The sequence below is a fragment of the Lissotriton helveticus genome, chromosome 7 (genome assembly GCF_964261635.1).
Source record: "Lissotriton helveticus chromosome 7, aLisHel1.1, whole genome shotgun sequence".
Taxonomy (NCBI): Eukaryota; Metazoa; Chordata; class Amphibia; order Caudata; family Salamandridae; genus Lissotriton; species Lissotriton helveticus.
Genome location: NC_136068.1, coordinates 1,641,734,722 through 1,641,806,810, shown reverse-complemented (window position 1 = coordinate 1,641,806,810; position 72,089 = coordinate 1,641,734,722).

Sequence of the window (72,089 nt, the reverse complement as noted above, 5' to 3'; positions counted from 1 at the left end):
GCAGTTAGTTTCGGCTGAAATGTCTTCCTTTTTCAAGGAAGTTGGTGTTAAACACGTTTGCACGTCACTATATCATCCTCGCAGCAATGGTTTGGTTGAACGTTTCAACCGTATTGTCAAGGAACATCTTCAACTAGCTTTAGTAAACGGGTTGCAGTGGCGCCAAGCAGTTGCTGACATGTTGTGGGCTGTAAGGACTACTCCACATGCTTCAACCGGGGTTGCTCCTTTCACTTTGCTGCGTGGCAGGATTGCAGGTACTAAGTTAAACAAGGAGTGGATGTCCAGAAAGATTGTGAGTGCCACTGAGTTAGCTAGAGTGGCTGATGTCAGGGTTTCAGTTCAGAGCAAGTACCGTACCGAATCAAATGTATTGTCTCCTTGCAAAGTGAGGGTAGGAGATTGGGTGAGGATAAAGAAACCTGGGTTTTTCCGAAAGGGAGAGTCACGATTTTATTCCCCCAAGAAAGTGACTGCTGTAAGAGATTATGTTGTGGTGTTAGAGGATGGAAGAGTTTAGAGTAAGAGTATGGTTTCCATTGTTCCCGGATCCATGGTTGAGAGGGTTGGGAAGCGGTTGGGGGTCAGTATTTCCCCATCTGATTCCATGACAGATAGCAATTCTCCATCTAATGCCAAAGCGGATGCCAAAACAAGTGATGTAATGCGTTCTGGTGAAAATCTTCCACGTAGGCAAACGTCCTCCAGAGTCAGATCTGTTCTTGCCAAATTTCGGGATTTTGTGATGAAGTAATCTCCAGACCACTTGATCGTTGCAAAAATTTGTTGTGATGCTTTTACATGAAATTAGTGTTGCATTGCAAATGTTGAGATTTATTTACATTGTGCTTTTCTTCTGTGCCTCCTATTCTTTCCTATTGCACTTTCATTTCTCTCTCAGACTTTCCTCTTCTTTGTTTTCTTTGCGAAGAAAGGGAGGTGTGTTAGGACTTCTCTCTCCTCACGTGTTCTATACAGAATGTTCCCTGCGTGGAACACACAGTTAATTCTATTCTTGGCAGTTGCTGCCGGGGAGTTGCTGAAGCTGGACACATAATAAATTGAGGTCCATCTTACCTTCCGTGTGGATCTAACTTCTTTACAAAGAGTCTCATTCGCCAGTTCTGCATGGGTCAAGGAGGAAGCCCGGTCAAACTCAGACTTGTCAGACATATCATCAAACACACTTAGTAATACTGAAGAGCAGTTGCTCATGATATGAGACCCCATATCAGGCTCACGTTTGCACCCACTAACAGACACATCACTAGATACACTGGCCCTGATTCACAATGGCAAGCTTACGGTTAGACCTGGCATATCTTGGCGTGATTACCCCTGACTTTTTGCCTTTACCTCCTTTGTTTTTAGATGCTTTAGGTACGTTGCCACTGCTGATCAGTGTCAAAGTACAGGTGTTACCTGTGTAAAGTGTAATGGTAATTGGTTGGCCATGATTGGTATGTCTGTCTTACTAGTAAAGTCCCTAGTGATGTGCACAGTGTGTGCCAGGGCTAGTAATACAAAGGTGCACGGAGAAGGGAACTCAGGCCTACAGTGTAGGGCATGCATGCAGTTTGCTAAGTTAGAATGTTGTCCTGAGAAGTGCAACCACTTTTCTGGCCTCACTTCCGCTTTTGGGTAACCAGTGGGCACCCCTGTGGTAGGTTTCGAGTAACCCCTGGGCAGGGTGCAGTGTAAGTAAAAGGCAGGACATATACTGAGGTAAGTGCTATGTCCTGACAGTGAACAACACTCCATTTCATTTTCACAGGCGAAAGGCCAACCTGCCCAAAGGACAGAATGGGAGAGGCTGGTTATTGTGTTTTGTTAGCCTAGATTCCTATAAGTTTAAAATGGAGAGGTGAAGTTTAGTATATATGAACTCACAGTGTCATAACACATCTTTCAATAAAAGTGGTTTTGTCACAGTGTGTTCAGAAACCACTCTTTTTGAAAGTGGCTGAATTTTGTGCTTGAAGCATTTCTGTGTGTCTCTGCTGAATGTGGATTTACTGTCTGGATCTGAGAGGTGAGAGGAGTGGGGGGAGCTCTTTACCCAAGGGAGGGGTTGAGATGGCACCAGGCTGACCTGCAGCTGGCGAGTAGGTGAGGAGAAGGCGGAAGGCCTGCGCTGCGGCTATAAAACAATTGACCTGTCTCCTGCTGAGTGATTAAGGATCCAGACCCCCAATATCAATCAATCAATCAATCAATCATAGAATTTATAGAGCGCTGGAGGGGGAGGGTGGCTGCAGCTAGCGGTCGAAGAGCCAGGTCTTGAGTAGTCGCCTGAAGGTTTGTGGGTCTTCTGTCTGGCGTAGGGATAGAGGGAGGGAGTTCCATGTCTTGGCGGCGTGGTGGGAGAAGGACCTGCCCCCGGAAGTGGTTCTGTGGATGTGTGGATGGTGGCCAGTGAGAGGTCGGCGGAGTGGAGTTCTCTGTTGGGTACGTAGAAGGACCGTCGGCTGTTGAGGTATTCTGGGCCGATGTTGTGGAGTGCCTTATGTGCGTGGGTCAGGAGTTTGAAGGTGATTCTTCTGTCGACGGGGAGCCAGTGCAAGTCTCTCAGGTGGGGGATGATGTGATCTCGGCGGGGGACATCGAGGATCATGTGTGCAGAGGCGTTCTGGATTCTTTGAAGTCTGCTGATGAGCTTGGACGGGGCTCCGGCGTAGAGGGTGTTGCCGTAGTCGAGTCTGCTGCTGATGAGGGCGTGGGTGATGGTTTTCCGTGTGTCTGTAGGGATCCATCTGTAGATCTTGCGGAGCATGCGGAGGGTGTAGAAGCAGGTTGAAGAGACTGCGTTGATTTGGTTGGCCATGGTGAGTTTCGAGTCGAGGATGACTCCCAGGTTGCGTGTGTGGTTGGTTGGAGTCGGGGCAGTGCCCAGGGAGGTGGGCCACCAGGAGTCGTCCCAGGCGGAGGGGTTGGGTCTGAGGAGGAGGATCTCCATCTTGTCCGTGTTCAGTTTGAGCCAGCTGTCTTCCGTCCAGTTGGCAACAGCCTTCATACCACGGTGAAGGTTGGCTTTGGCGGTGAGGTGGTCCTTGGTGAGGGAGAGGATCAGCTGGATGTCGTCGGCATACAAGGTTATGTAGAGGTCGTGGAGTCTGGTGATGCGTGCGAGTGGAGCCATGTAGATGTTGAAGAGTGTCGGGCTGAGGGATGATCCTTGCAGGACACCACAGATGGTCTTGGTGACTCCTGAGTGGAACGGGGGGAGGCGGACTCTTTGGGTTCTGTCGGAGAGGAAGAAGGTGATCCATTCCAGGGCCTTGTCGCGGAACCCTGTGTCATAGAGGCGTGTGCGTAGTGTGTGATGGCAGACGGTGTCAAGGTGGCGGAGAGGTCCAGGAGGATGAGGGCTGCAGTCTCGCTGTTGTCGAGTAGGATTCTGATGTCGTCTGTGACTGCGATGAGGGCAGTCTCGGTGCTGTGGTTCTTGCAGAAACCTGACTGGGAGGGGTCGAGGATGTTGTTATATTCCAATTAGCGGGTGAGCTGGGTGTTGACGATCTTTTCAATGACCTTCGCCAGGAGCGGGAGCAGGGAGATGGACCGGAAGTTCTTGAAGTCCCAGCACTCAAGGAAGGTCGCGGTCTTGAATGAAAGGTTAATGATGTTACACAGGTGGGGTGCGATGGAGCTGTCGGCCTTGTTGACGATGTGGTGGGGAAGAGGGTCGGATGGGGCGCCGGAGTGGATGGTGATCATAGTTATGATGGTGTCTTCGGTGGTCACGCTGGTCCATGCGGTGAGGTGGCCGTGGTCGGTGGGTGTTGGTCGTGCTGGTGTGGTGGGGTTGGCGGGGTGCGTCCATGGATTGAAGCTGTCATGGATGTCAAAGGGAGAAAGGTGACACTGGGAGGGAGACACCCAGAACTGATTTAGGGAGGGGTCAGGGACCCCTGAGCACAACGAACTTCAAAGACATTAAGGGGTGTAACTATGTGAGCTGAAACCCATGAACGTGGGCATGGAACAGTAATGGATTGAGACTGAAAAGGCTTGGACCCATTTCGTGGTACAGAGAACCTCTGCTAAGGAAGGAACAACTGAAGAGACTGCTGGGGAAGGACCAACCCTTGCTTTGTGATCTGGGGCTGGTCTGCACTTTGCTGTTCTAACCAAGGAAGAGGCTGTTGGGACTGTGCTTGGTGCGCTGGGCCTCCTGCTTGACGAAGACTGTGCTTTGTGCTGTGTGCTTTGTGCTGTGTGCAGCTTGAGACCCTCGGAAGGTGTGCCATTTGATCTTGGACACATGGAGGAGACGTGAGACTCAGACGCGCTTAGTACGTGTCGTGGTGCACGGGAGGCACCGAAGCTGAAGTGAAAGTTGGATGCGCTGGGTTTGTGTCGTGGTGCACTGCAGGCGCTGGTGAAGAGCACCTGGTCGACGCGTGCATCAGAAGTGGAGTGAGTCTCGGACACGCAGGGTGCGTGTCATGGTGCACAGGAGGCATTGGTGAGGAGCGCCTGATCAATGTGTGCATGAGAAGTAGAGTGAGTCTCGGACACACAGGGTGCATGTCGGGTGCACCGGAGGTGTTGGTGAAGAGCGCCTGGTCATCGAGTGCCCCGGAGAAGTGAGGCTCGGACACGGTGAGCGTGTCATGGTGCGGCCGAAGCCGTTGGTGAAGAGCGCCTGGATATTGGGTTACTAGAGTTGGAGTCAGTCTCAGTGAAACAGTGTGCGTGCTTTGGTGCAACCTGGCACGGTGGTGGTGATCGGCTGATCATCGTGTGCTCCAGGAGAAAGTGAGTCTCTGCAGCGCGGTTTGCGTGTCTTGGTGCCAACTGAGACCACAGGAAGGAGGGCCTGGTGAGCGTGCACTTGGAGTCGACATGAAGTCCCATCAGCGTTGTGTGTGTGGCTTCGTGCCAGAGGAGACCTGGAGGGTGCTGTGGTGAATATGCACCCGGAGTAAAGTAATCTCAGGGGCGTGGGTTACGTGTGCCCTGCAGCCGCCTGAGACCTTCCTAACAGTTGTGGCCCGGGCCGGAAGCCCTGGAGGAGCTGAGCTGCCAGGCTGAGTCACTGAGGCCAATGAAGAAAGTTCTGCACGGAAGGCCCAGCTCGCGGAAGGAGGAGAAGAGAGTGGGGTCGCGCCCCCAGGTAAAGTGGATCACTACCTGGGCGGGGTGAGGGCTCAGAGGGACACTCTCTTGGCCTCTCAGTCCTTCTGATGATGTGAGCCTTTGCTTTTGCTCAGATTGGGGCCCGTACTGACAAAAGGAATTCACAAAACTCCGATTTATTAGTAAGTGTACGACTGTAGAGACTCAGCACATACAAATATACAACATGCCTAACCCTTTAAGACCTTGTTAGAGCATTCCACCATGCTTTTCCTATTTGGGTTCAACAGAGAGATTTTCCGATGTGCAATACCTGCATCCGTTAGTGGATATGAACTGTTTTCAATTGTCATTAAGTTGAAAGGAGGAAATATTTTTCCTATCAGCTTTATTCTCCACACTTACCTAGAGCAATCTAGAATAATCATTCATCAAAATAATTGGCATACTTATGGCACTCTCAAATCGGCCCAAGATGTCAATGGCTACACTTTCCTATGATCATTAGAACACTCATACTTGCACACAGGTGACCTCAATGTCTTCATGGACTTATCAGACATTGCACATCTGGAGCAGTCTCTCATAGACCCCTCTATTACCACATCTACACCAGGCCACCAGTACATACCTTTAACACCACTCTAGGTTTATGAAGTATTTTGGATGTACTACAATGTCACCCCTCAAAATTGCCCATTCAAAACAGTCCATTACACACCTCCCAAAAAGGTGTCTTTGGTTTTATATAGATAAAAGACAAAACCATCTAGAGCACAAAAGCTATATGTCACAGAGAACCAGTGCACTAACATTTGCCTTTAGGACACTGTCAAAAACATGTAAGGGGCCTTCATATAAACCTCTGCTTACGGTGATGACAACCAAAATGCTTCTAACGCTAACGCATGCCAGTACTGCTCTACACGGCAAAGACTCTGACCTTCTCAACAAATTATTAGTTTCAACCTATAAAAATGTCTTCCAGATTCATCAGTCTGCTTTGCAGGCCCAGATTCAACTTGAATTTGATCTTTTAAACGAAACAATAGGGAAAATTTACCCTAAAAAAAAGCTTTTGTACCGATAAAAACAGAACAAGAAAAATCTCCAATTAACAAAACCCTTTGGACAGAAGTGGTTGAGGATAAAAAAATCACTGTTAGAAATGAGATCTCTAGTTGGCTAAGGCTTGCGCCAAAGCCAGGCAGAGACCACCACTCTAGTCAGGGCAAGGGAGTTACATGCCAAAGATAACTCCTGCTCACCCCCTTGGCAGCTTGGCACGAGCAGTTAGCCTTATCCCAGAGGTCGGGTGTAAAACATTTGCGCACGCACACAGCAACAACATTCCAGGCACACTACAAAAGGAACTCCACACAAGGTTATATCAAAAATAGCCTTTGTATTCTCATAACACATTAGAATAGTAAACACATAATACACATGGTGCCACCTGGCACTTGTTCATATCTACAAGGGATATGACAGGGCCCACTGGACTATTGTCAGAACCATCACAAAGCGAACTTAGTAAAAGTAAAACAGATCATAAACGTACAACCAGTAACCACTGGTAATCACTGTACTTAGCATCAGCCGGTAACATAAACTACATTATGCACAGTATCACATCAGGCGCGAATTACATTCTGCGCCAACCTCACCAGCATAAACACATTATGCAACCCTCTCACAGGTCTAAACACATTAGACCCTAACCTCCTAAGCATAACTCACATTAGGAAATAATCTCAGTGGAACATAATCTTACTAGCATAAACTGTAATATGCAAAACAACCTCATAATTATAAATAACACATTTAGAGATATAACACAGGATGTGTAAATCATACTACATGAATTACATTTCCTAGGACCAAAATCCTTTTAGCACATAAATCACATTAGGGCCTGGCGCCCTATTAACCTCATAGTCCCCCTGGACAAATGGCCTTCTCAAAGGGGCTCAAATGCCCTGTGTCCAGAATGTCAGGGCGCTGCCAATGCAGCAGAACAGACAGCGCACCATTGCACTCGGCCAGAGGAGTGCATCTCACTCCTATCTCTCAACACATGCATCAAAGTACTTTGCCTAAATGTTGCAGCTGGCATTAAGTGCTGCGCAGCTGTGAATACCAAATGTGGTGCACTGGCACCGACTGTGACCTGCAAACAAATATGCCCCAAAACGTTGCAGCTGCCTGCGCTCTCGCAGGACAGCTGGGTTCAGCCATCAAACCAGGGGCACCACTATGCCTCTGGACGCCCACTGGGGTCCTACACAAAGATCATGCCCCATGTTGGAGGGCGGGTACCAACAATGTGCCCCGGAATGCCCCCAAGTCGCAGTTGCCCCCTAGCAGGTGGGGACCGCTGTCTAAATGGCCAAAATGGAAGGGGAAAAGCATGGGCTCCTCTGGGCCCTTGTAAAATAATGATGCCCATCGGTGGAGCCACATGGGGCTCGAAAACCATCATGCCCCCATTGGAGCTCATGGGCCCTTAAAATAAACATGCCCACTTCGTTGGAGTGGCCCGCTCTCTTGCGGGACCACTCTGCACCAATGCCACCATAGTGCCCCCATAGTGCCGCCACCGGCAGCAACAATGAGCCTAACCTCACCCCTAGCTGTTGCAACTCACCGGCTCTTGGTGGGGAGAGGACTCCTCTCTTCCTGGTCTCCGCTCTTCACCTGTGCCCCCTCCTGGGACCCGGGACTTTTCCATTGAGCTTGAGAGGCTCCCGACATCCAAGGCAGCACGCGGGAGCACTGCCCGGGCCAGCCGCATCCAGGCAGGCGGGGTTGGCTCCCACCTGCCTACAGCTGCTCTCTCCCGTCTCGTTCCAGTGACATGCGGGGCTCTCTCCAGGCATGGGAGCCCCGCCGATGATGCCTCCTCTCATCTTTGGCCGGCTCAGTCTAGTGCAGGGTGGGCTCCCGCCTGGAGTCTCCCCTAATTTCTCCTGCACCAGCGGCGGTGAGTAGGACTGCCCTCGGGAAACCGGAAGTCCCGCCCGCTGTCAGGCACTATGTGCCTGACTTCCTCCCGGCGGTGCGCTTTTATCCAGTACAGATGTGGGCTGGGCACCCGAAAAGGCATTAAAATGCGGTGTGGGCACCCGCAGTTGAAAAAAGATCAGAAGAGGGTTGGGTACCCGCTAAGTGACAGGCAATTTATGGTGTCCATGCAGGATGGGCACCCGCTTCCCTCTCCTCCAGCAGAGGGAATCCCAACGTCAGGATTCCCTTAGGAAGATTGCAGCCCAGCGCTGTGGAGCCTCCGTGCTCCTGCTTGAGGGAATAAGTAAAATAAAGCGCTCAAAGGCGCTAGAAGCACAGTCCTGCAGAAAGAAGCATCAGCAGAAAGTTCCTGTAGACATTAAGGGCAATGCAGGGCCCAGAAAGGCAAGCCCTCCTGGCAGCCCCCCTTGGGCCTCAGCAGCAGCATGCCCCAGCAGGAACAGCACCAGAACTGACCAATTTCATGGGGTCACAGCCCCTATATTTATACCAGTATTTCCTTTGTGTAAAGGTGCAGGGCATGGGGGAACCAGATGCAACTGGTTCAGGGGAGCATTGGAGCACTTTGTTTTGCTCAGCTCCTCTCTCCTTTGTCAGGTGGGGGCTCAGTGCTCAGATGCACCACAGGGGGCGGTGCCAGCATTGTGAAGGGAAGGCACAGTCCTATTCAGGTCCCAGGTGCAACTCCTCCCTCCCATCTGCATGCAGATCTCTCTATTCACCATTGGGCAGACTCCCCCCTGTCTCCTGGAGCCACCCACACCTCTCAGCTCCTGTCAATAACAAGCCAGACATGCAATTCACATCAGGCAGGCAGACACACAGTACACCTAAATGCCAACTTCTAAAAGTGGCATTTCTCCACCAGTCACCATAAATCTGCGCACACCATTGCGCAGCATTTATCCTCACAAGTTCATATATGCCAAACTTGCCCCTGCACTCCTCTCATACCAGGAATTACCATGGACACACATATCCCCATGCATTCCTATGGGAGGGCAGACCAGTCTCACCACACATACACAGAGAGCGCACACACTTTACACTGGACCACAGTGCTAAAGTGCTCAGAGTCCTAAAATCACCAACACCAGGTTACAGAAAAAGGCTAGGAGAACTCAAAAAGTTTTGGGGTGAACCTGCCAAAACGTCCAAGTCCAACAATCACCATACAACCAATATCTTTATAATCCCTGCTAACTACCTGCACGACCGAGCTGTGGAACAATAACCTGCCGTATCAGTCCTTCAAGCAAGTAATAAACAAATCAGTGAAATTCCATTCATTGCTATTTGATAAAAACATCTACAGCTCAAAGTTGCATACCTGGATGGTGATTAACAACTACAAGACCCTTGCACCGGCACCTTACTTGAGCATTACATTCTCAATCTATTTAAAGAGACAATTGATGGCTATACGCTCAAGTCACTTTACTTAGAAAAGCTTTAAATCGTAGAGGTATTAGGACCTGTAGAGCCTCAATAACGACATGGCTAAACCCCTCGGCTCCTCAATTGAACTGCAAATTGATCAAATTCCATAACTCCTTTGAACAGGCCCTGAAAACCAGTATCTAGGTAGAAGGTGGTAATCATGCCACCTCATAAGTTATGCCAGTGACTTAACTTTTTAACCACAGACCAGGTCCACATACAGAATCATGATCAACTGAAATGGTTGGGATTCGTTTGAAGTAAAAAGATGGGATTCAGGGTAACAATTAGAGAGTGTTTAATCAACAGTTTTTAAAAAAAAAGATATGGATCAGCACCAAACTGATGTTATGTTTTAATAATTGGCAGACTTTATCAATTGTTTTATATGTTCTTTTATTTTGTAATACTGTTAAGGTTTTAATTAACTAAACAATAAACTTACTTTGGACTTTGAACTGTGTGACTCTTCGTAAGGTAGTTTCCTTACTGCACTCTTTCAGGTCTCTGCCAAAGACTTACCCACCACGATGACAAACTCGATTACCACATGAAAATCTACTTGTAATGCATTCTTATTCTCGAGGAGTGGATAAGGCATTATGGAGAAGTAATCAGTAATAATGTTCTTTATCCCAGGCATAGACTCCATTGTGAAAACAGAGTCTTGCAGACAGACTAACTCACACAGAGACATTTACTACTCCATTCTCCTTGACCAGACAGGGCTTTGAAGAACAGAAGATAGGAATACAGAAAGTGAATGGACGAATTAAAGAAACTATACGATACAAAGCAAAAGAAATTCTCTGATGGCCAGAGAATAATGTCGCAAATAAAATGAATAATACGTGTACAACTTTCTTAAGTTGATAATTTTACAGACTCTATACATAGGGAGAAGCAGTCTTTGTCTGTGTAAGATAACATAACGTGTCGTTTGAATTAAATTGGGTTGTAAGGGAGGTCAAAGAGACAGATTAAGCAAGTGTTTACAGCGACAGAAGTTTGACATTCTGTTTTTACAGGAAACACACATATTGTTGCCAAAGATGAGGAAACATGTTTCCACTCGATGCTGAAGTCACCCAATTTTGTAAAGCTAAGGATGGTGCCATATAATTAGCGGGTTTGTCCTTGATGGAAGCTGTTCACTCTGTCTCCACACCTGCCCTATCTTGTCACTGCCAAAATCAGCTTAAAGAAACTTTAGACTTTAGAACAACAACGGTTATCCCAATTTTAAAAAAGCCCACCATGGATCCATCAAAACCTGAACATTACCGGCCCATCTCTCTCCTCCCATGGGTCTCCAAACTTGCGGAGGCACATGCCAATAAAATTCTGACTTGCCATCTTCAAGGTTCTGACATTCTAGATCCATCTCAGAATGGCTTCCGTGCAGGCCACAGCACGGAGACGGCCTTGTTGGCAATGGTGGAGCACCTGCGGAGGATGATGGACTTAGGAGAGACGGCGGCACTGATCCTTTTGGATCTCAGTGCCGCTTTCGACACTGTCTCCCACTCCATCCTTCTTCAACGGTTACGTGAGGCCGGTGTGGAGAATACGGCATTGGAATGGTTCCGTTCCTTTTTATCTGAACGCACCTTCAAAGTATCCACCCCTCCTTTTGAATCTGCCCCACGCAACATTTCCCAAGGGGTCCCGCAAGGTTCGGCACTTAGCCCGACCCTTTTTAACCTGTACGTGCAACCGCTGGCTGCTGTCGCTAAGAGATGGGGTCTAACTATGGTGTCGTACGCGGACAACACCCAGCTAGCGGTTGCACTAAATGGGGACCCTGCGGTTGAGGCCCCTAAATTTCAGACGGCCCTCAAGGAGGTGGCTAGTTGGATGACGGAGAACTGTCTCCAACTCAATACAGCAAAGACTGAGGTCCTAGTCCTGGGTAAACAGGTTCATCTTTGGGGTGACCACTGGTGGCCTCCGGAGCTAGGTCAAGCCCCTATTCCTGTGACTGAAGCTAAGAACCTTGGGGTCTGGCTCGATTCTAACTTGACCTTTATTCCTCACACTAAAAAAGTTGCCGGCACCTGCTTTGGGGTCCTTCAGAGCCTCAGACCCATTTTTAAATTCTTTGATGCCCCTACAAGGCAACTCATTGTCCAAGCTACGGTGCTTTCCCGATTGGACTACGCCAGCTCGCTTCTCTTGGGCGCTAACCAAGCTGAACTTACACGCCTTCAGCGCGTGCAAAACGCGGCGGCCAGAATGCTGGTTGGCCTGCCTAAATTCTGCTCTGCTAGACGTACCATCCATGACTTACACTGGCTGCCCGTTGGACAGAGGATTAAGTTCAAAGCCCTGTGCCTGGTTTTTAAGATTTTAAAGGTTTCATCTCCCCCTATCCTTGCACAGGCAATCTCCTACTATATTCCTTCCAGAACTCTACGATCGACGGGTCAATTCCTGGCATGTGTCCCTCGCTTCAGGAAAACCAGAATTGGTGGTCGCTCTTTTGGTGTACTGGCAGCGAGTCTCTGGAACACTTTACCCGTCGACATCCGTGCCCTACCGGATCTCCTATCCTTTAGAAGAGCCATCAAGACCTTTCTGTTTCCACCTCTCTAGATCTGTTCCCTGCTTCTTCTCGTTTCTCCATCTGGTTGTGTTATCTTTCAATATAGCGCCGGGACGCCACTTTGCTGTGGCAGCTGAGCGCTCTACAAATTCATAATATAACATAACATAACATTCACTTACTCACTCGCATATCATTCATACTCTGCCTCAAGAAAAGATTGCGTTCTGATTGGCCTGATCTGCTGAGGTAGGTTTGAACTAAGGAACTGATTTTGACGCGATACCCGATAGCAGCTCTTCGTCTCTTGCATGTTGGTCATTTCTCTGGCCATTTCAGCATTTCCTAGTGATTGCCCTCATGTGCATCTGTCTTATTCCTTTGCTAATAGGTCACGTTCCTCCCACATAGTATTTTCTACTGGAATATTAGGACAATGTAAAAATCCTAGCATAGACATTTGCTTCTGATTGTCTAGTGCTTCCCTATACCCACCTAAAAAGCCCACATACTTCCACACCGAATGATAAATATAAACAGGAAAAAAAGTAGGGACACGAGATCGAAATGTTGTTCAATAAAAATATTTAAATTATTTATGAAAATGGACTTCGTTAAAATGTATTTACACTCCTTTACCTTCAAGCAAAGGCCAGTTCTGGCAGTCAGAGAGCGTGAAGAATCATTTTGCATTGCAGAGAAGGACCATTATGTAACTTTCTGTGCAGTCCACTTCACCACAGCAGCATATTCACTCTAATTAGGCACAACGGCACAGAGTGAAATGAAGTCCAAGGCTAGCAGGCGTCATTCCTATTCTCATTGGCATTGAGCTCTAAACAGCCCAAGACTACTGCCCCTCCCCACATTACCTTAAGATGTTTCTGGAGCATGTGGGTACATATATTGCCTCTGTAATGTGAAATATGTAGCTGTAGCTTTCCACGTGTCACATATGTCACAGATGCTATCACAGTACTAAATAACACAAGCCCTCATTTTGAGGCGGTGAAAAAATGCTTAAGTGTGTAAAAAATTAGATTATAATACAAATAATTTGTTTTGTGTTTTCACAAGAGACAGCGTTATTCCATTTCACAAAAGGAACTGTGGTTAATACTTCCATTTATACTTAGAGTGGCTTTTGGGTGTCACTCATGTACATTATAAATGTTTTTTCTATTTAAGTTCCCTGCTCCTAATTTGATAGCATACTTGCAATTATTGTTTGTTTGCCCCTGAAGCTTGTCTACCTTACCATGGCTTTTGACTCTCAGAGTTGTATCCTTCCAGTGCCCATGCCAGGGAACTAGTTATCCTAAAGCTTGCTTCTGAGGCATTTTCCTCGAGGCACTTCATGGGAATGCATGACCCTTTCTGATTTCCCTCCTCTCCTTTTACTATTCCTGTGATTTGCTTCCTGCTTTTCCACGCTTCCCTACTCTGTCTCCCACAGCGCGTTCTGTGTACATGCGCAGTGAAACAATGTGGTGGCTCTCTGGGAACATTGGGGCCTATTTACAAAGTGCATGTTGTAGTACACAAAATGCTATTTACAAACCTATGTGCAGAATTTCCACATCAGCCTCGCCTGTCTTTTTCTATGAGGAGATTTCTGCCTGAGTGAGAAGTCTCTCCACATGTACTATACGTTTTAGTAGTACATGTGAAAAATGAAGAAAACATACTACTAACTGGGAGCGATTAAGGAAGAAGTAAGGAGTGTTTAATGGAGGAATAGGGAAGGGGTTAGAGAGGCACAGATGCCCACTCACAAAACTGTAAGCACATTCCTATTCACAAACTGCACTTCTAAAGTAACTAGAGCCAGAAAGTGACCCAAAACAGTAGTAAATTGTGCCATCTTAGAGCTAAAGTAAGTCCAGCAACAATCATGGCCAACCACTGATACTGCAACACCCTCCATAGAAAATAATGGAGGAGGACTTAAGATAAAAGGAAATAGTGTTGAATTAAATTTAATTATTTCAAATAGGTAATGATATAAAGAAATCTAATTTAAAGCGAGAAGGTCATATAAAGTAACATTAGATAAGAGCCAGAGAGCCTGGACCAATGTAAATTTGCAGGATATTCTCAAAGTGATAAGAGAAATGACAACTGGTAATTTTGGCTTAATTATTGGTAGATGCTTGGAGTTCAGTATTCCCCCTCAAGTTTGAGAGAGTATTTTCCATATGCTGTACTTTCCCATAGGAAGATCACCGCCCAGGTGGCGGAGATCCACAGTTGGAACGGAGATTTGCCTACAGTAAAGTATAGGAACATGTTTCCTATACTTTACCAAATGGAAATCTCTTCACTAGTGGAGGAGACCGCCAGTTGGCAAAGTATAGGGAAAAGTAAAAAAACATTTATTCAACTTGTAAAAAAGTATTTTTATGTTAAATTCTTTTGTAGGCCAATGTTATATATTCATTTTAAATGTAGAAAAATGCTTCAACACTATTTACTAAATTTTAAATTAAATATATAATTAATTTAAGTACATTACGGTAAAGAACATTTTTGAGGTTTAAATTGAATATACATTTTCACCTAAAATGAAATTATATTTTATATAATGCATCAATAACAGCTAAAAGTAATATATATAAATATTTAAGCATAATGTAATTATATTTGAATTCATATTTTAATGAATGTAGTGACAATGTTTAAAATTAAAAATGTTTTAAAACAATTTATAAGTAAAACATAATTATGTTTATTTTTATTCATTTTGTAGCATAACATTAAATGTATTTATATTTTTTAACAATCTTAAATAATGTAATCTAACATTATTTCCTATGGGGTTTCAATTTAAGTTCCTACCTCTATTGTTTTCTGTGGGAGAGAGTTGTAGTACAACTAGTTGGCCATGTGAAGTGCTGGACTTAATACTGTTTGTTTTTCGTAGCTGTTAGGCTTGGCAAGCTTGACGTTGTTTCCCCTAACTTTTTACCTTTATCTCCTCCTGTTTTTTTTACACTGTCCCGGATTTCGTTTTTGCTGGTTTAGATGCTTTGGGCACATTGCCAAAGCTCATCAGTGCCAAAGTGCAAGTGCTCCCTGTGTTAGTTGTGATTGTAATTGGCTATCCATGATTGCCATATTTGCCTTACCAGTAGGTCCCTGGTAAAGTGCACTAAGTGTGCCTGGGCTGGTAATTCAAATGCTACAAGTGGGCTTGCAGCACTGATTGTGTTACCCACATAAGTAGCCCTAAAAAGAAGGTCTCAGGCCCGCGACTGCATTGCCTGTGCGCGGTTTGTTAACTGCCATGTCGAACTGGCCAGTGTACCTACTTGCCAGGCCTTACCCTTCCCTTTTCTTACTCCTAGGACATCCCCATGGTTGGCCCAGGATAGGAAGTCGAGATATCTAACCAGGATATAATGAAATGTTCTTATTGAATGGACAATAGAAATGAGCAAATCCATTTAGTGTCGTTGACTGCAGCAGGGGATGAACAATTCAGAACATCAGAAATCTTTTTAGGATCCATCACAATTACCTCTGGATTTAATGAGTCATAAATTCTCAGCTTCTGGTGTTTGTAAAACACTATTTTCTGGTTTATAAATCAAGCAATTCTTTCATAGTCTGAGTAAAGCTTGAATCACATGATGATTGGACAAGATTACAGAAAAAATCTAAATGTCATCTAGATAAAGAATGACAAATAAATTCCGAAAATTGCTTTCCATGAATCTTTGAAAAATGGAAGGGGCAATACACAGCCCAAGGGCATTACTCTATATTCAAAATACCTGATTGGTGTAGAAAATGCTGTTTTCCAATAATCCCCTTCCTTTATACATAACAGGTGAAAAGATTCTTTGAGGTTCAACTTAGTAAACACTTGGGAGCCTTGAGCCGCCTCTAAGACGTCTTTAATTAAATGAAGGGAATAATGGCCCTTAACAGTGACTTAATTTAGTTATAGGTAATCAATGCAAGCCCTAATTAATTATTTTGTTTTGGCACAAAAAATAAGGGTGCTCCATCAGGGTAGGCAAAGGAGAAATAAGCCCATTCTCTATATTTTTGTCCAAGAATTGACATAGCATCTTCTGTTCTAATTCGGATAAAGAATACATTTTACTATATGGAATTTTGGGGTTCAGTGACTAAATATCAAGGGACATAATATAGAATGCCCAAAATATCGACTCAAAAATATCAAAGTACAGATTATAGAATCCCTATCTACAAACAGGGAAGTACTAAAATATCAAATACAAATATCGATAGTTAAAATATAGTTAACTAAAATATCGCATTTTTAAATGTACTAAAAGTAATATAAAAGTAATTAAATATTAAAAACAATTAAATAAAACATACTTAAAATATTGAAAAAAAGCTCAAAATGTAAAAATAATAAATGTAATGTAAAAAAAAGTAGAGATTGTGTTGGATAGTGAGATGGTAAAAATTACTATTCCCACTCCAGTGAGTGCAACAGTGGGGAAAGCGTTGGATAGCGTAGGGGTAAAAATTACTATTCCCACTCCAGAGAGTGCACCAGTAGGGATAGCGTAGGGGTAAAAATTACTATTCCCACTCCAAAGAGTGCAACAGTAGCGAAAGCTTTGGATAGTGGGAGGGTAAAAATTACTATTCCCACTCCAGAGAGTGCAACAGTAGGGAAAGCGTTGGATAGCAGGTGGATAAAAATGACTATTCCTACTCCAGTGAGTGCAACAGTAGGGAAAGCGTTGGATAGCGGAAGGGTAAACATTACTATTCCCACTTCAGAGAGTGCAACAGTAAAGAAATAGTTGATAACGTAGGGGTAAAAATTACTATTCCCACTCCAAAGAGTGCAACAGTAGGGATAGCGTTGGATAGAGTAGGGGTGAAAATTACTATTCCCACTCCAAAGAGTGCAACCGTGGGGAAAGCGTTGGATAGCGGGAGGGTAAAAATTACTATTCCCACTCCGGAGAGTGAAACAGTAGGGAAAGCGTTGGATAGCGGGTGGGTAAACATTACTATTCCCACTCCAGAGAGTGCAACAGTAAAGAAAGCGTTGGATAGCGTAGGGGTAAAAATTACTATTCCCACTCCAGTGAGAGCAACAGTAGGGAAAGCTTTGGATTGCGTAGGGGTACAAATTACTATTCCCACTCCAGAGAGTGCAACAGTAGGTAAAGTAATGATTTAATATTAAAATAAGATTACATTAATTATCAATACCAATAAAAATGTACTACCAATTAAAAAAATGAATTACCAATTAATAATTAAATTTCAATCAATTAATTATCAATACATATAAATAAAAATTAATATTTACTTTATTACAATTAAATTACTTCCCACCCTATTCCCCTATACACCCACAACCCTCTCCAAATAATAAATAATACAATTAACATAATTATCAATTATTCAATTAATAAAAATGAATTACTAATTAATAACAATGAATTACCAATTAATAATTAATAATCAATACATATTAAAACATATTTAATTTATAATAATTAAATTACTTCCCACCCTATTGCCCTATAAACCCACAACCCGCTACAAATAATAAATATTACAATTAACATAATAATCAATTAATAAAAATTAATTACCACTTAATAATGAATTATCAATCAATTAATTATCAATACATATAAATAACAAATCATATTTATTTACTATAATAAAATTACTTCCCACCCTATTCCCCTATAAACCCATAACCAGCTACGGAATTAAATTACACAAAAATTAAATTACATAACATTCATTACTTTAAAAAAATCAAACATACATTACAAAAATAATATATAATTTTAACACATATACTACCATACATAACACAAAAAAATTCGATATTATGGAAATCGATATTTTAAAGTGGATATTATGGAAATCGATATTTCCTACCTCAATTTCGATATTCTGACTAACTATATTTTGGTGATGCGATATTCTGGCCTATCTATATTTTGTATATATTCTGGCCTGTCAATATTTCGAATTCTATATTTTGGTCGTTTACCGAATTTTGGCCCTCAGTTTGAGAATTATGGTCCAATCGTAGGGACGATGAGGAAGTAACTGTTTACAGCTGGAAGAATCAAAGACAGGAAGTAAGAATAACTGATTTCCATATTCCAGAAGAAATCTTGACGCTGATACTTGAGAAAGATAATTTATGCCTAATTTCTTCTTCCTCCACGGAGTTTGGACACTGTCATTTTCCAACAGCCTAGAATGACAAGTCGGATATACCTTAATCAAATGGCCTTTTTTGCGATAGTATAAACTAAATCCTTTTTGGTGACATCTTTGTTTCTCACTCTCTAATAAATTCTCTCAAACTGTACCGCTTTCTCCATTCTTCAGTGGTTTCAGGATTCTTAACTTCATCAGTTCTATATGCAGCAAAAGACCTGGTACTTGGGTATGGGCCATTGTTTGATTTACTATACTTCTTCTTCTTCCATTCTTTTGAACAAAGCTCAATATGTAAGCAGTTTCTATAAGGTTCACATATAACAAAAGGTGCACCATACAAAGGACAAAGACCTAAGCCTTTCCCAAGTGCAATCAATTGATTTGCAGGCAAAAGGCAATTTGAGAGGTTTACAATTGCAAATTCCTGGGCCCCCGAATTGATATTCCCCTCCATCTGCGCACCCACATCTTACCTGCATATCTGGGGGTGTCTGTTTAGTTCTTGTTGGACCGTTTTGTGACTCCCTGTGTGTCTATCCTTTTTCTTTTTGCCATCTCCTCCCGCCCTTTCTTGTCTTTGTTCTTTTTTTGTATTTTTCACTCCTAGCCTTAGCCTTTGCATCGCTACTAAAAAAGTGGATTTGTTTTCAGGTTTTGAAACAGCTAATATTTCTTCTGTTGAGACAGTACTCACTACAGATGTCAAGGAATTGCTACTACTTGCAGACCTCGACTCCTCAAGAGATTTTTTACTTTCTCCTGGTATCTTCATATTATCATATTTATGGGTGGAGGTACATATTCTACCCTCCTTGTAGTCTTTGTCATGCCTTCTCATTTTCATCACTTTTTTGTCACATAAATACCATAATATAACATAACATGTGTATTTGTAGAGCGCACGTTCACCCCAATGAGGTCTCTTGGCACTGAATAACAGATGTTTATTGTTAACCCACTATTTAAGGTAACCGGACGTGGGCCACGGACCACCTCATCTATAATCTATTCTCTCAGCCCACATCAGAACAAAGTAAGAAAGGTTTACTCAACCCACTGTGTTCCTTCTGCCAGTTCCCTGACGGCAGTTACAAAAGCCATTACTTCTTGGCATCCTTTTTGAATATCACACAAAGCTTCTTCTGCCCAATATTCCAGATTAGGTCTACAAAACATCTTCTGAAATTGCTCCAAAAGGAGTGTAAAATTATTAACTGTGTCAAAGGTGGATACCAGTGGCATGGCGCAAGAGAGAGTTAAATAGCCCACCTTGGTATCTAGAAACCCTCAAACCTTTCCCAAATGCCCATCAAAACATAGTGGCCCAATTGGTACCACTGGCAAGTCATTAATAGCACAAAATGACAGGGATTTTTTCAAGGAACACACAAGGCATCTATCTGGATACGCAATCCCTTCCTGTAGCCACCCAGCAGATGGAGATCAACTCCTATGAGTGGATGCCCTTGGAAAGAAACCACTTCTGGTGGAGGAAAAGCGAATGCTACCAAAAACCTCTAAAGTAGAAATCCAGAAGGGAAGGGCTCAGTAGCGAGGACCAAAAAACACTTGGATAGTAATACAGGTAAATACTAGTTAGAATTAAACTGGGCAAAACTAAGAGTGTGCACAGAATCAAGAAGCATGATTGGTTGTGAAACAACATAGCAGGGATACAATTAAAAAAACAATACAACTTCATTACCACTATAGAATTTGTAGTCATACATGAATAAATGAGACCGAATAATGAATTAAGGAGTCAATTAAAGAAATGAACTTTTATACAACCCAATGGCGTAGTAGGGGCATAGCGGGGCTAAGCGGAGGTCCACGGAGTTGCGAAAAAACTCCATGGAACTCACTCTGCTCCGCTATGGCACCCGCCTCCACCCCGCCTATATTAACAAGTAATTCTAAATAACATAAAGTAAATAAAAAATTACTTCCCTGCACTGCGGCGTCCCAAGGCTGCCCTCTTTCTCGCCGTCTGGATAAACCTTGAGAAAACTGCGCATGAAGCAGCACACATGCAAGTTACAAACTAGAATGTAAGGTTTGTTTATGTGCAGAAAGGGACACCCTCCTGAACATAAACAAACCTCCCTGCTTGCAGACACCCTTGCACTCTGGTGCAAGGGTGCCTGCGTTGGTGCTAAGTTGTGAAACTTAGTGCAATCGCATGGGGAAATGCAAGGCTGCACCATATCCTTCAGAATAGGGTGCAGCCTCGCATTTCCGAAGTGGTGGAGAGAGCCAAGAAGACTGACGCCTCTCTCCGCCACTTCCTTAAGAATATGGACCATAGTATTCATTTAATCTCTGTTAAGTTATTTGCTTAACCAAGTTGGCAGCAAAGTTCTCCTGAAGAAAAGATATATTTTTCCTGAAAAGTGCAGAGACTCAACAATTTTAAAGTCAATTTGAAAATTCTGAAGCTGTGAATACAATTTAAGGGAAACAGAAGGCATTTCTCAAGCATATGTGCATCTGCTAAGGACTTGGGGAGAATAACCGGCAAAACCCAGGTCCTCTACCTAAAATATACCCTGCTACTCTCTTATGGGCGCCTGCTACTTCCATCCAGTTTCCCCTAGTTAGAACAGGTGTTCTAGTCTTGGCAATGGAATAATCGGGAGGTAACAGTCACATACATGGCACAGGAAGCTCCTCTGTGCTCATGTTACTATTCCACATGGTGTAGAAGTATAGGAAAAGGAATTCCATAGATTCCCCTTTTTCCAGGTGTTGTTTTGCACATCAGATAAGGCTATCTGTGGTGCCTTAGTGTGCTGTTGAGCTATGGACAAGGGGCTGTCACTATCTCCCTGCTGGCAATGGTTGTATGTCAGAATATCAATAGTATCACCTACAAAAATATAGTGCTAAAAATGTCATCAAGGCAAGTAACTCTAGGCAAATATCGAATAGCTATTCTTTACTCTGCATACTCATACTTTGAAGACAAATATGTCATTAACATGCATATATTTGGAGTTATGCACAGGAAATCTCTTCTCACCTATTTATACTTACCTTCATGATATTTTTGAAGTCTATAGTCTTGTTACAATATATATATATATTTTCAGACTACTGAATCCAAATATCTTTTGTAACGGGATATTGGGTTTCAGTAGTCTGGTAAAATACCCTACCAGGTCCTTCTATCAACTCCAGAGAAATGAAGGGACTGGAGGAGAAGGGTCAGGTGAAGGAAATACAAGAGAGCGGTGGATAGGCCAAGGGAGAGAAGGGGATATCAGTGGGTGAGAATGGCGAGAAGAGGGGAAAAAGGAGGATCTGTAGGAGGTAGGAGAAGATGGCGGGATTGCAAGGTGACAGGTTGAGAGGTCGACCGGGTGAGGCAGACACAGAGTGCACACCTTCAAACAGCTTAAGTCTTCCCGAAAGAAAGGAGATCAGATAAGAAGAAACACAATGGCCTTTTCAAGTAAGTTGTAGATCATTCTCTCATAAGATGTGGTTTTATATATAGCTGTGGACCATTCCACATGTGTGGGGACTGCCAACTACGCAAGTTGCAAATCTTGCTCGCTGTAAAGATGGTGGTAAGCAATCTACAGGCATGATGAGACTATTCAGGGAGGTCTGCCAGGTCATGGACCAGGACCTGCGGGCCCGGCAGCGGTATGGGCACTGCTATGGACTTCCACAATCAATCAATTGATCAAACATTTGTAGAGCGCACTACTCACCTGTGAAGGTCTCAGGGCGCTGAGGGGAGGGAAGGGGGTGCTGCTACTGCTCGAACAGTCAGGCCTTGAGAAGTCTCCTGAAGGTCACAGGTCCTGAGTCTGACGCAGGTAGATGGGGAGGGTGTTCCATGCCTTGGCGGCGAGGTGGGAGAAAGATCTGCCGCCGGTGGTCATTCGTGGATGCGTGGAACAGTGGCAAGGGCGAGGTCCGCGGACTGAAGCTGGCGGTTCGGGGTGTGGAAGGTGAGTCGTTTGTTGAGGTATGTTGGTCCGGCATTGTAGAGAGCTTTGTGAGTGGGGGTGAGAAGCTTAAAGGTGATCCTCTTGTTGACGGGGAGCCAGTGCAGGTCTCTCAGGTGGGCAGTGGTATGGCTGTGGTGGGGGATGTTAAAGATGAGGCGTTTTGAGGCGTTCTGTATACGTTGAAGTCTTTTCTGTAGTTTGGCCGTGGTTCCTGCATAGAGGGTGTTGCCGTAGTCCAGCCTGCTGCTGATAAGGGCCTGGGTGACCGTCCTTCTGGTTCCGGTGGGGATCCATCTGTAGATCTTGCGAAGCATGCGGAGGGTGTTGAAGCAGGAGGAGGAGACGGCGTTGACTTGCTGGGTCATTGAAAGTGATAAGTCCAGGATGAGCCCCAGGAGGCGTGCATGGTCGGTTGGAGTCGGTGCAGGCGGAGTGGGTGGAGCCAAGGATGATGATCTCCGTCTTGTCCAGTACAATTTCAGGCGAATGATTTTCATCCATTCGGCGAAGGCCTTCATTCCTTTGTGGAGGTTGGTTTTGGCGATGGCGGGGTCCTTGGTGAGGGAGAGGATCAGCTGGGTGTCGTTGGCATATGAGATGATGTTGAGGTTGTGTGATCGGACAATGTTGGCAAATGGTGGCAAAAGGGTCAGACGGAGGGATGATCCTTGTGGTACGCCGCAGGTGATCTTGATGGCTTCGCATCGGAATGGAGGGAGGCGGTCTCTCTGCGTTCTGCCGTTAAGGAAGGAGGTGATCCAGTCCAGGGCTCCGTTGCTGATCCCTGCGTCGTGGGGGCATGTGCGTAGGGTGTGGTTGCAGACGGTGTCGAAGGTGGCTGAGAGGTCCAGGAGGATGAGGGCTGCGGTTTTACCATTGTCCAGCATGGCCCTGGTGTCGTCAGTGGCGGCAATGAGGCCAGTTTCGGAAGGAGCTCGCTTTGTTGAAAACGTGGTGAGGGCAGGGTCGGACGGTGAGCTGGAGTGGATGGTCTTCATGATTTTGATGGTGTCATCGTCGTTGACGTGGTCCCAGGAGAGCAGGGGGCCGGTGAGGCTCGACGGCAGTGATTGTGGGGTGTCGGTGGCTGTCAGGGGGGGTCTGGGTGTTGAAGCTGTCGTGGATGTATGCGATCTTGTGGTGGGAGAAGGTGGCTAGGGAGTTGCAGAGCTCTTGCGTCGGCGGGATGTCATTGGAGCTTGAGCTGGGGTTGGCGAGTTCCTTCATGATGTTGAAGAGCTCCTTGCTGTTGTGTACATTGTTGTTGTTGTGTTCCTTGAAGGCGGTCCGAATGAGTTGGTGGTGCTTGTGGCTGGCGTTTATGAGGGCAGTGTGGTTGTCCGGTGTCTGCTTGTGGCTCCATTTCTTCTTGAGTCTGCAGCAGGTCTGCTTGGATGCCTGGAGGTCGGTGGTGAACCAGATGGCCCTCCTGTTGGTGCGTCTGTTAGAGAGTTTCTTGATCAGGCGAGAGTGTTGGCGCATTCATCGATCCAGCTTCTGAAGTTGCGGGCGGCTGTGTCGGAGGGGTCGGTTGGTGGGTCTCGGGCGAGGGGGATGATTTGCTGGTCTTCTGTGACCTTTTCCCAGCTGCGGTGCGGGATTCATTGTGTGTGGTTGTGCGTTATGCGTTTCTCGAAGGAGAAGTGGACGTAGCGGTGATCGGTCCAGTGGAGTTCTGTGGTGTGGCTGAAGGTGACGTGGTTGCTTGAGGTAAAGATGGGGTCGAGCGTATGTCCGGCAGAGTAGGTGGGTGTCGTGACGAGCTGTTTGAGTCCGAGGTTGGCGAGGTTGTTGAGCAGGGTGGTGGAGTTGCTGTCATTGGCGTTCTCGAGGTGGAAGTTCAGGTCTCCAAGGAGGATGTAGTCTGTGGAGGCAAGGGCATGCATGCTGATGATGTCGGTAAATCGTTGTCAGGGTCCGGGGGGCCTGTAAGCGAGGGTTCCTCTGAGGGTGGTGTTGGGATTGACGTGGATCTGGAGGTGCAGGTGTTCGGCAGTGCTGAGAGTGTCTTCTGTGCTAGTTGAAATTCTGAGGGTATTCCTGTGAACGATGGCAATTCTTCCTCCTGGTGTGTTGGTGCGGTCCCTGCGGGTGATCTTGTAGCCCTCCCGGATGGCTATGGGAATGTCGGGCTCCGGGGAAGGGTTCAACTAGGTCTCCGTCAGGAAGGCGAAGTCCAGGGAGGATGAGTCGAGTAGGTCCCAGAATTCGATGGGTGCTTGTGTACGGAGCGGGTGTTGAGTAATATGCACCTGAGATGGTTTCGGTCTGCCCTGGTTGGGGGGGGCAGGACATGCAGGTGTTTGCTGACTGGTGAAGCTGCAGCTTCGGCAGGTGAAGGGTCCATGGGTGAGCTTCGGGTGGCCTGGAAGCAGGTGGGTGATCGGCCAGGGTTGAGTTCATGGATGGTGTTGACATCATAGCATCGTCAGACATCATCGGGCCCAGGGGGTCTGACGCTGGATGCGGTCCAGGCACGAAAGGGCTCAGACGGGCTTGCCGTAGGCGTGTCTTTGGTGCCATAATGTAAGGGAGGGACTAAGAGCTGGGAGGGGGGAGCGGGCATGGGGGGAGGGTTCAGCCGCTGCAGGAAAAATGGAGGGAAGACGAAGAGGAGTAACAACCCACAGCAAGGGCTGTAGGGGAAAGTAAAATAAAAAACAATAGCCCAATAGCCCAATTAAACAACAGTATGAGCTTAGGGGGCGCAACAAGTCCAATACTAGGCAATACGAGTTACCTAAAAAGAGTCATTACCAAGCGCCTGAAGGAGACATGTACCAATCAATCAATCAATCAATCAATCAAGAAATTTGTATAGCCCGCTACTCACCCGGAGGGTTTCAAGGCGCTGGGGGGGTGTCCGCTACTGCTCGAACAGCCAGGTCTTCAGTTGCCTCCTGAAGGAGAGGTGGTCTCGGGTGAGGCGGAGGTGGATGGGGAGGGAATTCCAGGTCTTGGCTGCCAGGTAGGAGAAGGATCTTCCTTCCATGGTGGATCTTCGGATGCGTGGGACGGCGGCGAGGGCGTGGTTGGTCGATCGTAGTTGGCGGGTGGGAGCGTAGAAGGTCATGCGGTTGTTGAGGTACCTGGGGCCCAGGTCGTGGAGTGCTTTGTGTGCGTGGGTGAGGAGGCGGAATGTGATTCTTTTGCTGACGGGGAGCCAATGCAGGTCTCTCAGTTGTCTGGAGATGTGGCTGTGGCGGGGGATGTCCAGGATGAGTCGTGCGGAGGCGTTCTGGATGCGTTGGAGTCTTTTCTGCAGTTTGGCTGTGGTTCCGGTGTAGAGGGTGTTTCCGTAGTCTAGTCAGCTGGTGACAAGTGTCTGGGTGACCGTCTTCCTGGTTTCGGTGGGGATCCATCTGAAGATCTTTTGGAGCATGCGTAGGATGTTGAAGCATGTAGATGAGACGGCGTTGACTTGTCTGGTCATCGGCAGGGAGGAGTCCAGGATGAAGCCCAAGTTGCGTGCGTGGTCCGTTGGTTTGGGTGCGCAGCCTAGGGCCGGGGGCCACCAGGAGTCGTCCCAGGCGGATGGTGTTGACCCAAGGATGAGGACTTCCGTCTTGTCTGAGTTCAGTTTCAGGCGGCTGTTCTTCATCCACTCGGCTACTTCTTTCATCCCTTCGTGTAGGTTAGTTCTGGCGGTGGCGGGGTCGTTGGTGAGGGAGAGGATCAGCTGGGTGTCATCGGCGTAGGAGATGATGTTGAGGCTGTGTTGGCGTGCGATGGCTGCGAGGGGGCTCATGTACACGTTGAAGAGGGTGGGGCTGAGTGATGTGCCTTGTGGTACGCCGCAGATGACTTCGGTGGCCTCAGATCTGAACGGGGGAGGCGGACTCTCTGGGTTCTTCCGGCGAGGAACGAGATGATCCACTCCAGGGCCTTCTCTTGGATTCCTACGTTGCTGAGGCGTTGAACTAGGGTGCGGTGGCAGACAGTATCGAACGCTGCGGAGAGGTCCAGGAGGATGAGGGCCGCTGTTTCCCCGTTGTCAAGCAGGGTTCGGATGTCGTCAGTGGCTGCGATGAGGGCGGTCTCGGTGCTGTGATTGGCTCGGAAGCCGGACTGTGAGTGGTCGAGGGATCTGTTCGTCTCGAGGAAGGCGGCCAGCTGTTTGTTGGTGGTCTTCTCGATGACTTTGGCGGGAAACGGGAGCAGCGAGATGGGGCGGTAGTTCTTGAGGTCGGTGGGGTCTGCCGATGGTTTCTTCAGGAGGGCGCTGAGTTCGGCATGCTTCCAGCTCTCGGGGAAGGTGGCGGTGTTGAAGGAGCAGTTGATGATGTCCCGGAGTTGGGGTGCGATGACAGAGTCTGCCTTGTTGAAGACGTGGTGAGGGCATGGGTCGGTTGGTGATCCGGAGTGGGTGGTGTTCATCGTCCGGATGGTCTCTTCGGTGTTGACTGGGGTCCAGTCGCGGAGGGTGGTGGTGGGGGGCGTTGGTTCTATGGTTGGGTGCGTGGTCTGTTCGCCGAAGCTGTTGTGTATGTCTGCGATCTTGTTGTGGAAGAACGTGGCAAGTGAGTCGCAGAGGTCTTGTGAGGGAGTGATGTCGTTGTTTCCGGCGCTGGGGTTGGAGAGCTCTTTGACGATGCTGAAGAGCTCCTTGCTGTTGTGTGAGTTGTTGTCTAGATGTTCCTTGAATGCTGTCTTCTTGGTGGTGTGGATCAGCTGGTGGTGTTTGCGGGTGGCGTGCTAGAGGGCGGTCATGTTGTCTGTGGTCGGGTTCTTTCACCAGGTTTTCTCAAGGGTGCGGCAGTTCTTCTTGGAGTTCTTGAGGTCGTTGTTGAACCACGGGGCTTTTTTGCTTCTGGGCCTGCTGGGACGGGTTTTCAGGGGTGCGAGGTTGTCGGCGCAGTTGGTGATCCATTGTGCGAGGTCGTGGGCCGCTTGGTTGGGGTCCGAAGATCTGGCAGGAGGGTTCTGGTTCAGTGATGCGGTGAGCTGGTCGGTGGTGATCTTGTTCCAGTGCCTGCGGGGAACCTGTTGCGGGAGGTGGTGAGTAGTGTTCTTTCTGAAGCTGAAGTGGACGCAGCTGTGGTCTGTCCAGTGAAGTCCGGTTGAGTGGCTGAAGGAGATGTGCTTACTGGAAGTGAAGACTGGGTCAAGCGTGTGTCCGGCGTAGTGGGTGGGGGTGTTCACCAGTTGCTTGAGTCCGAGGTTTGCGAGGTTGTCCAGTAGGGTGGTGGTGTTGTTGTTGTTGTTGTTCTCCAGGTGGAAGTTGAGATCCCCATGGAGGAAGTAGTCGGCGGAGGGGAGGGCGTGCGGGCTGATGAAGTCTGCGATGTCTTCGCTGAATTGTGTGCGGGGTCCTGGGGGTCTATAGATGAGGGTGCCTCTGAGTGTGGTCTTGGGGTCGGTGTGTATCTGGAAGTGGAGATGTTCGGCGGCTGTGAGGGTGTCTTCGGAGTTGGACGAGATGCGGATGGTGTTTTTGTGGACGATGGCGATGCCTCCTCCAGTCTGGTTGACGCGGTCCATCGGGATGATCTTGTAGCCTTCCGGGATGGCAATGGCGATGTCGGGCGATGAGGAGGCGTTCATCCAGGTCTCCGTGAGGAAGGCGACGTCCGAGGATGTGGTGTCGAGCAGGTTCCATAGTTCCACGGTGTGTCTGTGGACGGAGCGGGTGTTGAGCAGGATGTACTTCAGGTGGTTGCTGTGGGTGCTGGGTTTGGCGGGTGCGGGTGGGTTGCAGGTTCGGATGCAGGTGAACTCGCAGGATTGGCAAGTGAAGGGTCCGTGGGTGCTTCCTGGGATGGCTCGGTGGTATCCGGGGAGGCGTCCGGTGTTGAGTGCGCAGAGGGTGGCGGCGGCGTATGTCCGGCAGGTGGGTTGGCATCTGCGGGGGCCAGGGGGTCTGGCGCTGGGCGCGGTCCAGGCGCGGACGGGCGCAGACGGGCTTACCTTTGGCGCGCCCGCTGCGCGTGAACGCTGCGCGTACGCGTGGACTCCGCCATAAATGGCGTAGTGGGAGGGCGGAGCGAGGGAGGAGCAGCTGGGAGGCGGGAGCGGGGTGGCGAGTGGGGGGGAGCGTGCGAGGATGCTGGAGGTAGCGGGGGTGGGGCCGCGAGGGAGCAGCGGCAGGGAGCGGGGTGGGGCAGGGAACAACGAGGATAATAGGCACTTACAGGGCACACAAGAAACGGCAGAAAAATGGACAACGAGGACAAGCAGGCACAGGGACAGTCAGGGACATCAAGCAGGCACAGGGACAGTCAGGGACAGCTTACAACTTACAAGTATACGGGCAACACGAGAAAACCGAGGAAACGCGAAAACGGCAGCAGAAGTACAGCTAACAGCACAGGGACAGGCAAACCAAGACAGGGGCAGTCTTGACTCGGCTCAGCAGCGGCGGCGCCAGCGGGAGGAGAGCGGGCACACTCTGGGTGGCCACGCGGCAGGAGGAGCGACCAGACTGACCAGGTCAGGTCAGGTAGGTCACAGCTCCTTGCCCCGTGAGCCTCTCCTTAAGTACCTTTGTGGGAGGGATGGGCAGCTGGGAGGCGGGAGCAGGGTGGCGAGTGGGGGGAGCGTGCGAGGATGCTGGAGGGAGCGGGGGTGGGGCCGCGGGGCAGCAGCGGCAGGGAGCGGGGGGGCAGGGAACAACGAGGACAATGGGCACTTACAGGGCACACACGAGAAATGGCAGAAAAATGGACAACGAGGACAAGAAGGCACAGGGACAGTCAGGGACAACAAGCAGGCACAGGGGCAGTCAGGGACAGCTTACAACTTACAAGTATACGGGCAACACGAGAAAACCGAGGAAACGCGAAAACGGCAGCAGAAGTACAGCTAACAGCACAGGGACAGGCAAACCAAGACAGGGGCAGTCTTGACTCGGCTTAGCAGCGGCAGCGGGAGGAGAGCGGGCACACTCGGGGTGGCCACGCGGCAGGAGGAGCGACCGGACTGACCAGGTCAGGTCAGGTAGGTCACCAGGGTAGTCTTGAACCCTGCAACAGAGAGGGACCGGCTGGCTTCAAGAAAAAACAGAGCACCATGGAGCTGCCGGGGAGTGTGTGCCTTAGACCGAGGTCTCACAGCATGTACCCCACCTTGGTCTAGAAGGAGCAGATGTCTTGGCAATCGTAGGGCAGAAGAACAATGACGCAAAGAGCGTGGCCGCACCTCCAGCATGGTGAGTGGGGCAAAAGACCGGAGCCTCGCCAGCACCAGTGCCACCCCTGTAGTATCTTTAAAAGGCAGAATTTATCTGGGCCTCTCATGCGCATCAGTGTAGGTTCTCTAGAAGCTTCACCCAGTCCTCCTCCTTGTACTTCACCTGAGGGCAATCCTGCAAGTTTACCTCTGGGAGTAGAGATGCTGAATCAAGAGGTTATAAACCCAGGCCATCACAACACTAAACTACCTGCATGCAGTAAAGTAGGTGAGAATGGGAGAGGGAGTGACAGGCCATGGTTGGGGACCCAGCCTGAGTATGAGGCAATAACGCAATTGAGCGTAGCGCCACTGTTGGTTAGGATGTAGCCAAATTCTTCTTGCAATGTCGCAAGAGGTTTAAGTTCTCCCTGGGAGATCAGGTGGTTTAATAATGTCACAAAGAGGGTTTCCTTTGGACTGATACCTACAAATCTCCTACCGCTAATATTTTTCCTCACACACTCACAATCTTAGAAGGCAACTCATTGATCATTCAAACTATTCACACCTCATTCACGTCATCAATGCAATGAGAGTAGAAAGTCAAACCCAAACCAGAGATGCTCAATTTTGTTTAAAACAACAGTTCATCAATTTATTCGTATCCATGTAGATAAGAACATAATTTTTGTACAAAACAGTTTAAAAAAGAATTAAAAAACAATCTAAAATCAACAATCTACTACACAATATTTTAGAATGACATAAAGAGAGTACACATAAAAGAAGACACCAGACTTTGTCATAACACTCACATCCGTGATAAAACAATGGACACCAACTGGAACTCGATACTACAATTGATTCATAATCTGTGGTTCCAGCAAGTACACAAATTGTGTAAAAAGCTTTGACGCGTTTCGATGGAAAGAGAATTATTGCGCCATCTTTATCAAGACAGAATTTTTGCGACTCTCATGCTTCGTAATGTTTTTTCCAAAAGAAACAAACTTTAAAAACACATGTGTGACATGGCCACAGTACCGCAGCATGGGGTGGGATCTCATCGGAGAGGGTAGAGTGGTGTTCTCCTGGGGGAGTTGGGAGAGCGCATGTAACAGTAGCGCAGTGGGGAGCATGGCAGGGGCACACTATTAAGCAAAAACAGGGCATCCAAAACACACAACATTAAACTGTCAACGTTGAGCAGTCATGCCATACTCAGTCTTCTGGCTGGAGGGTACACATTTGTCTGGTATTCTGGTTTAATCAATCATTGGGTGGCCCTGGCTTCAGTAGCCAGTGGGACTTGTTGCGTCCTCTGTCCTGTGTCAGCTCTGCCACAGCTTTGATCGTCTTCTCTTTGCCACTCTGCATGCGGTGCAATCTGTCCTGATGTCTGGGCTCCCGAAACTGCGTGTCTTCACTCCCAGGTGGCACCAGGTCCATCGCCTCGGTGGAGGGGTCAGGAGTAGCTCGGGCTGTATCCAAGACCCCATCTTGTAGACCATCCAGGAAGGACTGCAATGCCTCCGGGTCATAGAAGTCCTTGAATTGTCCATCCATTGTGATCCTCATGTGCGCTGGCCTAATGAGGCCAAACTTGCTGTCCCACTTGTGCAGTTGTGGTCTGAGGGATAGGAAGGTTCTCTGCTTCTCATCCTCTCAGCTGCAATTTGTATCTTGTGAGCCTTGAAGTCATAGGGTCCATGTGTCCTTGCCACTGCGAGTATCTGTCAGGTCTGCTTGTGGTGAAGGAAACATGCTATGATGGGCCTCATGCCTACTGGTGTCAGAGGCCTGAGTGGCCGAATTCTTTGGGCCCTCTGCATTTGCAGTGGGAATGAGAAGGTGATCCCATGGCAGGTGGGCAGGATGACAAAAAAGCGGATGTTGTCTCTGCGGTTCCAATCCTCGAGGTTGGTAATGTTGCCATGCAAGAGTCAGAGTACCTGGTCCCTATCCTAGACAGTTAAAATAGGCCCCATGGTTTAATGAAGGATTTAGGGTAGCTAAGACTTCCTGCAAGCGGTTAGAACGAGTATGGAGGAAAGACTTTTCAGATCATAGGAAGGCTGAATATAAAATCTGTCTAAAGCACTATTACTCCCTTATAAGAAAAACTTTTGCCGCATACTACAATGGCAGAATAGAATAATCTGAGAACTCTTCCAGGGAACTTTTCCCAATTTTTAAAAGACATTTCGTCACTAGCCAGAACTACGGTTTCCAAAAGTGGATTGGTTGATTCTTGCAGTTTGGTGGCAGACTTCTTTGCAGAGAAAGTAGCAAGAATTTACACTTTCTTCCCGGATGAGGCACGTAATGGGAGTTCTGATAGCAAGGGGAGGGCCAATATGGAGGAGGCAGACTACCTCTCCAGATTTGAGCTCCCCTCCTGTGAAGTCCTCAAAGTATATAATCCGGTTCACCTAGGGACACCACTACTCCTAGAGTACTGAGATATAGCCTGGAAATCCTGGTACCCTATATTAGGAGCCTCCTTTAACTCTCCTTTTAGTCTTGAGTGGTCCCAAAAAGTTGGAAAGAAGCGATTGCCCTCCCCATAAAAAAAAAAGCAGAATGTGACTGAGAGTCAACTGGAGAACATTCGACCGGTCTCACTCCTGCCATATTTTGCGAAAATAGTTGAAAAAGTGGCCAATATACAACAGATGGACCACAATATCTGGCACAGCCTATTGCACCCTACACAATCAGGTTTTAGAGCAACTTACTCAACAGAGTCAGCACTGCTACTGTCACTGAAACTATCCACAGACAGGTAGATGAGTGCCAGACGGTTGGGCTGGTCCTCTTGGACCCGAGTGCCACATTCGACACTGTAGCCCACCCACTACATCTACAGCGCCTCAGGAAAAGCGGGCTGGATAAAGTGGCCTTTGAGTAGCTAAGGTCCTTATTACAGGATCGCAGCTTTCAGGTGGGTCAGCCACCTCCTTGTTCCAAAAGCATGGTGCTTGCTCAAGGGGTCCCCTAGGGCTGTATAATAAGCCCCACACTTTTTAATATCTATATCGCCCCACTGGCGGAGATTATTACTAAATATGGAATCAGTGTTGTGTCATACGCGAATGACAGGCAACTGGTGATCATACAGTCACCATCCCATGCAGAGGCAGCCACCAATTTTTCTTCCTGCCTACAGGACTTGGCATCCTGGATGACGAATAACTCTTTAACATTAAATGACAGCAAAACTGAGGTTCTAGTGGTGAGAAATGCCCCCTCGATCTGGTCCTCATCTTGATGGCCGCAGACTCTGGGCCCGACCCTCTCCCTCAGCTGTCAGGTCAAGAACCTCGGGATATGGCTGGACTCCAAGCTCTCCTTTGAGAATCACACCAGAATTGTGGCTGGGAAGTGTTTTGGAGTAATGTAAGGACTCTGGAAAACTTTAGACATGCTTCCTGTGGCAGTGAGGAAAACCCTAGTCCATCCACTGGTAACTTCCCATCTGTACTACGGAAATGCTCTATACCTGGGAACAAGTAGTAAGTGTCAATGCATTCAGAACGCGGCGGCCTGCCTGGTTTTAATGCTGCCCAGGAGAACCTCTTCCAAGAATGCCCTTGCCACCTTTCACTGGCTCCCAGTGAGTGAGAGAATACTTTTTAAGGCCCTATGTGTTAGCCACAATATTCTGCAGGGTAAAGTGCCAAGTTATCTACACAACCTACTGACCCCCTATACTCCATCCCGACATCTAAGATCTTCAGAGACAGGTCAAAACCCTGGTTATCAAAAGGGCAAGAATGGGTGGCCGATCCTTCCGCTATCTGGCAGCAAAACACTGGAATGACCTCCCTCTCGCTCTCCGGAAGGAACCTTCTGAAACAATTTTCCGGAAAAAACTGTAGACATGGCTCTTCCGTCCATAGGTACTCCTCTAGCTATGTCATATTATTGCTCCTGACGAGGTCTAACCGCAGCGCAGAGACACACTAGTGAGCGTAACCATGCTCTTTATAAGCTTGCTTATTATTATTAATACTATCCTGAATGATATCAAAACTGGTTTTCAAGGAAGAAAGGCAATGATCCAGACCCTCCACTTGTCGTGGATGCCGGTGATTTCCATATGGATCCATTTAATCTTCTCCCTTAAGTCAGTCATCCTTGCGTCCATAACCTCCAATCCATGCCCCAACGCTGTTAATTTTTTGAGTATCAGGCCCATTGTGACCTCCAAGTGGCCCATGGTGGGTAAGGGGGGGAGACAGCCACTTTGACTGAGTCACTACCTATGTGAAGGGCACATATTTTGTCGACTTCCCTGATGCCATTGTAGTTGGTGCAATAGGCACGGTAAGGGTCATGTGCATGGGGCAGCAAACAGGCAATCAGCTAGAGACCGACCCCCGGTTCAAGCAGTGGACCACAGAAGGACAATGACAACACCAAGGAAGAGTCAGAAGATGAGGTGGAGATACAGCTCTGCAGAAACCACTGTGAACCAGCAGAGATAGAGGGAGGGAGGGCACCCCTGAAGGCACTCACACATTCCCAATGTGTTGCAAAGTAAAAAAAGCGAGAACATGGGGGAAGCCCCCCCACATGAGTGGTAGCTGAAGGGGCCAAATAGCCAAAGGCCACAGGGAGAGGGTCAAGTAGCCACCAGGGTCTTGACCATCACTGTCCATGCCGTCTTCAAGGTTGCCTGAGGATATCTCTGATGATCGGCTCTGGCAGGTGCTTCAGGAGTTTACTCTTTGGTGTCCAGACATCTGTGCTTACTCCAACCAGGGGCTCATGTCTTAGGTGGCACTGTCACCAGGGAATGGTCCAGTCCTATGGTGTCCCCCAGACCCCCTATTCAGTCCGGTCGCCACACAATCACACAGGGCCAGAGTCAACCAGTCAGTTCCTTGCTGCAGGAGGTATGGCTGGTGTTGGGGGGCGAGGGGGAGAAAGGCCAACATGCCTGATGGCCTGCAGTCCCTCCTGCGCAGGGTCTCCCGCTGCTCACCTTGTGGCCCACCTTTCCGCCATCCTCTGCTGATTCATCTGAGTTGAACCTCTCCTTGCCAACTGCCCAGCAGCAGAATCTCTATTATGGTGAGGTTCGGCGCTGATGAGCTTCCTACCACTGATTGGATAGCGGGGCTATGTAGGTAGTTGAGTGCTATAAAAACACGGGTTAACCCAATAAGTCGCTGGGACCTGGGTAAGTAAGTAATCCAAACATGTGGTCCCAGATACTATAGATGGATACTCTCTTAATTAAATTCAAAAGAAGGATATCAAAACATTGTTTTTAATCACAACGTGTACAGTAGAAAAATATTCATAAAATACATCGATACTTAATCACAATTAGTGCCCCTAATGGAAAGGGAAGGGAAAGGTAGTGGTTGGAAGGTGAGGAAACTATACAAATAATGAAACATTGGTCATTATGACCTCAATAAAAATTACAAACTAAAAATCACAATTCATGAAATAATTACTTAAACAAACTCATGCCTCACAAAAACAGAATCATAAATGATACATCGGGAAAGAGGCTGAAAATGGAAAAGAGTGTCGACGTTTTGACTCAAATTGATGCAGGTATACGATGGAACCTTGCTAGAGGGTCTTCATCAGGACAGGGACGGATAAGGGGCAGTCAATCTGCGTAAGAAATGTATCAAAATTAGTAATGGTCCTGCTGATCCATATTAATTATAAAAGTATTGTGCATGGTCAGTGAGAGAACATTGCCCTGAAAACACAATTGTTGAACTCAAGGCAATGAGAGGAATATATTGGAATATACCCAATGTTAACGAGAGGCAGGTGAGGCATCACAGGGGGAACGATATCATGAGCCTGTACTACATAAATAAATAAATGGCCACAAAGATTATATTGTGGTTGCTTACATCAATGCATATAGTATCAGACTCTACAGTTTGTTACAAACATAGGCCAAGGTCTCTCAGTGATTTAGAATATACGAAATGTATTGAAACTCACTGGGAATGGGATCTTTCAAGTTGGACAGCAATACAAGGTATTCAATACTGTTCAATACATCTGTCGAATAAACAACCAGGTTAGTTATCAAGTAATATCCAATGACAACAATTGTTCGCACGGAGCACATTGAATTATTTACCTCATCAATAAAACAAGGTCGTTTGATAGATGGGGAAGCTGCCACGCAGGTCGGGATCCTGCAAGAAGTGGATTGGCGAAAGGGTCACCAACTTATACAGTAATAGAATTTGACAAGGCAGGTAGCAAATCAGCAATAGCGTACCTGAGGTTATTGATAAAGCCACTAGCCCTTGAGGGTTCTTATGGAATTAAATGTCTCCTGTGGTAAAGATCCGTTTTCTACAAATCATTAAAAATAAAGGCTCAGTAACAGTTGCACAAATTTACACAAATTTAGGCCAAGATTATACTTATATTCCGATCAGATGAACAAGGATCACAGCATACCTGATACGCTGGAAAATGCAGGACTTTCCAAGGAGTCTGATTAGTGCAGTACAAATTTGTAGAGATACAGCCTCCAATAGACGTCCAATTTCTAAAAAGTATAAATATGACTACTTGTGAATATTTACATCGATGCTGCCCAGTTTCTTTAACTCCATTACAGAGTCACAAAGTGCGTGTTGTGACCCCATTGAAGTCACAACACGTGTAATAGACCCCTGTGGCAGCCCGTGAACTCCTTTTAACCACTTGGCTGCTAAGGCTTTTCCCCTCCTGTGCTGACATTTATTGAATTCCATTATACATGACGAGTTCACCTTGTCATGAGCACAGCTCCAGTGTGCCTCATGACGAGCTCACCTTGTCATGAGCATGCAAGGGGTTAAAGGTATGCACTTTGTGACTCTGTAATGGAGTTAAAGAAACTGGGCAGCATCGATGTAAATATTCACAAGTAGTCATATTTATACTTTTTAGAAATTGGACGTCTCTTGGAGGCTGTATCTCTACAAATTTGTACTGCACTAATCAGACTCCTTGGAAAGTCCTGCATTTTCCATCGTATCAGGTATGCTGTGATCCTTGTTCAGCTGATCGGAATATCAGTATAATCTGGCCTAAATTTGTGTAAATTTGTGCAACTGTTACTGAGCCTTTATTTTTAATGATTTGTAGAAAACGGATCTTTACCACCGGAGACATTTAATTCCATAAGAACCCTCCAGGGCTAGTGGCTTTATCAATAACCTCAGGTACGCTATTGCTGATTTGCTACCTGCCTTGTCAAATTCTATTACTGTATAAGTTGGTGACCCTTTCGCCAATCCACTTCTTGCAGGATCCCGACCTGCGTGGCGGCTTCCCCATCTATCAAACGACCTTGTTGTATTGATGAGGTAAATAATTCAATGTGCTCCGTGCCAACAATTGTTGTCATTGGATATTACTTGATAACTAACCTGGTCGTTTATTCGACAGATGTATTGAACAGTATTGAATACCTTGTATTGCTGTCCAACTTGAAAGATCCCATTCCCAGTGAGTTTCAATACATTTCGTATATTCTAAATCACTGAGAGACCTTGGCCTATGTATGTAACAAACTGTAGAGTCTGATACTATATGCATTGATGTAAGCAACCACAATATAATCTTTGTGGCCATTTATTTATTTATGTAGTGCAGGCTCATGATATTGTTCCCCCTGTGATGCCTCACCTGCCTCTCGTTAACATTGGGTATATTCCAATATATTCCTCTCATTGCCTTGAGTTCAACAATTGTGTTTTCAGGGCAATGTTCTCTCACTGACCATGCACAATACTTTTATAATTAATATGGATCTGCTGGACCATAACTAATTTTGATAACTTTCTTACGCAGATTGACTGCCCCTTATCCGTCCCTGTCCTGATGAAGACCCTCTAGCAAGGTTCCATCGTATACCTGCATCAATTTGGGTCGAAACCTCGCCACTCTTTTCCATTTTCAGCCTCTTTCCTGATGTATCATTTATGATTCTGTTTTTGTGAGGCATGAGTTTGTTTAAGTAATTATTTCATAAATTGTGATTTTTAGTTTGTAATTTTTATTGAGGTCATAATGACCAATGTTTCATTATTTGTATAGTTTCCTCACCTTCCAACCACTACCTTTCCCTTCCCTTTCCATTAGGGGCACTAATTGTGATTAAGTATCGATGTATTTTATGAATATTTTTCTACTGTACACGTTGTGATTAAAAACAATGTTGTGATATCCTTCTTTTGAATTTATTTAAGAGTATCCATCTATAGTATCCGGGACCACCTTGTTTGCATTATGTAGGTAATTGAGGCAGGTCAGGGGCGATGGGCGAGATACGGTGCACCACCTTTTGGGGCACGTTGAGTAGGAAATGTGAGGATGAGGGCGCTGTATTTCTAAGCCGTCCCCTGTCCCCAGAATGTGAAGAGTGCCAAGCACACAAGCCGTCCCCTTACTGTGGTCACCATCCTGAGAGTGCTGCAATCGGGTGCGGTGTGTCATGCAGGCCCGGGGCCCCTTCAACTGGGAAGCGGCCGCGTTGCCATATGCTGTGCAGGGGGTGTTGCAGGGAACGATAGTCCTTTGGCACCTCCTTCCCCTCACATATGGCAGTGGCCTTGTGTGGAAGGAGGCATGCAGTGCGCCTGCTAATCCTGAAACCATGCGCAGCGCCTTAGTCCCCAGAGGCCTCCTTCATATACAGGACTGCCAAGGCTGGGCCCAACCTGTCCCCACCTGCTCCCAGCCTCAGGAGCTCTGGATCGGTGTTCTGAACTATATAAATAGGCTGCCATAGCCCCACTGACCTGCTCCTTCATTTTGGATACTAGACTTCGACAGATGCCAGTGCTGCTTCCGCCGATGATGGCCCCCGGCAGAAGTTAGGGTCACAGACCAGTCTTACCCCCGGGTAATTCATGCAGGCCAGAGGACAGGATGGGGATAGGTCAAGCTAGGGGAAGACGGGGGGTATTAGGTAGGGCAAAAAGGTGTCAGGAGAGGAGCATCGGGTCTCCTCCTGACACCAAGCACCACCAGGAGGGGGTTAAAAAAGTTAGTGTAGGGTGTTTCATTAAAAAGGCCAACGTTAAGGTGGTGTGGAGGAGGTGTCATGTGGGGGCCGAACTGCAACGCGTTCCAGGCTGCCCTGATCACACTCATCGAGGCAAGTAGGGCTGATCTACTGATGCTGGCCGTCCTCGACCAAGCCTGGGTCGGGATGCGCCGCCAGATGCGTTCGGCATCAGACTTGTCAGAAATTTGGAGTCAGGCAGAGTCCAAAGTGAGGAAAAACAGGAGCGAAGGATGGGGGCGAAGGAAAAGCCTGTCAGCGTGGCTCCCTTCAGGAGAGGTGACATTGCCAGTGGAGGGCGGGGGGTGGGCCCTTCCCCCATGGAGACAGCACTTCTGCATGCGGCCAGCTTGACAAGAACAGAGAATTTGGACATCCCAGGCAGGGAATAGGCAGATTGACCAGTCGGTGTGGCCCCTCCTGGGAGTTCTGAGTGGCTGCTGTCTGGGCCCTTAGGCCCTGTACATAAGAAAGGGAAGTGGGCCACACATGGTCAGGGGACAGGTGGGCTGGCTAAGGAAGGTGCCACAAAATTGGCTCAGAAGTGTGCGGTACCTAATCCAGTGAGTGGCTTCCACACCAAGGTATATTCAACCTAACAGATGGCAGGGGATAAACCTGGAGGTGCGCATCCGGGAGCAGCATCTTCTTATCCAAGAGACCAAAGAAAGATGGGCACGCATGTGTGGCTACCCTCACCCCAGGGATGGTGTACCCCCCCAGACTATTGGGACTATAGGGGAGAATATCAGGGTGGGTAGCTAGGGCTGCAGATGGCAATGGGTATGTGTCCCAGAAGAGCGAGACCGAGAGAGGTTCAAGGTGACAGCCAGCACGGCTCGAGGGCACGGTAGTGCAAGGGACACCCAGGTTGGAGCAGGCTGGTGGGGGAGGGAGAAGCAAAATCAGCGGATGAGGCCGGTAGAAAGGTGATGATGCCAGCGGGGCACAAGACGGCCCCAAGACGCTGGCCCAAAACAGCAGGGTGGTCCGGTCTCCCCTCCGGCAAGGAATCACGCAAAAAGGACCGGAGGTGGAAGATCACCATTGCTACATGAAGGATCTCTGCCGAGTCAGAAACGTGTGGTGCTGGAGCCTGTGTGGACAAGCCTGTAGGTGATGGATAGCTGTTGCTTGATTATGAGGATGAGAGTGATGAATGGGAGGAAGGCGAGTTGTGGGATGATGAGTATGGAGCACTGGTTAGACCTGGGGCAGCAGTGAAGACAACCAGAGAAGTTTGTATTTTTCAGGTGGCAGCTGCAGTCAAGAGGAATGCTAAAGCCACAGGAGCAGTAGTGGTCGGCACAGAGAAAATATCTTCGGCAGTGATGTGATGGGAGGTAAGGGCAACTGGTGGACGTCATGGGATGTGGGGGATAAGGACACTAAGGGTAAGTTTTGCAGGTCAGTGGGGGGTGGCGTGGTGGTCGAATCACGTGTCGGCACCCGCTGAACCAACAAAGTTGGTACACAGTTGATGGGTACCGGGTCCAAATGGATGGTAGCGTAGAGAAGGATGGGAAAGAAGAGGCAGAAGAAGATAAACATAGGAAAAGGCTGCCCTACATGGGTCTGGCAAAGCCTTTGGGGTCCCATTTCTCAGAGAAAACTAAAAATAGGATCTGGAAACGTGAATATGTTAATGTTTTTAAGCTCCTCCGTAGGGAGATTTAAGCCAAAGAGGAATCTAAGGAGGAGGAGTAAGTGCTGACCAAAGGCCGATGGTGCCCATGAACATGGAAAATTAGACCCCTGCTTTTTTTGATCTACGCTAGCATTTATTGTTAGTAAGCATGGGCGTAAAATCTGTTCCGCTTGCGGATTTTTCGGATTTTCGGTAAATCCGCAATCCGCGAACTCTAGCGGATGTAGCGAAAATACGCAGATCCGCGCGCTGCGGATTTTTTGCTTGTGTTCGCACTGCTCGCGGTCCGCGGCGCGGGCAGCAACAATCTCGCACTCGCGAAATTACAAAAATTACAATTGGGGAGGGGTGAAGGAAGTGACCCAGTCTCCAACTTCCTGTTCCTGTCCAGCAAGCTCCTCCCATTGCTTAGTCCATTTCCTGGCCACTTTGAATTCGATCTTGACTGGGAAGGATTACTTTTTGTGGATGCTGCTGGAGATTTGGCTTTGAGGCCATTTGGATTACTTTTGGATTCGAAATTTGATTTCACAAGTAAGTTGATAAGTTGATGTTGTTTGTTTGTGGTGATTTTTGTGTGTGTTTTTCGACTTTTTGGGATGGGGTTGGGGGCTGGCTATGTTGGTGGGTGGCCATTTTAAGGCATGGTCCTGCAGGTCCTGGCCATGTGGATGGGGTCAAGCGGCCATTTTGAAGTCAGGCTGTGTCCTTTGTGCCCTAGGCCCACCCAGTCTGCTCTGATTTCTTTCATTATGCCCAGGGGGCCTAGAACTCCCGCGGATTACCCGAAAATCGGATTTAAAAAAAAAAAAATTGCCTGTGTTCACACTGCTCGCGTCCCGCTTAGTTATGGGTGCATGCATGATGCAACTGTTTTGTTTTGTTGAATTTTAACATGATTCTGGCCAGGGCATGGATGGCATTGGATTGTGGTGATTTTTGTGTGTTTTACGACTTTTTGGGGTGGTGTTGGGGGCTTGCTATGTGGGTGGGGGCCATTTTATTGCCTGGTCCCGTGTGGGTGGGGGTCTAGGGGCCATTTTTAAGCCAGTTTGTGTGCTTTGTGCCATAGGCCTGCACCCAGTGTGCTGTGATTTTATCATGCCCAGGGGGCCCAGAATCGGTCTGTTCGCGGATTTTGCTGGTTTTTCGCCACGTTCGCGTCGTGAAGCAACAATCTCGCACTCGCGAAATTGCAAAAATTGCAATTCTGCACCAGAAAACCACCAGCAGGCAGCATAAACCTTCTGAAACTTGATGCCTGGCATTGGATTGTGGTGATTTGATTGGTGTTGTGTTTTTTGACTTTTTGGAGTAGGGGTTGGGGGCTGGCTATGTTGGTGGGGGCCATTTTGAGGCATGGTCCTGGCCATGTGGATGGGGGTCAAGCGGCCATTTTGAAGGCAGGCAGTGAGCTTTGTGCCATAGGCCTGCACCCATTTTGCCTTGCTTTCACCCATCGTGCCCAGGGGGAGTCAGTGGTACATGAAACTATAACCCTCTCTGTGTGTGCTCTCTTGGATCAATGTTAAATTCCTGTTTCCCAAAAATTTAGCAATTTTTAATTTTGAAATTTCCATATTGTGTGGTGTGCACGTGTGTATTCATAAATGCCTACTTGCAAACTATTTATTGAAGCGCTACATATGCAACATATATTTACTGATGTTCCTCTGTCTTCGTTTGCTTTTAGGTGCACAAAGTCAATAACTCCGCATCATCGTTGAGCATCAGTGCCAGGAAGAAGTCCTGCTGTGGCCTGCTGTTCCGACATGTGAAGAAGATGGCTCCAAAAAGAGGTGCCCGTAGCTCCTCTTGCAAGAAAAATGTCTCTACTAAGGAGAAGAAGAAGCAAGTGGCACCACTTACCAAGAAGACTGGTGGCTCGACCACTAAATTTTTGTGGAAAAAACAAAGGCCCATCATGAGTGCTGCACAGGTAGCCTGTTTAGTGGTTCAATCACCAACAACCAGTGATGTAGGCTCATCGCAAGAAAGTAGCAGCACACCATCAACACAGGTTGTAACTCATCTCACAAGTACTATTCAACAACCAAAGCCGCAACAACAACTGCATGGGCTACTAGTACAAGCACAAGTACATGCGCAAGGAGCTGGCCGAGAAGGAGCTGTCCGAGAAGGAGCTGTCCGAGAAGGAGCTGTCCGAGAAGGAGCTGTCCGAGAAGGAGCTGGCCGAGAAGGAGCTGGCCGAGAAGGAGCTGGCCGAGAAGGAGAAGGCCGAGAAGGAGAAGGCCGAGAAGGAGAAGGCCGAGAAGGAGAAGACCGAGAAGGAGAAGGCCGAGAAGGAGAGGTCCATGGAGAGTTACAAGTAGAGGTCAGTGAAGAGGCCCATGTAGCGGCACATGGAGCGGTGCAAGTGCCAACAATGGTTGTTCTTCCAGAAGTAGGGGCACAGGAGGAAATTGACTTTGGAGCCGGGGTATCATGTCAGGAAGACGAAGGCACTCCTCCTGATGATTCATTTTCTCCCAGCTCCCCAGCAAGGAAAAGATCAAGGAGTGTGTGTAGAAGTTCCTCTTCAAGCCCCGCTCCATCAGATGATCTGGATCTAGATTGGCAACCATCTCCGACGTCTGAGAGGGAGGCACACCATGAGCTGCGAAAGGTATCAAATGTTAAAAGGAAGGGCCCCGGAAAGCTCATACTTATGGATCCGAACGTCGGACTTGATGAAGTGGTGCATTCTGATGTTGTTGAACAGGATGACAGCAATGAACTAGTCATCACACACGTCATTCCAGCCACACCGGCCATGCAGCAGACAGACATTTATACCCTATCCCGACGTCATGCTGAGCGTGACCCTGGCGACGTGGCACTGGTAGCACAACCAACGCAGTCAAGTAGTACAACAAGTTCAACAAAACCTACAGCTCCCATATTTTCTCCCCAGAGGGGGACTCCATCCAGCTCGACTCCCTCAAGTAGGGTTGCTGCAACAATTGCACAACCCAGTAGATGTCTGCAAGGCTCATCCACCACTGCTTCATCTGGCATTGGCAGTATCATCTCGTGCGGCAAAACCAGAAGTTTCTAGTCCCCAGTTTGGAACTTTTTTAGTGTCCATGCAAAGTATGATAACATAGCCGTTTGTTGCATTTGTAAGACTAGAGTTAACCGTGGTAAGACTGGTACCAACTATGGAACCGGAGGCCAGATAGGTCATCTTAAAAGAAGGCACGCTGTCGAATGGTTTGCGCACCTAGCAAACATCAAGGGAAAGCAATCCCAAAGGGCAAGTGGCCAAAATATACCCATACTAGGTGTTTCATCTGAAGATGACGGGGAGGTAGAAGAAGCGTCAGACATTTGTCCGGTTGCACCCAGTACCCCTGGCAGCACCACACCCTCCGGAACACATAAGAGGCACACTGAGAGTCTGGGAGACACACCAATGCGGAAAATGTCAACACTGAGCAGAAGTGGGTCGAAGAAGGCATCAGCATCATCCAGTAAATTTGTCCAGCGCACCATTACAAAAATGTTCTCCTCAGATGCGCAATTTCAACGCAACCACCCAATTGTACGCCTGTATAACACTAAGCTGGCTAAAATGCTAGCGGTGGACCTTCTCCCTTTTTAGTTTGTCGAAGGTGTGGGTTTTCTTGAACTCGTGGCAACACTGGCCCCTAAATGGAAGGTTCCTAGCCGGTTCTATTTTGCCAGGGTTGCTGATCCAGCACTACATAAAGAGGTGCTTGAGTTGGTTGGGGCAGCTTTGCAGAAGAGTGCTGTTCACACTATACACTTGACAACAGACATGTGGACCAGTTGCCAAGCCCTTGATTACATGTGCATCACTGCACACTGGGTCTCTTTTTCAGGGGTTGCAAAACAGATAAATGCAGGTGGTGACTTGGTCGAGATTTTTAAGGGTGCTCGTAAACATGCAACATTAGCCATGTTTGGCATGGAGAAAACTCATACTGCAGCCAACATTTTGGATGACTTTAACAAAAAGGTCTCGCAATGGCTGCCCCCAAGAAATTGCAAGGTTGGTTATGTTTCTACTGATAATGGCAGCAATGTAGTTAAGGCCATGGAGAACGGTTACTATTTCAGAGTGCCGTGTTTGGTGCACTGTATGAACCTTGTTGTGCAAAAGTTCTTGAAAAAAGAACTTGCAGTCGACAAAATACTGATCATCTGCAGAAGAATATGCACACATTTCAATCATTCTTTTAAGGCCCGGAAGGAGCTGAGGCGCCAGCAAAATGTACGTAGAATGCCAGTGAAAACACTTATCCAGGAGGTGGCAACACGTTGGAACTCAACCTTCTACATGCTTGAGCGTCTGCATGAGCTGTTTCCAGTAGTCAATGAGTATTTCTACAACCTGGGTGGTGATACGACAGAAATGATGCTAGCGGTGGAGCAATGGCAGCTAGTTAAAAGCCTGACAGACATGCTTCGTCCTTTTGAGGTCTTCACGCGTGAAGTCAGCAGGGAGGACTGTTCTTTGAGCAAAGCTATCCCATTGTTGCTGAAGCTCGAGCACCAAGTCAAGGTGGTGTCTTCAGAATTAAAAGATGCTGGAAAGAATGAAGCATATGAGTTGGCGCAGAGATTATTACAACGCCTAGTTAGCAATAAACGGCTTGTAAATATCAAGAAACAACAGCACTACATTTGTGCTACTATTCTGGATCCACGTTACAAAAAGCCATTGTTTGGCAAAGTAATAATTCCTTTTGAAACATCAGATGTTACAGAGTACAAAGGTTGGCTAGCTCAGTCAGCCATTCGTTTTGAAAGAGAGCGGAAGGAAACTGTAGGAGAAGACAGTACTACTAGTGAATCAGCAGGCCATCAGGCGTCCCAAAAAAACACTTCTGCATCTGTGCCTGTGGCAGAAGTGAGTGACTTTTCCTCTGAGCCGTTAACCACACCAGCAACCGTATCATCTGCACCAGGCCCAGGCGATATGTCTGAAGCGGATTGGCTAAGTGCGCTAGGGTTTCCTTGTCCCAGAAAGGACACAGAAGTGCAAAGTACAGGAATCCGGGAGAACATTGTTTCAATGGTGCAGGCCTATCTGGATGACTCAACAGCGGTCAATATTACTGAGGACCCATTGGCGTATTGGCATGGGAAAAGAAACATATGGCGAGAGCTCACCAACCTGGCTATCAATTACTTGTCTTGCCCACTCGCAAGCGTGTCTTCAGAACGTGTTTTTAGTTCTGCTAGTGGCATTGTGACTTGCAAAAGGTCCCGCCTCTTGCCCGCAAATGTGGAGCGGCTCACCATGATAAAGATGAACCAGCACTTCATACCACCAGATTACAAAGTACGAGAATGCACGCAGGAAGAAGAGGACACCGACCTACCTGAGGGAAGTTTTCCTCAGTTACCAGAAGTACTACCGACTCAATTTGCAGAGTTTGAGGACGAGCTCTGCTTCCCTGACAGCGAGTTCTGAAAATGAGTCAATGATTCATTAACTTTATTGTTCGTCCTTATTCACTTTTATTCCTGTGTGTCTGTCTTTCTTTGTTTAGCAAGTGCTTCATCACATTCACAACAAAACTGTAATCACCCAATCAAACAACAAGCCCATCAGCAGAACTGTCTTGATTTTGATGCCGCAGCATTCCTCAGGTTCACAACAGTTAGTTGACAAGAACTCAGTCCTGGTCGTCTATCCTCCTCCTCCAGACTCACCCTATCCATTTCCCGTAATGCTGATGCCTGGATTCTGCACAATGAAGAAACTTACGTTGGCGAGTCCCCTAAAGAGGGACTGGAAGTAGTGAGTCCTCATTTAAATACATTTTGCTAAGTGTGACTTTTTTTCCCCGATTTGCTTTTTGGCTGTTTGGGGGGTGTCAAACTTGTTTGCGATTGGGTTTACGGGTCTTGGCTGGGCCATTGCTGGCAAGGTCTATTAAGGGATGAAATTGGTTAGGCATTTACTTTGGAAAACATTTGGTCATTTACACGTGAACGTTTAGGCGTTATTATTGCTCGCTTGCCTGTCTTAGGGGTGCTGTCTGTGGGGCTTCTAGGTTTTTGGGGTCTGTGAGCACCGCCGCTATATTTATAATGCTGATTGCTTTTGTTTTGCAGAAAATCCACGCCGGGAAACTTCAGTTGGGGCCCTGCTACAGAACGCTTTAGGACAATGTGAATTCCAGGTGGAGCCAGCCCTCAAACACAAATTACAGGTAAGATAAGCGTTTGGATGGGAGGTAGTATAATGGAGTATTAGGAGAGGCGAGAGAGTGACAGTGGTACTAGTAGTAAAGTCCTAGGACTCTTGAATTAACAAACTCTGTGAAAGGCATTTACTTTGGAAAACATTTGGCCAATTACACGTGAACCAACACGATGACAGTGTTCAGTAAAACGAAATTACTGCTAAACCACCACCCACCAGGCTCAAAAGTAGTAAAAAACAGGTATGCTCAGATAAAGTTTGAAAAAGTGCATTTTTATATCCCTAACAAAATAAACTCCCGCAAGACCCCCCCTAACCCCAACAAATAAATAGTCCTTCAAAAGTCCCCAAAAACCCCAACTCCCAATTCCCACCCCCCAAAAGTCTCTAAAAAAAGGGGCAAGGGACACTCTAGGGATGCATGGTGTTGACTTTGGCCTCCAGGGCATCATGCTTTAGGGCCAGGGCATCGTACTGCTCCCGGAGGGTGGCGTGATCTAAGCGGAGGCCCTCCAACAAATTTTGATATTCTTTCAATTTCCGGACCTCCGCCTCCAGGTCTGACACTCTGTGGATTGCACGGCGCAAGCGAGCCTTTAGAGTGCTGTGAGGGGCAGCCTTTGCTGCTCGGCGGTGGCGTCTGCCAGCACGGCTCCGTTTCGCCAGAGCACTGCGCTGACCGGCAGAACGTGGGGTCACGGAGGAGGATGCAGATGTCCCATTCGATGTACTGGACTGCGTGTCCTCCAGTTCCACCAGCCGCCGATATTGGGCAACAGTAGCATCCAGCCTCCGTTGCCGGGCCAGTACAGCTAGCATACTCCTTGTTGGTTTTGATGTTTTAGTATGACCAACTATATGAAGAAAGAAAGACATAATCTGTAACCAATGCTCTTTAAGAATATGAATAACACAAAATGATTCAGCAGGAAGTTGTGTCACAGTACAACTAGCAACTAGCCAGCGCAGTACAAAACTATTCAGGCCAGTATCATGGGCGTCCGCAGGGAGGGGCAAGGGGGGGCGCTTGCCCCCCCCCCTGGATCGCAGGTCCATCCAGTGCTGGCCCAGTGACAAATTACAATATGGTAATTACAGCAGGCTGGGACCGACAGACAGATAGAGGCAGAGACAGGGACAGAGAGAGAGGAAGACAGAAGGGGAGAGAGAGAGGGATGGAGCCAGAGGGTGACAGAGGGAGGGTGAGGGAGGGAGACAGAGAGAGAGAGACAGCGAGGTAGAGGGAGACAGAAAGAGGGAGACAGAGAGAAAGAGAGAGAAGGAAACAGAGAGAGGGAGGGAGATAGAGAGAGAGGGAGGGAGACAGAGAGAGAGACAGAGAGAGAGACAGAGAGAGAGAGAGAAAGAAAGATGTGTGTAATGTGTATGCCAGGTCTGGTGGCTCAGTGGACGAAGGCATTCGCTGCAGGGGCATGAGTTCAACTTCATGGTCATAGTTTTTTTGTTGCTCTAGATCCACCCCCCTCCCCTATGGGGTTCTTTGTTTATTTAAGCTCTATGTCGTGTTATATTTAAAAAAAATATATTTAATACTTGTGCTCAATCATGTCAGGAGTAGGACTCAGGAGATGGTGATGATGTTGCACACCCACCCTGGAAACATTTCATAGTATTTTCGTAGTTCATCCAGTGACCGTCTACTCTCTGTAGATACACATCATATGCTATCTAAGAGTCAGATAGTACCATGATCCAGCTTACCTGTACCCGCCACCACCACTGTCTGCTTCCTCACAGTCTGTTCTTGGGCCATTTGCGCCGCATCCTCCCCAGAATCGTCCTCGGACTCGGAGTCGATCACCACCACCACATCCGAGCTGGCCCCGCCACCAGATGTTCCACCTACAAAGTAGATTTAAGAATGTTAGATTACACCACTCACTAGTATTTGGTCTAGGAATGAAGAAATGTGAAAACAACAGAAAAAGTAATTGACTGTCTACTCTAGTCTAAAGTAAAAATGTCCCTCCTTCCAGGGAAGGCTGTTGTCTTGCTGCACTTTTTTGTCACAATTGATGAATGCTTGCTTAATTTTAACACACACCATTTTTCTCTGAACAGACAGAAGCTGGACTTCTAAGGACAAGAGCAACATCAACTTCAAACCAGGTGAAAGCTCGGCTCGACCACAAGAAATGTGTTCCATTACTCATCAACTCAGCACCAAGCACTTTTCCATTTCCAGCTAACTTTATTTTAATATATGTGTTTACTTTTACTTTTAATAAAGCTTTTAAACTTGAATAGACTCTGTGGTTTTTGGTCCTCCAGACTAGAGTGACTGAGCGAAAAGTTTTGCAATTTTTGCAAGGATGAGTCCGTGCCGCTGACACTACCAGGTTTATACAGTGTGCCAAACACGCCACTCTGAAATATTATTACTCTGGTCTTTGGTGTCCATAGTTCGGTTTGTGGAGAATTGTCCCTGCAACAGTAGTATTATGGATTTTGCTCCTATCTAAACACTATTTCGAAAAAATTAAATTAGGAACGCTTGGACAACAATAGGTCCTCTATATTTAAATGAAAACTTACTGGGGCCAGCAAAGGAGCACTCGCCGCCCTGGCCGGCATCCTCCTCCTTTGGAGCCACAGCAGCCTCCTTTTCCGTCCGCTTGCCCCTGGGCGGACCTGACGTACAACATAAAAGAAAGAACAGAAAACATTGATGATTGCTGCTTGTCGATGTCCTTGTCAACCAAATCAAACATTTAGAAAGAACAAGAACCAACTATTTCAGCCAAAAAGAGGGCTACAAAGGAAGGACTGCACCTGAGCCTCTACTCTAGGGGCAGATTTACAAGCCCCTTGCAGCTCTTTTGCTCCGTTCTTGCGTCACTTTTGTGACGCAGCGCCACAACAAGAGAGGCGCCATGGTGTGGCGTATATTAACAACGTGACGCATATGGGAGATGCATCCCATTCTAAAGCCCTGCGCCATAAGGGAGCGTTCCAGCGCAAGGGAGGGCGTTCTTGCGCAGGAATGCATGCTAAAAGTGGCTATGGGGAATATATAAAATTTCAATCAGTCATTTAGGACAATGATGCGTCACTGAAACCCTGCGCCTGCATGAAGCAGACGTACGGCTTGACGCAGCATTGCTGGAGCTGCGCCATCGTTGCAACGCAACTCCATCAATGAGACGCCTTTACGGCACCGATGCGTAACTCTTCGGTGACGTTTTGGGACCATGGTGTGCCGCATTGTAAATACGGCGCACCATGGGTGGTGCTGGCATGCCGCACACTTTGCAAGGATGCGCAGGTAATTGCTAATCTGACACTTAGGGGCATACTTACGAGTTCTGGGCTGCACACCTCCAGAGGTGCACCAGAACAAATGCGTAACACAAAACTAACCTTGCGTCACGGCAGATGCGCCGCAATTACAATGCGGCAAACCCTGGCGCAAGGGTAGGCAGATGCGTGACGCATCTCGTGACGAAAGAGGGGCGCATCTCTAGAGTCGCGTCGCAGGCGCGATGCAACTCTAGCAATGCTCAGGGCTGCCCAATACTCAACATACCGCATCAGTCCTTACGCCTGCTTCAAGCAAGCAGGCATAAAGAATTGACGTAGCAGCGGCGCGGAAGTGCCTGCGTTAAATCTTGTAGATTTCACGCAGGCACTTTTTCGAGGCGCACAGCTGCCTGACCGCCACCTCCCACCCCCCCCCCCCCTGCGTGGGAACGCACCCATTGTGGCGCAGGCCCAGGCCTTAACGTGGCGCATCTCCCTAGATGCATCACTTTGTACATGACTCGCAGGGATGCGCCACGTTTATGTCGCTGTGCGTCAGGTAAGGCAGCGTAAACGTGGCGCAAGGGGCTTGTAAATCTGCCCCTTTGTGTCTAGCATTACGCAGTTCTGTAAAGTACACTCATACATTACTCAGCCCAATTAAATGAACACAAAATAGAAAACAAATAAGCAGTGGCACCGCCACAGAGAAGGAGAGCAGTGCACCTGAAATGCACAGAAGATTTTGAAATATTAATTTACCTCTCCTATCAATGTAATTGGCAGCATTATTGCTCTTTGTAAAAAAGTTAAAACAAACATTTGCAATATAACACACAGAGCAGGAGAAAAAACAGAGTAGTGAGTGACGAAAAAATTGCTACTACTACTCACCAAGCCCGGGGACCTCCACTCCCAGCAGGTCGAGCAGGTCGCGCTCCCGGTCCAGGATATCGGTCCAGCGGTGGGTCACCTGGTTGTAGGTGCGCTGGACCCCCGAGAAGTGAAACAGGGCCCGGCACACCTGCTCCCACCGCTTCCGTCGCTCCTGGTGGTTGGTGTAGCCACCAGCGATCCTGCCGCCTGCCGCGATGGTCTTGGGGAGGCGGCGCTATACATAGAAAACGAGTGCGCCCACCTCCTCAGGGCTGAAGATCTCCCTGGGCACCACCATTTCCGCCCTCAAACGGCCACATGGGAGCCGGGCACGGGCTGCGGGGCCCGTCTTGGGCAGCTTCAAAGCTGGCTTCACCATCGTCTGGGCAGGTGTTAGCAAGCAACAAGGAGACAAAATGAAAAAGAATAAGACTAGGGAAGAAGAAAATAAAAGTTTAAAAAAGTAGTTGAAAAGTAAACAAAAGTAGCCTGAAACACAAAAATATAGACCTAGAAAACTAGAGGGATAGAAAAAAAGTTAAATAGATCAAAAAAATATTAAAACAAGCAAAATATGGCTGAGATATAGAGAGGATAGAAACACCATGCCCAGACACATAGGAATGAATGAAAAACAAGATGGCGGCCCGATCACGTGCGCGTAAGTAAGTTCGCACGCGATTTCTCTCGCGAACTCGTGCGAACTTGCATTCGCAATGCGCTCATTCCGCGAGATTACACATAGCGGGCGGAAACGGAAATACGTCACGTAAACAAAATGGCGGCGCCCATACTCAACCTTGGGGTAACTCGCACGAGTTCGCGGCTTCCACGGTCGATTTCGCACGACGCCGCGCCTCGCGAATAGCGCGAAATTACCGAAAAACGAGTTTTGCAAAAGCAAAACCAACGAGCAGGTGCAAAAGTTCGAGCTCATAATTTGTAACCATTTCCCTGTAGTGCTTCCTGAAGGGGCCCTCCAGAATCCGGTTGCCTACTTGCAACTATTGTGTGACCCTGCTTTGACAGTCACAGAATAGTTAGAAGTATGCCATTGCATCCTGTTAAATTTTTTTTACATTGCAACAAAAAGGAAAGGGAGCAGACAAGCAGGTGCCAGCCTTCTTTAATGTCAGTTGGGGCAGGGCAGGTGTTGTTGTTTGTAAAACTTAAAGCACTTACCAGGTGTGCTTTGCTTTGCCACAATAATGTACACTCACTGGTCAACCAGAGGGTGCTGTGATGACACCGAGGGGGGCATGGGTGTGCCAGCCAGAGGGTGGCATGGGTGAACCAGAGTGCCAGTGTTGACAGAGGATGGCAGTGCTTTGCTTTGCCCCAATAATGTACACTGGTGAACCAGAGGGTGCTGTGATGACACAGAGGGTGACATGGGTGAGCCAGAGGGTGGCATGGGTGAACAAAGAGAGTGCCAGTGGTGACAGAGGGTGGCAGTGATGAAGAAAGCCATGCAAACAGGCTGGGCACGTAGAAACAACAAGTTCGCAAAACTGGCGACCCGACAAGTAAGTTTGCAATTTGCGAAATTGTACAAAACCCTCGCGAACTTGCAGAAACCCGTGCGAACACACATCCCAAAAAAAATCCGCAAAATCAGCGAGAATTCGCGGATTTTGCGGATTTTCGCAATCCGCAAATTCGCAAATCCGCAAATTCGCGGATTGCGAATCCGCAAAATCCGCCCATGCTTAATTGTTAGCGTCATTTAAGTGGGGCAGTTGCTTTGCTGAAATACATGGATAATATTTGCAAGTCACAGATGCATTTTGGGGGATATGATGGCTGAGCAATGATGGAGAGTTTCTGGCCAGGGTCAGTATTAACTTGGATAAGCCATGGGGGAGGTGGATTCGGGTTTTTGGATGCAGTGGATGTCATCTACCCAATCCTCAGCATCCACGCAAATGGCCAGTGGCCTGCCAGTGACTTACTGGCCTTTTCAGCTCTGTCCCGCTCTACAGGGCGTGGGAGGGGTGAGATATTCCCAGAAACTACCTTAGCCCACTACAGTGGCATGCTAGAACTTTAAAAAGGGATTCTGCTCCAGACACCCCTGTAAGTTTAAACACGAGTGCTCCAAATGTGGGGGACGCCATCCGAACATACAATGTTTCACTTTGGCCAGTCCGGCAGAGCAGTGGAATGCATATAGCAGCTGGGGGCAGTTTGGAGCAACGGGCACCTACCCCAGCTCTGTGTTACTGGCTTTCGGTTTACCCTGAGAAGGCGGCAGCACTACGTTTGAGGTGGGGTTTCACTGAAGGGTTTTGGGTGGGGTACCAAGGTGCAAGGGGGCACAGATGTGTGGACAACTTGAAGTCGGCAAGAGAATTTCACAGGTGGTGGCGGTAAAGCTGGACAAGGAAGTAGGTGAGGGCAGGATTGCTGGTGCGTATTTGGAATGGCCTTTGGCGGATTTGATCATTTCTGCTTTGGGAGTGGTGCCAAAAAAAGAGGAGGGAGAATTCAGGATGATTCACCACCTATCTTGGCCGGTGGGTACATCCATCAATGACTTCATTGCTGAGAAGGATTCTAGGGTGCTGTACACCTCAGTGGATGATGGCATCTGTCTGGTCTGGGGTGTGGGCGGGAAGCCAAAGTGGCAAAATTCGATGTTAAGTCAGTGTTCCTCTTCCTGTCCATCTACCCTGCCGATTTCTCTCTGCTGGAATGTAATTTGGGGGTGCCATTAATGTGGATAAAGTCCAGCTGATGGGTTGTGCCATTTCCTGTGCCTTGTTTGAGCTGTTCAGTACGTTTCTAAACTGGGTTTTCACATAGTGGTGTCTCATCACTTTGATGATTTCTTGTTTGTGGAGTAGAGAGACTCGCGTGACTGTATTCAGGCTTTCCACCACTTTGAGGACTTAACACAGGAGCTTGGGGTGCCTTTGGCACCTGAGAAAATGGCCTGACCTAGTTATGTGACTTTTCTGGGCATTGAGCTGGACTCTGTCTGGTGGGTGGCCTGTCTGCCAAAAGGGAAAGTGGAAGAGATCCAGGCGTTTCTCTTACAGGTGATTGCTGAGCAGAACATTGAATTAAGGGCTCTGCAGAAATTGATGTGTTTTTTTTTAATTTTACTTGCAGGGTGGTGAGAGCCGGTCAACTTTCTGAAGACTTCTCAGCATGGCCATGTCAGGGGCTGTAATGCCACACCACAGGGTGAGAATCGCCTTTTTTGTCTGGATGGACCTGAGTCATTTGCAGACGTTTTTGGATGAGTTCAATCATGTGTCTATGGATTTTTTGAAGGGGAACACAGTCTGACAGGTACAGATTTTTACAGATGCAGCCGGATCTTTGGGTTTTCGGCTATTTTAGGACGGAAGGTGGTGTGCAGAGAGATGGCCACCACATTGGTTAAATATGGGAAGGAGCATTGCCTTTTTGGAGTTAGTGCCACTGGTGGTTTGGGAAGATGCTTTTCCATGTGGACTATATGACTGTAGTAGAACTGGTGAACAGGCAAAGAGTAAGGGACTTGAGGGTGTTACAGCTTTTGCGAAAGTCCATGTTGGTGTGCTTGCGGCTTAATGTAGTTTTCAAAGCAAAGCATGTACCAGGGGCCAGCAATGATATAGCTGATTCCTTGTCTCGTTCGCAGTGGCATCGTTTTCGCAGCCTGGCTCCAGGAGCGGAGGAATTCAAGACAGAGCTGCCGGCAGACATCCGTGCCTGGGGGAATGAGAGTGATAGGATTGGTCCAGAAGTTGTTGGCTGAATCTACCAAGAGAAGCTACAGGCTGGCATGGAGCAAGTTTATGGAATTTATCTTCAGAAGTGATGCACCGTCAACGACAGGATACTGAGAAGGGAGTTTTGTTCTTAGTTGCATTGATAAGGGCCTGTCACCTACGACTATTACATGCAAATTGTCCGGGATCTCCTTTTATGGTAAACTGTATTTGGGTTTCAACCCTTCCAGAGATGAGATTATGGGCAAGATTTTGAAGGGGTGGGGCATGGAACGTGGGGTGGGAAAGGGAGCCCCACAAATGCTATAACGTTTGAGTTGTTACAGGAGCTGGTGGGGGTTTTGCCTTTGTGCTGTTATGATATGTTTGAGGTTTCACTTTTAAGACTCTGCATGAGTGAATGTTTTTGGGGGCTTTTGGGGTCTCTGAACTGTTGGGAACAGCTGGCCAGGGAGGGCTCTTGTATGAATAGGTGCTTTTTAATTCACAGGAGGTGGGGGATCTGGTTGAGATGTGTCAAAAACCGACCAGATTGGCAGGGATCGTGGGTGTGGCTGGCAGAAGGAGGTTGTAGTGAGGTCTGCCAGTCCAAGAATGGCACACACCTTTGTTGCCGGGAAGGTGTCCAGCAAGGGTATTTTGTCACCCGATAGGCAGGAAGGTCACAGCTTGTTAATTACTGTCAGTGTTACGCATGGCTTTGTGCAAACTCGTCGAGGGATCCCGCTAGCTTCGGTACTCATGCATTCAGGATCAGAGCAGTAATGGAGGAGACACTTTTGGGGTGGTCTTGGGGTAGAATTCGCCAGATTGGCAGATGGAGGTCGAGGTGCTGCGAGCGATGCGTGAGAAAGTAGCGGGTCTGCTGGTGGGGGAGAAGGGCTGTTAGGGAGGATTTTGGAGATTTGATCTAATCGCCTCTCATTTCTACAACAGGATGTGTGAGCAGGCCAGGAACCAAGACTGTTACCCAAATTGTGGGACATTCCTTCATGCACTGGGCAGCAAAATATGCGAACCAACAAGTCTATGGACGTAATCTGGGTTTGCTGAGCAGCCACCCTGAGGTTTTTGGTGGGGTAAAGGGTAGATGTGTTGAGGCATCCTTTTACCATGGCTGACAAAGTTGGTCCCCCAAAGAGCCTGCCCGGAAATGCTTTTGATTCATCTGGATAATGAAGACCTAGTGCGCTTGTCTGGACTGACATTACTCCATCATAATAGGAATCGAAAGGAGAGGGAGGAAAGGTACTCGAGCCAGTTCCCTTCCACTGGTATATATGTTTATCAAAGAGAACTAGCTCTGGGGTGGGTGCTCCTAGCGTATGTTTGTTTTGGAAAGGAAACACAATATGTTTATGGTAAGGGCCTCACTCACCAACCTAGTGGTGACATGCTTCATCATCGGGCCCCACCCAAGGCACCAAGTGCACCTTGAGTGTGCTACGACACCTGGATACAGCAGAACTGGTATTGTGCCGCAAGAGTGCAGTGAAAGGAAGTGAGTGAATGTTAAAAAAGCTGTCATAAGGGTCGCTGGGATAAAAAATGACTATTTTAATGAGTGGGCCCCTGGCAGTTAATAAAAACGAGAGACGGATATTTGAGGAGATCTTAAGGTAACTCCAATATCCTAGTTGATCAACATGTTTCAGCCATGCTCTCCTAGTGGCTCTCCTTTCTTCAGGACCTATGTGTAGTGCAAAGCGAGTGGTCTAAAAATGTATTATTAAAGACCATATATGTGACACACGCGCTAAGGTGTGATATGTGGTACAGGAGAATTTCCTCTAGTGGCGCTTTACTGTGGGGGAGGAAAAGACAAACAAACATACAGAGAAACATTTAACATACTGGTATAGTTGTTTCAGGAGTGGAGTGTCCGTGCTCTTATGAGGTCAAAGGCACAGTGAGGACAGGGTGTGGTGTAATTATTTATAATAGACGCCTGGTAATTTATGCGGTAACGAGTGGTAATCAGGATGAGCATAACATGGTGCATCGTGGAACTTAAAAGCAAAAAAAAAAAAGTATCCTACTCAGACAATATCCGAAAAATGCCCCATGAGTTCCATGTGGAGGCCCGACCTGTAGTTAAACTCTATGTGACAAAAATTAAAAGAGGAGACAAAAGCGATATAAAATGTACCCGCATGCTTGACTGTGAGAGAATGCCAGCAGCGGGGTGGAGGGACAGTGTTAAAGCATACCCCTTTAGGATGATCCCATTTACTTCATCAAGGTCTAGGACCCTTCTCGGTACCTGCTTAAGCCGCCATGGAGCTCCGGGGTAGAATAAGTGGAGCTGGGCGGTGGTTTAAATACTCTGCTTGTTCTAACAGGTGTCAGCGAGTTTGGTTAATTGGGAACCGCTGTGACTGGTTCAATGGATTTCAGGTGCTGGTTTAGACTATATTCTGATGAGTCTGCAGGAGAAAATAGGCATAGAAAAAAGACACGCCCCAATGGGAATGTAGACATAGAGAAGAGACACGCCCATGGAGTGTCGAGTGCTTGTGTGTGCAGAGAAAATACACTAAACTAAACTAAAGTTTAACTCATAAAAAGACCCAGAGGCACTGCTAAATTCAGCAGGTATTGTTATTCTCAATTCAAGAGTGCCTACTTATTGTGGCTTGAAAAAAAATCTGAGAATGTTTCGTGTTCATTTGGAAACATGTCACAAAGGGGAAGAAAGGTTGAGTGTAGTGTAGACATACACTTGGATTTGCACTGTCGTGTGAAAAAAAGGATGTTTCTTTTATTAGCTCAAGTGGTGCTCTTGCCACTAAGGTGGTTATGTAATTTCTCATTTTGGGGTGGCCTGTTTGGAAGTTAAAACAGGGAATGTTGCTCACACCGAGGTGATTATATGATGTCCACGTTAGATTTTTTGTAAGGCATGAAGATTTTACGCATGGTGCTGTGGTTCAGGTTGGATTCAGGCTATTCCAGGGTATGTTGTCATTTAACCCTGTGCCGCGTGCTTTTCTTTTGGATTGGACATTGTTTCCACTTCAATTTTTATTTTGCTGCAGTCAATCTTGGCACATTGAGGTTTTTCTTGATTGTTCAGCTTGCCTCCCACTGCTGTGTTTGTGACATCCTTTAAGACTTGCTCTGCACATCCACCTTCCTTGATGCAATCCTTATTGGATTTTGACCTTGATCCCATGGCCTTTGTGGTGGCTGAACTTCCTTTCATGTCTGTTAATTTCTTGATAATAACAGCTAGAATCAAAGCTGTGTCGTGGCAGAGATGAGCGGGGCGCGAACCTTCGAGACCTCTCTCGGACTGTGAAGAAAGATGCTGACAAGCACGCACTGAAATGCGTCAATGCCTAGTTTGTTAAATTAGAGGAACACAATTTCACATGTTTGATTTTTTTTTATGTACTCTTGGGACTCTCAAACAGGTCCCAAGTTATCAATGGCTACACATTCCCATGGATCACTCGTACTTGCACAGCGGTAACCTTAAAGACTTCAAGGCCTTATTGTACGTTGCATGTGAGAGTTTGGGTTGTTGGTTGAGTGAGGTATTAACCGTGCTCAAGTAGAACCCATAATCCCAGTCAGGTTGAACCACGGAATTCATTAAAATAACCTGTGCTCAACCCTCTGGTAGCTAGGCACAATATCAGTCAGGCTTAACATAGAGGCAATGTGTGAAGTATTTATGCAGCAAACAAACAGTAATACATTTAAAACACAACATATGAAAAATCCCACACCAGAGTAAATGGTAATAAATTATTTGATAACAAAATTACAAAAGTCCAATTGGTAGACCCGGAGATATGCATTTTAAAGATTTAGGTAAAAGATAGCACCTAAAAGATCAAAACGCCAACCGGAGACATCCTGTCGCTTGAGTCCAGGTCAAGGTTGAAAAATATGGCAAACTGCGATGGAGCGCAAGTCGGATACAAAAACTGGATTGGCATGGGTCAGAGCTTACTTTTGGTCTAAGAAGAAATTTCAACAAAAAGTCTCTGAGAAAGTAGAAGTACAGCAGGGCAAGGCTCCAGATGGTGTCCATGGAGGCGGTGTGATCATTGGGGAGCAACTGGAAAAAGTCACTGTAAAGATTCTAAATTCTGACTTAATCTTGTTTTTGGAAGTCGAAAATCTCCACCAGGACAAAGTTGGAGGCTGCAGCCAACAAGAGGTCCATAGGGCCTAATACCCTTTGGCGATGGCCAACTGAACAGGAATTTCTGCTTCCAAGAAGAATGTAAAGGCAGCTGTTGCGAAGTCAGGCCAACCAGTGATGCACCTTATCGAATAGACAAGCAGGTTGGTCCTGGTCTCCTCTCAGTTCTCAGGGTAATTTTTTGGCAAACATCCCGCATTTGGGATTTAGGGTATGTGAGCACTTTAAAACCACAACCAAGGGTCAAGGACTGGAGGGGCACCCCTGGGGGGCTAGAACTCACTCAGACTGGGTCTAGGTGCTGGTTCAAGATGATTGGGCCTTTTTTCGTTTTTGAGGCTCTGATCAATCAATCAATCAAACAAAGAACATTTATAAATGACAAGGCTACCTCAAGCGAGGTGTGCCAGCCCTAGTGCAGCAAACTACAGAGTTTAATGCCTGAAACAGCTTTTCCCCTCGCTTAATGCACCAGGTTATCTGTGCCTTTTTCAAAACCTTATTCAGAGTTCAACATGCGTAAGTGGAGAGGCAGGGCATTCCACAGTTTGGGGGTCCTAACCGAGAAAGACCTCCCCTCTTTCCTTGCTTTAGAAAACCAGGGGACAGGAAGGTAATGCCGATGTTTGGATTTTAATGACTGCTCCTGGCGGTAAAGGCTGAGCCGCTTCCTCAGTAGCCGGGGCCCTTACCCTCAGTGACATGGAAAGCAAAGGTGAGGGCCTTGAATTTGATCCTCCTGACTACCGGGAGCCAATGTAGCTGTCTAAGGTGAGTGTAAATGTGCTGGTGCAGCGGGACCTTGCGGATTAGCTTAGCCACCGCATTCTGCACCGTTTGCAGCCTTTTTATCTAGAACCCTGTCATTCCCAGGTAAAGACCATTGACATAGTCAAGGTGGTCCTTAACCATGGTGTTCTGGCTTTCTTCCAGTAGGAAGCCGAGGAATTTCCTTATAGCGCTCATCTTTCTGAAGCAGCCTGCAGTGACTTGCCGGACTTGAGCCGAAAGGGCCAAGTCCTAATCCCACTGGACTACAAGGTTTTTAACCAAGTCCTTAGGGGCGGGAGCGGAGCCAAGCTCCCCGGGACAACATAGGCCATAAGGGGGGGAGGGGGTGGTGATGATTGCTTAAAAAATAAGACGTCTGTCTTATCGGCATTTAATTGTAAGCAGTTTTTATTCATCCATCCTCCTATGTCTTTTAGGCAGTATTTAAGAGAATCAAAAGCAGCGGTAGAGTGATCTTTGAAGGAGAACACCAGCTTGGTGTCATCTGTGTATGAAACCACCTTGACCCCTGCCAGTGGAGCCATTTAAATGTCAAAAAGCTGCGGGCTTAAGCAGAGCCCTGGGGCACTCCACATCTAAGTTGTTTAGCTGAGGAGCTGTACAGGCGGAGAAAAACCTACTGGCCACGGATACAAGAGAAGATGAAATCCACTCAAATGCAGTCCCCTGTACTCCTATCTGTTTAAGTCTTTCTAGCAAGAATACATGCACCACTGTATCAAATGCCATCAAAAGGTCTAATAACACAAGCATGGCTGATGAGCCGGCATCTACTGACAAACGTACAGAGTCTGCAACCTCAAGCAACGCTGTTTCCATGCTGTACCCAGTGTGGAAGCCTGATTGAGAGTCTTGTATCAGCTTCCACATAGTTGGCTGGTTTTTGATGAGACATCTTTGCTAGCATCTTAGCCAGTGCTGACAGCAGGGAGATAGGCCTGAAGTTGCTAAGTACTTCCGGGTCGGCATTGGCTTTCTTCAAAAGAGGTAACAAATAGGCATGTTTCCACAAAGCAGGGAAGATTCCAGTCCTAATTGAGGCATTCTAAATGTGATTTGGGACCGTATTAAGCCCCTCGGCCAGCAGCCTGAACTGCTGAGCTGGGCAGAGATCCCCAGGTGAACCTGATTTACATTTCCGAAGTTCAGCCAGAGACACCTCTGCCAAAACCGGAAGAAAAGATGCACAAACATGTGGATTATTGGGGGGCAATGGTTGTCTCCTGTTACTCTGTAGCTAGGGGAAAAGAGAAGTAGAACTGTATTATCCTCTCTTTGACAAAATCAGAAAGACTGGTGCCTAGGTCCTGCGTGGGCCATAAACCATCCTATAATTCTGCAGTATTTTTATGAAAGATTTTACTAATCTAAAAACTTCCCGTGAGGAGTTTTTAAAGCTGGCAATATGGTCAGCCAGAAATTCCCTCCTCTTAGAGTTAAGTAATTTATGATAGATTTTCAAAGCATTTTTGAGGTGATTTTAGCATCCGGCGAGTATGACTTTCTCCACTCGCGTTCTAGTTTTTACACGTGCTTTTTCCCGTCTGACTTCCTCTGAAAACCACGGGGCGGATGGGGTGGATATAGATATGCTAACAAGTTTCAGAGGGGAAGTTTTGTCAAGCGCTACTGTCAACCACATGTTAAAACATGCAGCATCTTGGTCGGCATTGTCCGTTAGGGGTGGCCTTGAGCCATCCAGCACTGGGTCCAGGGTCTCAGGGGTGACCCTGCTCCAGTTCCTTTTGACTTCACTAGATGTTATAGTGGGTATCAGAGTGGTGCTAAGGCAAACCAGAAGGGGACCAGAAAGTGTTCCGTAAAGGTCATATGCAGTGGCTTATCGACCCACAGCTCCTGCATGTTTGTACAGATGAGGTCGAGTATATGGCTAGCCTTATGCATATGGGATGTAACCAGCTGGACTAGGTTAAAACCCGCAAGTGCAATTATAAAATTCACACTGTGGAGGCAATGGGGGGGTCATCGACGTGAAGGATGAAATACCCAAATATAGTAAAATCAGCATAGTGTGTGGATATCTGAGCGATGGAATCTGCCAGTTTTGGCGTGAAGCTGTGAGAGCAGTCTGGTGGCCTGTAGAGCAGCAACCCCGAGAAGGAGAAGAAGGAGAGTCCTTCAATGTTGCCTATTTGATCCAGGTTGGAGGTGGCAATCTCCCAAGAGTCCTTATAGACAATGGCCACCTCTTTTGGCGCATACTAGGCGGAAGCCAGAGGGTATTGCCAGAGCCCCCACAGGGTTCATGTCCTCCTTTAGCCAAGTCTCAACGAATAACATGATGTCCCATATATTATCCTCAAGAGATTGATAAACATCGAGTGCATGCTCTGATCAGGAGGCCAGCCAACTAGCCCTTGGTTTCACTCTGGTGGTCCTGGGTTTGAAATGTGGAACAGGGCTCAAGCAACAGGGCAGGCCCCTGAGGGTTTAGGGCTGGCCCCAGGCAGCCAAGCAGTCCTTCCAGGTGCTGGCAGCAAATCAGTCTTGTAGTGTACACAGGAGGCCTCTGCAGCAGGCAGTCCTCTAAGTGTCTTTTCCTTCTGTAGGTAAACTTAAGAGTGGGACTGAGGGTCCTACATTTATTTCTGGTGCCTGTTTTGACATAGGAGAAGTTTCTAGATAATTGCCTTTGAAGAGTTTGAAGATTCCTGCCTACCCTAGCTCCTTGTAGTCTGCATGAACAATGCATGGGTGACAAGTTCTTTGAGAAAGGCAAAGGACAGCCTATTCATTTGCATGTGAGGCTGTACTCCGGCCCCCATCCTGCCAGTGACGGCCCACCCAGGCACACCTAATCCCTCTATAATGTGGCAGTCTGAGAGGAATTAAAGAAGTCCAGCTGCCAACTACACCCAGTCAAATGACCCAGGAATATACTGGAGGCACCAAATAGTGCTGGGAAAAGCAATAAAAATGCCATTTTCAAAAGTGTAACTTGAAATCCAACTTTACCCTTTAAAGGGGTTTTCAATTAGAATTCTCAGACACCGTACATATAAAGTTTACCTGTTCCCAATGAAACGTTAGCGTTGTTTAAATTTAATAAGGCAACCCAATTTCACCCTATGTGAGAGGTAGGCCTCACAGTAATAAAAACACATTTAGGAGTTTTTCACCAGCAGGACATGTAAAACTTCAAAATAAATATCCAACCTTTTAATTATAACCCACCCTGCTTAGGGCCTGCTTGGGTGAGACTTATATGGAATAAAAGGGGCTTTGACTGCCTGGCAGGTCATTTATTTTACCAAGTCAAATTGGCAGTGTAAAACTGCATTCAGGCTGCCGTGGCAGACCTCGGACATGCTTTAGAGGGCTACCTAATTGGGTGACACTGTAAGTACTGAAGGACCACTAGAAGCACTTAATTTGCAGGCCCTTGGTATATAGTATACCACTCAACAAGGGACTAATAAGTAAATTAGATATGTCAATCAGGTGTAAGCCGATTTGAGGACATTTTAGCAAGTGAGCATAAACACTTATGCACTGGTTAGCAGTGATAAAGTGTACAGAGTCCTAGAGCTAACAACAACGAATTCAGCAAGAACAGCAGGGGTAAATGCAAAAGGTTCATTGATAATTCTGCAGCGAGGGCCATGTCCAACATTGGATAACTGGAGTAATCTTTCAGAGCCCCACTATGTCCACATCCCTACCAGGATGCCAGTAACACTTTTAACACCCTCTTGGTTATTACAATTCAGAGGTGCCCCTCATGCCACTGAGAATAATTGTATGGATTTTGGAGGTACTAACCCCTCGTGCCCAGGGCCGGACTGGCCGTAGCGGGCACCGGGCAATCCCCCGGTGCGCTGCACTGGTGGGGGGGGGGGGCGGTTTTGGGCCCCTGGGGGCCGTTTTTGTTACAGACCATAGCTGCAAAATCGTCACTGTAACAAAATCGGCCGAAAACCGGCCCTGGCAAAGAGCACTTAGCCAGGGCCGGTTTTGGTTACCAGTCCATCCCTGCTAGTCCCCCATATTTCCCACTCAAAACAGAAGAGTTCATTACGCACATTCCAAAAAGGTTTCTCATTCACTAATATATTTTCCTCAGCCAAACGTGCATCTGAAAAGTGCAGAACACTTAATGTAATAGCCGTACCGCACTCGTTCACTCAGACGTCTCTGCCAAAGGCATCCGCCTCACCTTCACACACTAATGCTACATGAAAATCTTCCTGTAACTCATCCTCATTCTCCAAGAGGGTGGAGGACATCATTGAGAGATACCCAGCTATAATGTTCTTCCACCCAGGCAGATACTCCACTATGCAAATAAAGTGTTAGACATGGACTGACAGGTGGGCCAATCCCCTAGAAGCAGTCACTAACCCACTAGTGTTTAAGATCTTAGTTAAGGGTTTAAGGTCACGTCTAGTCATAAACTCCTTTCCCCAAATAAACACTGCAAAATGTTCCGGATTCATACATATGCTACTGCTTCGTGTTCTATTACTGCAGAATTTGCCTAAATGGGGGATAAAGTGAGGCAAAAAGTGACCACAGATTCTTTCCTGTTTCTATCGGTCTGGGATAGTACAGCGCATAAACCAGAACCCCACTACTCTGATCTATGGTGACAATGCTTGAATCCTGGGGATCAAAGCCTTGTTGGGCACTGCATGAATTTAGACGTTGCTCTTAACTATTATCCAATATGGTATGGTCCATCAGAAAATGTATAGACAAATTTGGCATAAACCTCAATCAGACTGAGGAAAGTTCTGATGTTATCCATTTTCTGGGGAATAGGAGCACTTCTGATAAACCGCAACAATTTTGCCTTGGGCTTGAGGCCACCTGCTTTCTGACCTCAATAAATTACTCATTTCAGGGCAAATTTTCACTTGGAGTACTCTACAGGCAATCAATTTTTGCTTCAGATATCCAGCATAATTCCTAACCTGAAATCATGCTCATTTTTGTCTCTTAATATGACCATAATGTCAGCCTGGAAAAAGAGGACACATCATTTTTCCTAGAAAATGTAATTTGAGTCTCAGAAAGGCTGCAGCTGCAGAGGCTAGTCCAAACAGCACGCTTTTAAACTGAAGTCATCTGTCTAAAGACTTTGAAATTGCACTACACAATAGGAAAAGTTATTCAAATGGTTGTTCTAAAGGATGTGCGTCTTTTGTTATCCGCAAGCACGAGTTCTTGGTAGACAAGTCAATGGTTGAAAACATATTAATATCATTTACAAGATTTCTCTTGATTTTGGCAAGCGGAGACATAGGGCCCGATTCACAGATCTAACTTAAGACAAAATCCTAAACTTACTATCATTTTGGTATTCACAGAAGGCACTTACTCATTTTGGTATTCACAGAAGGCACTTACTCATTTCGGTATTCACAGAAGTTAGGAGTCCTAACTTTAGGACTCTTAAATGGCTTCTGTGAATACCGAAAGTCTTAAAGTTAGGATTTTTCTCAATTTAGTAGTAGTAAAGTTAGGACTCCTAACTTTCGGACTCTTAAATGCCTTCAGTGAATACCGAAAGTCTTAAAATTAGGATTTTTCTCAACTTTACTACTTCTAAACTGGAGAACCTTCCTAATTTTATAACTTTCGGTATTCACAGAAGGCATTTAGGAGTCCTAAAGTTAGGAGTCCTAACTTTACTACTACTAAATTGAGAAAAATCCTAATTTTAAGACTTTCGGTATTCACAGAAGGCATTTAGGAGTCCTAAAGTTAGCAGTCTTAACTTTACTACTACTAAATTGAGAAAAATCCTAACTTTAGGACTTTCGGTATTCACAGATAGCATTTAGGAGTCCTAAAGTTAGGACTCCTAACTTCTGTGAATACCGAAATGAGTAAGTGTCTTCTGTGAATACCAAAATGAGTAAGTGCCTTCTGTGAATACGAAAATGGTAGTAAGTTTAGGATTTTGTCTTAAGTTGGTTCTGTGAATCGGGCCCAGTGTACTTAAAATACTATTATTTAAATATTGGCAGCCATGTTCAAGTCTCTACAGGCTCGATTACATCAACCTCCACTCACTTCACCATTTTTTTTTACACCTCATCTCCAAGCAGTTTACTGACAGGTCTGGCCCTGTCAACCTTTTCCAGAATGGTATATGGCGTCTGGAGTCCCCCAAAGACAGATGCCCAGTCCCTCAATCATCATGTGTCATTTTGGTTTGCTTTTATCGAATGAACATTCATCAATAGAAGGTTTTTCATCAGAGATACCTATGCATCCTATTTTGGAAATGTTTTGCCTTCTCCTGCAAGCACAGGCAAAGTGCTCTCACTTACCACGTGCTACTTAATATTTTGCATAACATCAAGATAATGTTTACTGTAGTGTGACTGGCACTTTTGCAGCTGTAAAAACCTACATCTGATCTACTTATACACTTGCCATGCTTAGTATGTTTCCCCAGGTTATCATATGTGCTACCCTGATATTTCTTTTATTTCACCTTTGCTATTACATTACTTTCCATAACAAGTACTTCCTTTCTACAGCTTTGGTACATCCTACTTATAAGTCTGCCTTTCTTTTTGTTCTGCTTTTCTGTGAGAAAGAGCGTCTTCAGTCAGGTCACCCCTGTTTTTTGCTGACTGGTATTGCTGGTTGTTTAACTTTGCACACTGGGACACTGCTGGCTAGTCCCTGGAGTATATATGCTCGAACATCTAAAACATGATACGAATTACTACTTCTAAACCAACATATTTAACTGTACAATAAGACTTTAGTATGTGATGCAGGAAAATACATCAATGGCATGAAAAGTTAAATGTCGCATGTGGACTGCAGCACTTATGTGCCCTCCACTAGAGTGACCATGAAAACATGTCTTCAGGCCCATTTTTGTAACACCTGCAGGTCCTAAACCTACAAGCAAACCTGTCAGAATAACCCCTTTTTGACAGGAAATATAACACATTTTAAATATTAAATAAGTCACCACTAAGTAGGGCTTGTAGCCACAAGGTAAGGTGCCTATAATTTAAAAGTGGTACATGCAAGAATTTAATGTTGGCATGCACCTACAGTAACTAGCCCTAAAAGCTTTTTCACTGTGCAGGGCTGTGGATATCCTATGAGAAACAAAATAAAGTGCAGAATAAGTCATTTAGCATTGCATTGGAATAAGCTACAGAGGCCACAATGTTTGATATTTATTAAAAATCCAACTCATTGGAAAAGTCAGATTTTTGTAAAATTTTTAAAAAGTGACATTTAAAAAGTTACTCTTTACCTGCCTGAACCGTGAGTAGGCTACTTAGCATTTGTCTGTTACCATATGGCCCCATCAATGCGTTCCCTGAATGGGTTGTGAAAACTGCTCCTAGTGAAGAAAGAAAGATTTAGGCCTTTTCTCAGGTAGCCCTAGGTATGAGGAATATGGCAGATATCATCTCAGGAAGGAATACTGGGAAGGTTTAGGAGCTTCAATAGCTTGAAAGGGGATAGGGTGAGGCCTGCCTATTCACAGTTAAGTGCAAAGAGAGACGTGTGGAAGAGAAGCCTTTTGTCCTTTAGGTTTGCTTTATTTAGTTTGGCATCACCCTAGTGAGAGAGGGAGCTGGTCTCAGAACTAGCTTGGTGCAGCTGAGGAGGAAGGGGCTACTAATTTCCCTAAAGACACCCAGAGTTCGGACACAAGTTTCGGTCAGGAACAGAAAGAATCTGCCAGGTTGGATTGGCCTTGGAATAGTGCACTAAGGATAAAGCAAACAGAGTGCCCTGCAAACGTGGGAAGGGGTATGTAGAAAATTGAATTGCTGTTTGAAAGGGTGAAACCCTACTCAAGTGGCAACCACAATCCTTGTCAGGGTGAAGCTACAACAAAATCCCAATTTAACCTGAGCTCAACCCTCTGGTAAGTTGTCACAGAGCAGTCAGGCTTAATATAGAAGCAATGTGCAAAATGTTTATGCAGCACTACAAACAGTCATAAAAGGAAAACAGAGCACAAGAAATATCCCACACCAATTCAGAAAAAAGACATTCATAAATAATTTGACACCACAACAATAAAAATCGAATTAGTAGAACTGGAGCTATGCAATGTTGAGGATTTTAGTGAAAATAGCACCAAAAAGCACAAACTGCCACTTGCGGCTGTCTGGTCTTATGAAACCGGGTGAAAGTCATAAGTTCAAGCTGACCACGATGGAGCGTTGGTCCGATGCAGGGACCGGATTAGTCCCACTGAAAGATTTACCTTCAAAGTCCAGCACAAGGAGTTCCGTTTGTGGTGGGCCACGAGGAACAGGAAGAGAGCCACGGTCAGTCGCCGAAGTAGCGAGAAGATCAGGCTGTTCATCGCACATGGTCGTCGCTCTAACACAAATTTCCTGACGATGTCACAGATGGTCCTTGCCGGAGCTGCACATTGGCAGTCACCTGGAACTGTCGATGCTGTGGCGCAAAGTTCAGACCTTGTGCTGCCAGCGTAATCATAAGTCACCGTAGCACGAAGAGTCCGATTTGCCCGCACTTCTCGATGACCAATAGCATGGGTGGCAAAATCTTGGCATGAACAGGCCTGTTTGCAAAGAGACCAAAAACGTCAGAGGAGCTCTACTGAGGCTACACCAAGAGTCCAGAACCTGAAGGGCACCACTTGGGTGTCAGGAACTCACTCCAGCAGAGGACAGCAGGGCTCTGGCAGCTCCAGTTACAGGTCCAGTTACTAGTCAGCTGGGCAGTTGCAGGAAGCCTCTGGAGCTTGTTATATCACTTTAGATCAAAACAAGAGGTCAGTGGTCTGAACCTTGGAGTCACTTCACCCTGGGATGAAAGGTGTAGGTCCAATCTTCCTTCTCAGCAAGCAGGGCAGCAAAGCAGCACACCAGTCCTTCTTCTCTAGTATTCACAGGTCCAGAGGTGTACTGGAGAGTTGGTGTCTGAGTGTCACAATTTTCACCTGATTCACCTCTGCAGGAGTATCATGGAAAAAACATAAATGCCCTCATGCTCCTACCAGGATCTCCAGCAGTTCACTCAAAATACACAATGAACTAAAGGACACTCCAGGGGGAAAGGATAGGAGGAAGGAGAAATACTTGCTGGCAGTGTAACGGATTCTGATGTGCTTCTGATTGTGGCTCATACTTCACTTCACTGACTTCCACCTTGGAAGCTGTAACATATAAATGTAAATTGATACTTGTATAGCGCACTACTCACCCGCAGGGGTCTCAAGGCGCTTGTACGAATACCGCTGTGGAACCCATCCTGGCTTTCCCTGTGAGGTGTCCACTCCTGGGCACCCCCAAGGTGGAGGCCAGGCATCCTTAGCGTTGTGGGGGCCGTTGTGGAGATTAAGCAAGCTATTGCCCAGAGTTGCAGAGTGGGACTCCATGATTGGAATAGGCACCGAGGTGAGAATTGTGGAATTTTTGAGCCCAAGACCCACCGAGGCGGGGAATTGAACCCTGGTCCCGGGCTAGACCTCTGCATCAGGGTCTGCCGCTCTAACCATTGAGCCACACAAAATATTATAAGCTTTCTAAATGGAATCAGATTAAATACTCAAATAAACATTTATAGCAATTGAACCCTATTTGAATACCTGTCATTATATCTATCTAGTCAGAATGGGTTTCTTTGACATCTGATGTCTATTAAGTGATGCTCCTAAAAGGTAAATAACAAATGTTAAAGTCTGTGCAAATAAATGCAACTTTCAGTTTAGAAAATAATGTATAGCTTGTTAAAGAAAACCCTAACCTACCACAACAAGAGTGACAGAAGAAATAAAATAAACTTTCTATGGCAACAAAGAGTTAATCTTTGTAAAAAGAAGGAATCCAATAAAGACACAAACTGTGTGGCAACTTGCCTCAGAACTAGTTTAGTTCAGTGTAAAGAAAGATATGTGTAGGCTTTCTTGCATTTCTCTAGATTTCTATAAATATAATTATTTCCTACGATCAGAAAAACAATATAAAAAAATGAAATAGTTAACCTTCTTGAAAAACAAATACATTGTGATCTATGGCAACTTGTGAGTGTTTGGGAAAAAAGAAATGTTTGTCTGTAAGCTCATATATCCGGAAGTGGCAGAAGTGACAAATTACATATTGTGTTGCCTTGGAAAATGATTCATCAGTTTAGCTTTCACAGAGCTCTGCAGACACCAAGCTGATGATTCAAACTCTGCATTTGTTTATTGAACTGTATGAAAGCAAGTTAAAGTTTGAAACTTATATTATTATTTTGAAGCCTGCTCTGTGCCACAACCTGTAGGCAGGTGTGCACGTGTGTTATTTGCTGTAATGCATCCTCATTGAACCTGCTTAACATTATTTTTCCATTTTTGCCTATTTCTTTCTGTGACACTATATTTTACATATGGCTCTTTTCTGTCCTATTCTAGTATATAACAGGGCAAAGGTGTAAATGTGTCTATGATCGTGACACTGATGACCAATACTTATTCCAGGTGCCTTCTTTGAAATGGGAAACACTTCTAGAGGATTCCCTTTGAAGTGCTCAGGTTTCCTGCCTCCTCTGGCACCAACTGCTGGGGGTATGCAATCATTTGTTTGAAAGCAGGGCACAGCAATCCAGGTGTAAGCAGGGCTGTGCCCAGCTCCCCTGTCCCATCATGCCAGTGATGGCCCATCCGGGCACAACTAAGCTCTCTAGTCTGTGTGGCTGTCTAAGAAGAATACACAAAGAACAGCTGCTAACTACACCCAGTCATGTGATCCATAGATGGGCTGCAGGCACTAAATGGCTAGGGCAAGTGTTGGACTTGGCCCTTAGGGCAGGTTACCCCTAATCTTTTTGCTTTTATTTGTGACCCTGTGTAGTGATTTTTGTGTCTCTGCGCACTTTTTTCCTGTGTCCCAGAGTGAAAGTGCGTGTGTGTAGTATGGCTGGCCTGCCCTCCCATAGGAATGCATGGGGAATGTCTGTGTCCATGTTAGTTCCTGATATGTGGGGAGTGCAGGCTCGAGTTTGGTATGTGTGAACTCGTGAGAATGAATGCTGCACGATGGTATGTGCGGCTTGTAGGTGTCTAGAAGGGAAGTGCTACTTCTGGACATTGATGTATGTGTGCAGTAAGGGTGCTGGAGCATGATTGGCTGGAGCTGGCTGGCATGCCTGGCTCCAGGAAGTCTGGATGGGTCTGCCCGGTGGTGAGTGTGAGATCAGCATGAGTGATTTGTGGGAGGAGTGCACCTGGGTCCTGGATGGGCTGGGTTTTTCCCCACACAATGCTGGCTCCGCCCCCCTGTGGTTTGTCTAACGACCCAAGCCTCCCCAGTGAATGAAAGGGGTGGTTGGGCCATCAAGGGTACTCCCAAGCCAGCTGCAACTGGTTTCCCCCCACCCTGCACCCTGAAGACAAAGGAATTTACAGTATAAGAAGGGGCTGTGTCCCCTTACAATTGGTTCTCTGTTCTACTTTTGGATCCTTGCCAGAGGGGGCTGCTGCTGCTGCTGGGGCCAGGAGGACTGCCACTTGGCTTGTCTCCCTGCCTGGAGACCCAGTGTGCTGGCTCTGGCCCTGCCTTGCCCCCCTGCCTGCCTCCAGACCCTGTTGGAGCTTTGCTGTTGCCTGGGAGCGCTGTTCCCCTGTCCTTTAGCGCTGGGGAGCGCTGTTTATTTTCCTTAGCGCTGAGGAGTGCTTTATTTGAGCCCTTGGCGCTTGAAAGCGCTTCATTTTGGGTGCCTAGCGCTTGGGAGCACTTTTTGTGCAGCCGGTGCCCACCCGGCATCTGCCCGTTTTATTTTGCCGATTTTCGGCATAGCGAGTGCCTACCTCGCTTTATATTTAATTTGGAAGCCGGTGCCCACCCGGCAATGCCCCGGTTTATTTAATTATTTAAAAGCCGGTGCCCACCCGGCATTGCCCCGAAATCACCGCCGCAGCCCAGATACAGTGAAGCCGTTGCCGGGCCGCTGCCTAGTGCGACCCGGAAGTCCCGCCTCCGTATCCCCAGGGCCGCGCTGCCATTGGCGGCCCCAGAGGAAGTCAGGCGGATTGCCGTGTGACGGGGCCAGGCCGGAGAAGCAGGAAGCCGCCTGCCGCGTCTTTCCGAGGCTCCCGAGTGAGAGGGAGTCCCGGAGTAACAGAGGAGCTGCGAGACCGTCCCTCCAGCCGCCGCGAGACCCGGTAAGTGCCGGTAACGGGAGAGGGGCGTCGGGACACATTGTCGGTGTCCGCCCCTCCCCCGTAGCGCGATCCCACGCTCGCTGTTGTGTGGAGCCTCGATAGGCTCCTGGGGGCATTTGACACTGTTCCGAGTCCCCGCTGAGGGACTCCACTGAGGCGCCCGTGTGTTCCAGCCCGGAGGAGGGCTCTGGGGCATTCTGTTGATTCAGAGTCCCCTGGGAGGGACTCCAACGCGGGGCCATATTTGTTTAGAGCCACGAGAGGCTCTTGGGCAATATTCATTTCTCGAGTCCCCCCAGAGGGACTCCACCGCCCTGGGCATTGATAGAGAAGGCTCCCAGCCCCCATTTGTTTTAGAGCCTAGAGAGGCTCTTTGAGTGCCATAGTTTATTTAGAGCCCATACGAGGCTCGAGGGGGCAGTTCTTGGTTCAGAGCCCAGAGAAGGCTCACAGCGCCCACATTTGTTCTAGAGCCCCAGAGGCTCCAACGTTGCCCATCAGTGATTTACAACTGTCCAGCACTTAGTGGACAGTTGCTACGTTTAGGCTTTGTGTTCTGGTTGCCTGCGCAGACCCCCTGACATTGAGACTCAGGGCATTCCAGCCCTTGCGAGGCCAGTTGGCCTGAGGGACAGTTCTAGTGTGGTGCTTCGTGCACACTGCGCAATTTATGATTTACTGCTTATGTGATTCCTGCGCAAATGTTCTACCTGCACCTCTGAATGTGTTTTAATGTTTCATGTGCAATTGTTTGTTATTACCTTTGCTAAAAGTGACCTGCTTAGGTGATTCTTTATGTTTTATTCCCCTTTGCTAAAAGTGACCTGCTAAGAGGAATGTATGTTATTACCTTTGCTAAAAGTGACCTGCTTAGGTAATTCTTTGTGTTTTTATTCCCCTTTGCTAAAAGTGACCT